At 45.3% G+C, this 72,089-nt stretch overlaps 1 protein-coding gene and 1 pseudogene across 1 annotated transcript; both read right to left on the bottom strand.

Annotated features, from left to right (window-relative positions):
• Window positions 1–6,747: 6,747 nt before the first annotated feature.
• On the bottom strand, window positions 6,748–32,386 carry LOC149326103 (von Hippel-Lindau disease tumor suppressor-like; annotated as a pseudogene).
• Window positions 32,387–59,401: 27,015 nt separating this feature from the next.
• Window positions 59,402–60,625, bottom strand: LOC149326104 (uncharacterized; the record flags this gene model as incomplete). Its single annotated transcript, XM_089564479.1, has 1 exon — window positions 59,402–60,625. A coding segment is annotated over one exon (1,224 nt), but the record flags the coding sequence as incomplete, so codon positions are not given.
• Window positions 60,626–72,089: the final 11,464 nt, after the last annotated feature.

Here is a 72,089-nt window from a genome sequence, read left to right on the forward strand (position 1 = left end):
ATTCTGCGGGTTTCCGACGACGGAGCACCACAATGGTAGTATCACCTTATCACTACGAAGACCAGGGATCAGAGGTTTCATTGATTTCAGTGCCGCATTTCTTTGACCAAAGCGAAAGCGAAGAGGCCATAAACGAGCTCGTTTACACTTAAAGGTTTGTGTTGTGATCTACCACATTTTATGCGATTGGCATCACTCACCCCTTCGTAAATTTGTAACGATATGGAGAAATTTGTCGCGAACGATTCCAGAGACGTTGAGGAGTGCAATAAATCTCTAGATTTTTTTCCGACAGGAGCAGTAGTATGTTAGTTATTTTTATAAGAGAAGTTTTCATGTGTCTATGCATGCATAAGTACTGAGAATCTAAAAAAAAAAGAAGTAATACCGTCATAGCTAGAGAATAGGGCTTTGGCAACATGCTGGAATAAAAAATTTCCGCACTTTCTGCTTAATTATTCAAGACTCGAAATGCAACAGGTATAGCTGAAAATAAAACGCATTACTGAAATTAGCAGAGCAATTTCATATTTGCACCAAATTTGTTACATATCTCACGCATCAATAAAGAAAACACTTTTTATTGCCTCATCTCCTGTCAATCTCGCTACGTGCCTCTGTTGGTAGCCCGCCTGCGGTTGCTTCTTTCCAAACAGTCTTCGCGGTTATGTACTACTTCATGAAGCCGCTTATGACACATGCGCGTGATGCAATGAAAAGCATATGGCTTTTGTCACACTCAAAGTACGCTGTTCGAAGCATGCCAACGTGACCGCGCAAGATTGTCTCAACTTACCAGACTTCTTTCTACTAGAATTAAATATGTCGGTCATGTTAAAAAAGTTTGAAGTATGTATTAAATGCCCTGAAACGCGCCATTATACGTTCATATAACTTCTACACAAGTTAAAACATGCTGTGCTATCAACAAAATAATGCACTCCTTGGTGGAGAGTGACCCTGCCGGCGCCCGTGCACATCAGCTCAGGGTGATAAATATGTGCGCAGCTACATACATGCTTTTTTTTTCTTGCACAATTTTAAGCGTACCATGCTGTCCAGCTAGTGAATGAGCGCGGCAATCTCCCTGCTGTGAAGTGTGTCAATTGACTGGCAGCGCCGGTCGACACTGTAGTGCCGGAGCCCACATTTCGCTGGCGGGCCTGTCTAAACCAGCGCTGCGCGCCCGCCGGCGCTCAAAGCAGGCCCAGACTTTCTCGGACAAGTCGCGACATGCAGCGTGACTCATCCCGCCGCCGCGGCGCCGACACGGACCCTTCCTCCTCTCCGTCGGTGCGAACTCCTCCGACGCTCGCCGGTTCTCGACCATTGGTCTAATTTGAACGGTGGCCAGTGATTGGAGGATTTGAACGGCTGGCTGCCGTAACCGTTACCAGCGGCTATAAAAACGGAGCCGCGCTGAACCCGAGCAGCAGACGGGCAGCAGAAGAGCCATCACGCCGGATCTACGCTCGCCGCCGGGGCCGCCCTTCTTCTTTGTGCTCGCCCGTGGTGCTCTTGGCCCTTGTATCATGTAAAAGCCCTTGTACATACTGTACATAAAAGTCATTTGACTCACCGTCGCCTCGACCGTTTCCTGGCTCGGACACCCAGTCCCAACAGTGGTGGCAGCGGTGGGATGCCAAAACCCAACAACACCCAGGCTTCGCGCTTTTACTACCGCGGCCCATTTCCTAATTCGGTATGCGAGGAACCTATTAAGGCTAATCTAATTTTCCGTGTTATGATACTACGTGGATCCAACAGCAACGCAGCTGGTCAGTACATGCTGCTTCTGCAGTGCGCAACCACGATGCAGCCGCCGGTAGCTGCGGCAGCTGCGGTAGGCACGGGCAGGCGGAACCTGTCTACCACGCGAAAGCCACTACTGACATCAGCGCCACCGCATCTCCGTGACGTCGCGGGGTGAAGGAGGTCTATACGAGCCGAGCTTCCTCCCAATCGGACGATCTACCCGACCGAGTCGGCCATTCTCAACTACTATAAGGGGGTACGGATCCACTATCCGCCGCCTCATCCTGATCTAAATCAACTAGAGGCAGTGTATTGGCGAAGATTGCAGACAGGAACATTCCCAAACCTGCATATCCTTAGCAAGATTTACCCGACGCAATATCGGGACACTTAATTGCCCGTGGTGTGGCAGCAAACCATCGTTGTACCACATCACGTGGGAATGCAGTAAGAACGACAACTTTCGTAAAGAACCGAGTGCAGAACAGTGGGAGAGCCGGCTCTCCAGCGGCGATCTGGGTTGCTAACAAGGTCTGATCCAGCACGTCCAACGAGCAGCGAAGCCCAGCGGAGCCGTGGTATAGGGGCACCGACCCTGTGAGAAGAAGGAAGATGAACCTCTTCTTTCTCGTCTGCTACTAGCACGTCTTTCTAGAGCAATAAAAGTCTTTCCTACCTACCTACCACCTCATTCAGCCACCTATGAGAGGGGACCTGTCTGTTGTGTGCACCAGCCATCACCCTCATTTTTGTCGGCTCCAAGGCCATGCATGAGGCAGTTTCAACACGGCACTCCGAATACCTGCCTGATTATCATTTTCCAGCAAAGTATGCCATCCCACACACAGTCGAGGCACTAACATTTTAACTTCCCACCTTATGCTACCGTCTTTTTTCCCGCCAACTTTATTCCGCTATTTGATACACAAGACTTAACCTTATGTTTCCGTGGGTTTTACCTTTTAGCTGTTAGTTTTTCCGCGGTGTTTTCTTAATTTTAGCTGTTAGTATTTTTGCCGTGTTACTTGTTGGCATCTTATCTTTTTCATTTCCATTGCCCTGTTAACTTTATTGCTTTTATTGGTTTTGTTTTTATCGGTTTTGTTATCAGTATCAATTTTCATCTTCACGAGGTCTGGCGTTTTTTCCCTTGTTTTTTTCCCTGTTGTTTTTCTTGCCTCCATTAAAACTCCTCACCTTCACATGTTATATTAGTTAAGATCTTTGGTTTGCTTGTGCCGCTTGTCTCTTAATGACCTTGTAGAGTCCACTTGTTCTTGCTTTCCTTGTGTGGCACGCCCCCCCTGACATGGCTGTATATATACGTTGCATCTTCACTTCCGAAATAAAGTTGTAAGTTCAGCGCTCCTGTCCGTCGTGTACCGCCTTTTTCTTGTCCGTTGTGTTTTGAGCGCTGGTTCCTTCAGAAGTATGTATTACCAACTAGCCCAACAACAAGTGTTGCTGGATATGCATTATTTGTCAACTCAAATGTGTCCATTTGCTGGAGATTGCACAGCGAACTAAAGCACTAGAGAGTATCACTCTCATCTAGAGTTTAGCCAGTCCTCGCCTCAGACTTACCCTCTTCATAGTAAAATGTGTGGCATGGAACTGAACACAGCAACAATCACCAGTACCTCCACTAGTATTTACATAATATAACAGTCAACATTGCACTTAAGAACCTAACCTAACTTAATGTAACTGAACCAAAGGTTGGTTCAGTTTGGCTGCGTGTACCACACCCGTTCAAGATGTGCAGCACTTTCTATTGACCTTTCCAATGTCGCATGCACCTGCTGCGCTTCCATACTCATTTCACAGAAGTGCGCGCCAAGTTCTTGGCAGGCTTACCCCAGCCAGACTGCAGCAAGATGGCGATGAGCGCGTGTAGGTTAGAGAAGAAATGACTGCAGTCCTAATGAAATGATGACTGTTCTTTCCTGAACAGAAGAAGACAGCTGTTTGCAACATTAGGACTGTTAGCCTGAGCAGCCAAGCCCTGCTGGCAGCAGTTCAGTGCTAATTCATAGACCACGCGCAATACATGCAATGACTTAGTTCACAAAACTCGCAGCTGCCTGGGTGTCATTCTTACTCTGGCAGTTATACTTGAAGATAGCTCCCGCCTCAAATAAATGTCATGGTTCGTCAAATGTTTGTAGCCATATGGCTGTGCTCGGCTGGACGTCAATGAGTAATTACTCCCTTATTACAAATAAATGCCATCTGTGACAAATCTAAAGGAAAATTATTACTCTCCAGAAAATGGCTAAGGCCCTCGAGTTGGATTAAATGCCTATAAAACTTTCGTTTCTCCTTGGAATAAAGAGATATAGTTTGGGCCCCATATCAGAAGCACTCAATGGAGAATCTGGAACGTATACAAAACGTAGCATTTCACTGACCAGTTTCTGTCATGGTTATTGTTGCATGGCATCAATTACTTTCGGCTTATTTGCTACCTTTATGCAGTTGCAGTGCGCGAGCACTAACCTCCAATCCCAGATTTCACTGATGTTCATCTGTCCGAAGCCTCCCTCCAAAAACTTGAGGCTGCTCAGGAGGAGCGACCTGGGTCGCACAAGCCACACCGGTGGCAGCACCTACTGGCCGCAGTAGGGCCTGTGACATGTGACAATAAATTAAAAAACTAGAATACTTACAAAACCTTCCCAGACAAAAACATACCCAAGGCTGGGGCCCAGTGCTATCCCTGAATCTGGCATGGCCATTACGAGACATCTGAGCCAATTTCAGACAAACAGAAGCGGAAGGCACCATGGTGTGATGCAAACTGACAAGCCATATTTATTAAAAAAAACCCTGCTCTCACTTTCCACGGGGAACCTGTTCAACAGGTTGATTGACTGTGTGCGTTTCATGTGCGTTCAGTGGGCTACACCTCTCCTTACGTTTTCATTTCACAACTACAAGCACAACTCACACTTTAAGCTACTACAAAAACACATATTGCAACTAGAACAATGTAAAAATCCCAAGTTAAAATGCAAAAATGCAATGAAGGAATGTTTGAAATCAAAGATAAAACATGGCATTTTCGCGTTTGCTTTCTCCCTTGCTCCCAGTCCATTGGCGTTGCACATTCATGCTACGAACAACCAACATGAATAAAAATCACTGCGCAGCAAACTGAATGAAATCAGACAATGTGCTACACAAGCAACCAATGCAAGCATTTGAAGGAACTCAGTGTTGTGCTATACTACACGCAAACTCCTTTGTTGGTGCCATGCTCCTGCATTAAAACACATCTGCTCTTGTAACACTGCACTATGCACACTTCTTTCATAGAATCTAAATGGTAGGCATCCATCCACCTGACAGCCATAGTGCGGCTATGGCTGTCATGTGGATGCTCACCATTTTTACACAGAACACTGGTTTACCCGAGGGGCTCACCACACGTGTTAGAAAAGAAAAAGACAGTGACAACCAGCCAGATTGCACCAGAGTCTCGCTGCACTAAGTAGTTTTATGGCCACTACCAGCTTTTCTGCTTGCTACTGATCAAGAGAGGAACATGAATGACATTCTGCGAATGGTCATTTTCAGGGATATACATGGTCTGTTCTGAAAGTAGTAGGACTCATTTTTTTAAACAAAATTTATTGAAGAGAATAGTACAAACGATTACAATTTTTCAAGAAAGCATCCTTCCGCACCTACACGCTGCTGCCAATGAGTTTTACAGTTTTCGTACGCCTCCAGGAACGCCTGGACCGGAATGCTGTTTAGCTCCCTCGTCACGGCCTGTTGAACCACTTCTACCGATCCGTGATGTTTCCCCTCGAGCGTCGATTTTATTCTCGGGAATAGAAAAAAGTCTGGCGGGGTCAAGTCGAGGCTGTAGGGGGGCTGAGGCAGCGTTGCCGCCTTGTGCTGGGCAAAAAATCGGGGTCCTCATTCACATGATGAAGAAGTTCCTACCGGTTGGCCTTTTCCTCCTCTGACAACACTCCCGGCACCAACTTCGCGCACGCTTTCCTCATGGATAAGTTTTCTGTCACGATCTCAAAAACTTGGGTTTGAGGAATGCTCAAGTCATCAGCAATCATTCTGATACTCATTCTACGATCACTGTTAAGTAAATGTTTCCCTCGCTAGACATTTTCGTTGGTCTTGCTGGTCGAATGGCGTCTGGAGCGGTCGTCTTCCTCCACTCTTTCCTTACCTTCTCGGAAAAGCTTGTGCCACTCAAAAAACCCCTGGTCTACCCATGGCAGCGTCACCGTAGGCCTCCTTAATCATGTGGTGAGTCTCTTTGCCCATTTTACCAAGATGTACTCAAAATTTGATCGCGTATCGCTGATCAGATAAACGCTCGACGATTCTGCATGACGAGACGTTTCGACAGGCGTTCACAGTACAAGCGACCTCCTCTCTTCAACGGCCGAGAGCCGACTGCCGATTTTCCCCAGCAATCCCAATATCCCCCTTCAACGATCCTGCACGCGCAGGCCACCTCTCGTCCGCCCGTTCGCCCAGGAAAAAACCAGTCCTACTACTTTCAGAACAGACCCTGTACGTGGATCAGCTGCGAAATTCCCAGACACTCCACTCCATTTGTGCAAACCATGAGCATTTTGACATGCTCAACACACCAAGAAACGTGCTTAGCGCATCTATTCGGAGTGGCCAACCAGACCACTGCATCAAGACATCGTGTAAACACATTGCCCTGCAACCAAGCCACAAGGGGCTGCCTCGTACTGAGCAAGCCTTTGATTCTGCTCTAGGTCCTCATGCAGGCTCCAGAGAGAATGACAGCTCTTTTAATCATCCAGCCTTGAGGCCGTGCAAAGACCAATCCACTGCTACCCACTCACAATTTTGTCCAAACGATGTCAACAGTTGTGCTCACTGCAGACCCTGAAAGCCCCGTGAGCACTCTCCAGTCTTGTAGGCTGACCTATTTTTCAATCAGGTCACAATGAGAGCACACACTTCCTCTGAAAGTACAAGCACTGGCACAGAGACTCCACCGCAGCATGCCAGGTGTTCACTCCTGCTGCAGGTAGACAAGGTACTCCTTCTGCAATGACTGCGGGATCTCTGTCTGGTAGATGGCCTCAGGAGACACAATGCACCGACGAATCTCTTGAAAGCATTTTTGCTTCAGTGAGTACACTGCATCAAAAAAAAAGAGGGGCAACTTTGCACTCCAATTTTTTCAATGACCGAGTACACAGCGTACAACACGGACAGACAGATGGTATCATCTCAACAATCACATTTGTCTTCGACTTAAAAACAACTTAGGTGCACACTCCCTTTCAGCTGTGTTATTACTGCAGGGAGAGGGAAGTGCAAAATTGCAAAGGCCTTCCACATTGAGAAACGCATGCATGGGCCCTCAATGAGAAGGACTAATGCAGGTTTCTTTCTTGTGCCTGACACGATTGCCTGTTCTCAGCAAAGAATACTGACGTTAGTTCACTATAATTCATGCGGCCAGTGCCTGGCTGTAGGCAGTTTTCATGGGGACGACCACATGAGCAAAGTGCACACACATGCCCAAATAATCTCCCTTTAAGACCATTCCCCACCAGTTCCCTTTAATACCAAGCAAGCTTTTCTCCCGACGAGCATCGTCATCATCAGCCTGACTGCGTCCACTGCAAGGCAAAGGCCTCTCCCATGTCTCTCCACTTAACCCTGTCCTTCGCCAGCTGCGGCTACCGTATCCCCGCAAATCTTAAAGGTACACTGAGGAGAAATTGAAGTTGGCTTGTATCAATAGAATACCAGCACCTAAACATATAAACACCACTCTTTCTGAAAACAAATCTCTTGTAAGGTAGAAAGAGCAAGGACTACAATACAGGTATCGCCGCCACAGGCCAATCTCGCAAGTACAAGCGTGATGATGAAATAAGAGAAAAGATAGCACAGACCTCTGAGGCTGACAAACGTGCATGAAGGTTACGTGTCTGATAGATATTGAAATATACAAGTTTCGTTTTGAAACCACCACTGCACTTTTATCACACGAGGAAGACAGGAACAAAGACAACCTGAATGTTGGAAGTCAAAGAAAACCTGCAGGTGACCAGCTGGATTTCGGTATGTTTTGTATGCTTCGCAGCAATGGGCTCTGCGTTCCCGCATGGTTTCGTTACGCACCTCGATTTGCAAGGGCGGAGCAGCAGAGGGCCTCCAAGTGCCTCTCCAAGTGCTCCTCGGACGAAGTTTATGCAACGGCACACAACTGCGACAAGGAAAGAAACCTGTGTATAGCCAATGCTCAACGCGCCTCCACGTTAGCAAAGGCATCACTTGGTGTGTTCCCTTCACCAACGTACCAAGACGCTGGGCTGCATAACCAGCCCTACACACGGACTATTACAGAATTTAAATATGCCCGCATGTACCAGTCGCTACACATCAGTCGTGACAGTGGCTCAGCGGTGACAGCAACGCTGCCGACTCCTCGGTGCTAAAATTTTCTCGCTAGACCCACTGCCTCAACCCTCAGAAGCATCGCACGCTGTGTGGGGTTGACGTCGCTGAATGCAGGTCGCAGCTCTTTGTGAGAACTTCTTTGTCGGAATCAAGAACAGGATCCATCGTAACGTTGGTGCAACCATAAACAAAGTGACGATGGCTGACAGAGGCCTCCAACGTCCAGCCGGCAGCAGTTTTCATTTCGGCTGCTGCTAGGCGAGAACGTGGAGCTCACTGCCAGCAATCACGGAGCCCTCGTTTCCGTTTCCACTGCTTTACGTCCCTCTTCTCCTATACCGTCATCAGAGAGTCCAGAGTTTGAATCGTAGCGGCGGAAAAAAGTTCTTCAACTTCGAATCCAAATCTCTTAGCAATAAACGCACCTTTGGCTGCCGAACAAGCGGCAACAAAGCCACAAAATGCCTATCGGATTTCACTAACAAAACAAATTTGGTAGAGTTGTCCTCCGTGTCCCTTTAATCTTATCCACCCACCTAACTTTCTGCTACCCCCTGCTATGCTTGCCTTCTTTTGGAATCCACTCAGTTACCCTTAAGGAACAGCAGTTATCTAGCCTTCACATTACATGCCCTGTCCAGGCCCATTTCTTCCTCTTGAGTTCGACTAGGGTGTCATTAACCATTTGTTCCCTCACCCACTATGTCCGCTTCTGGTCTCTTAACGTTACACCAACCATTTTTCCTTCCATAGCTCGCTGCGTTGTCCTTAAGTTCAATCCCTTTTGTTAGCCTCCATGTTTCTGCCCATAGGTGAGTACTGGTAAGATACAGCTGTTGTATATAGTCTCAAATGCATACAAAAATTCAAACAACAAAGACTGCATTTTTGAAACATCACTCTGAGACCCATGGCCCTTTTCAACATATTTCAAAACCAAAAAAAGATACAGGAAGAGGGCAGCTTATTTGATGCCAACAATCGCATTAGTAAAGTCTGACAAAAAAGTGTGCATATTAAGGCAGAAATAACTAAGACAAGGATCCCTAAGTGCAAATTTCAATAGAATTTACAATCCTCTTGAACAGCCACAACACTAAGCAAATACAAATGCACTATCATGTACAGTCGGGGACAAAAGTCTCCTGACCATGTGTTCCTCTAACGAAGCCGATAGCTCTGCTATTAGTTGGCGGCTGGAGACCACACTTGTGGAGGTAAAAGTTAAATTTTGTTCTTTCATCTCCACAAGTGTGGTCTCCAGCCGCTGTCTGATAGTAGAGCTATAAGCTTCGTTTGAGGAACACGTGGTCCGGAGACTTTTGTCCCTGACTGTACCTCACAGAAATGGGACAACAAATATTGTAAATTGTGTGGTTTAATGCCTCGAAGCGACAAATTGGGAATGAGGGATGCCACTGCCAAGTGCTCTGTATTAATTTAAACCCACTGGAATTCTTTAACATGCACCGACAACGTACAGCATGAGAGTTTTTGTATTTTGCCTCCATCGAAGTACAGGTGCCATGGCCAGGATCGAACCCGCGACCTTGCGATCAGCAGCCAAAGACACCGAGCCACCACAGCGGGTGGAGCAACAAAACAATTCAAAACAATAAAAACCTCTGGAGGCTTTCTTTCACTCCTGTCACGGCGAACACGATGAGAAAATTGCAGAGATGGTGCACACACCCCAAAACAGTTTTTCCCCAAGTTAGATTTAACTCCTGCCAGCAAATGATCTGCACCCAAGAGAACACCGCTCTAACTTACAATGCCGTCCAAGCGTGCATTACTGCAAAACAAGATTAGCAGCCCTTTGGCTCAGCACAACAATCCTGCTAATCAGCACAGCACACCAGAACGCTTTGGTTCCACCACCTACACCGCCAATGAGAGGCTGGAAGCCCTAGGCATTCACAACACCTTCGAAGAGGTACAGGAAGCCATCCTACTATCTCAGAGAGAGCGCCTTCTCAGGAGAGAGCCAGGCAGGCACATATTAACTAAAGTAGGCTATCCTGCAGACCTACAGCTTATTCAGAATCTACCACCAGAATACAGGGCGTGGGTACACATAGTGAAGAATATGTCAGCCCACACAAGCGAAGGTAGAAGAAAAGCTCGGATAGACTACATCTGTCGAATAGTGGAGCTAAGGCAGTCTACATAGACGCAGCTGAGTACCCAAACAAGTCGATACCTACAGCAGTGGTGACCGTAGTAAAAGCTAATCACGAGCATGACACTCGCAGAACACAGTCACAGAGGCAGAAGCCGCAGCGATTGCACTAGACATTCAGTGGGATGCCACAAATCGAGAACTACACATAATCACCAACTCACAGGCGGCATGTCGCCTCGTCTTAGCAGGACGAATACATAAAAGGCTGCACAAACTAACAAATTGCAGTAGCTCCTCTAACCCATCACTCAAGCACCACATCCCCTGGATACCAGTGCACTCAGGACTCTAGGGCGACGAGGTAGTGGTTAGCATAGCTCGAGGACATACAAACCGAGCAGGCTACACACAGAATCACGCCACCCAACTAGGCACCACACCAGCACCTACAGCCTACAACACCAGATTACAACACCTTCGATCAATGTGTCTACTCCTCCTCCCACCACACAAGGGGCTGGGAGCACAGGAGGCTAGGGGCTGGAGGCAACTCCAAACAAACACCTTCCGAAATTTACGTGAATTCCCTGAACACTACAGAGACGCATGCCCATGGTGCGACGAGAGACCCACAGCATACCATGTCACATGGGGCTGCAGGGGCGAAAAACCAACCTACAAACGCACTACATGAAGCAGCTGCTCTGTCCAGCTCTGACCTAACCATCCTGCGCAACCTGGTGCCCCAAGCAAGAGAAACAGCCACGACCACTGGAGTCCTGAAACAAGGACACCATCCGCAGCACCGCCTTTATTTTCAACAGTCAATGAATGTTTCTACTACTACTACTACTAGTGGGACACTCACTAGTTTTATTCCACGGGCTGAATCACATTCCGAGCTTTTTATGCGCATTCCTATTCTTCCTTCAGTCAGTTATTTGCCCCTCTCCACATGACATCAAGATTCATTTCATTTTTTCATTTATTGAAGCCTTAAGGGCCCGTGGGCATTACATAAGGCGGGGGCAAGAACAGTGTGTAACATATAGTACCAGCTCAACAAAAACAAAACAAAAAAGCAATGAGACGAAACAGAGCAAGAAAAAAAAACATTAAAGGAGACAGTAACACTGGATCAGATTATTTGATGAAGCCGAATACATCACGTAAGACACAGGTGATTCGCTAATTCAGTGCGGAAAATTGCTCGATCTGTGCAAGAAGCAATATTATCAGGCAGGGCATTCCAACAGGCTATTGCATCTGGAAAGAATGAATCATTCATAGCTGATGTGCGGCATTTCATGGGAGCTATGGGATGAGTGTGGTTTAGGCGAGGGGATATTCTTGATGGCGGCTGCAGCAAAGTGTGCCTGTTAAAAGGGCGGTAGAAAAAGGAATGAAGGAGGCATAGGCGTGATACGATGCGACGTGATTGGAGACTTGGGAGGGAAAGGGCTCGTTTTAGTGCAGTGACACTACTATCACGCGAGTACTGTGACATGATAAACCGTGGAGCTCGATTTTGAACGGCTTCTAATTCATTTGTAAGGTATGCTTGTGAAGGGTTCCAGATGGATGAGGCGTATTCAAGCTTTGGGCGTACGTATGTCTGATAAGCTAGTTGTCTGATTTCAGGTGGTGCTGATGTTAGGTTCCGTCGCAGATAACCAAGAGTGCGTGAGACCTGGGAGCATGGCCTATGTATTGTTTACTTGTTCATTATTCTTTACTTGTTTGGGGATCTACAACGAAAACTAACCTCACGAGGCTGATAACATTACAGAAAAAAGCAATACGATATTTCGAAAACCTTGCATACAATGATCATACAGGTTTGTACTTCTCTAAGCATTCTATTCTAAAAGTCAATGAATTATTTGAGTTGAAACTGCTTTCTTATGTGTTTAACGATTTCAAACATCATCCCACTAAATATGTTCAATTAAACTCTAGTAGTGACGCGCCTTATAAATTAAGGCACGTCAGTTACAGAGTACCATTCGTAAGGACTAACTATGGAACCGAAATGCTTTCATATTTAATTCCCAGTCTTCTAAATAAACATACACAGGCCATAGATATTGCCACGCGCCTAACGCGCCGCGCGGCCTCCGCGCTGAGTAGAAGACGACGACGAAGCGGCGGTGTGCTCTCGAGGCGCGCTTGTTCTGTTCGGTGCCCTGGAACCTGCTGCTGTGATTAAAAGAAGGCTCCCAGTCTTGGGTTCTTCCCGACGCCTATCTCCACGGCCCCTCTGGTCGTGACACTGGTGGAGGTGCCGGCCGATGCTCCCTACTCCTGAGGACAACTCGACGCGCCCGCCTCTTGTGACCACCCCTGTCCATCGTGCCAGCCGGAGGATCCGAGGCCTGTCCCCCGAGGCCCTCCCTTTTGTCGGTGAGCCCTCGACTACCCCTACACTCATGGCGACGCCAATACCCGCCCTGCCTCCGACTGTCCCTGCAGCCAACCCCACCTACCTCACTCTTCAGACCCCACGAACGCCTAAGCCCTTTCACGGTGACCTGTTTGAAGATGCCGAAGATTGGTTGGCGCACTACGAACGGGTTGCGACCTTCAACTGCTGGGACGCCGCTACAAAGCTGCGTAACGTGTATTTTAGCCTTGAGGAGTCTGCACGCACGTGGTTCGAAAACCATGAGGCTACTTTCTCGACGTGGCCGGACTTTCGACGTCAGCTCCTGAGTACGTACGCCAACAGCGACCGCCGGGAGAGCGCGGAGTGTACCCTGTCATCTAGAATTCAGCTCCCCAATGAGGGTGTTGCCATGTACGTCGAGGATGTGACGCGTCTTTGTCATCGCGCCGATCCGGCAATGCCTGAAGAAAAAAAGCTGCGGCACCTCATGCGCGGCGTAAAAGACCAACTCTTTTCCGGCCTTGTGCGGAACCCGCCCAACACCGTCGCAGAGTTTCTGGCCGAGGCCGTGCACATGGAGAAATTGCTGCAGCAGAGATCCCAACAGTACGCCCGGCAACTGCGTCCGTCGTCGACACTGTCAACGTTGGACCGGTTCGACCATGATCCCAGGCCGAATCCGGACTCCCTTCGCGAACTCATCCGTTCAGTGGTCCGCGAGGAGCTGCAGCAGCTTCAAGGAACCTTTGCCCCTCGCGTCGATTCCGTCACCAGCGTCATCCGCGAGGAAGTCCGGCAGGCCCTCAGAGCACAAGACGCTGCAGTTGTGCCGGCGCCGCAACCGACTCCATACGATCCCGCTCCGTACCCGACTCCGGTCCAGCCAGTCACGTACGCGGACGTCGTCCGCCGCGCGGCCCCATCTCCTGGGCCTTTGCCTTACACCGCACCATTGGTCGCGGTGCACTCTGCTCAGCCTACTCCTTTCTGAGCGGATCGGCGCCAGGCACCGCGGAAGACTGACCTCTGGCGCACCCCAGATCAACGACCGCTCTGCTACCACTGTGGTGAGGCCGGCCATCTCTACCGGCGGTGCCCCTATCGCGAAATGGGACTACGCGGATTTCCTGTCGACAGCCCCCGTCCACGGCCTGGAGAGCGCCCTCAAGACATCGCCGAGTACGTCACCCGCCAGCGTAGTTCACCGCCTCCTCCGCGCCGCGAGTCGCGATCGCCTTCTCCTCGCCGGTCTTCCCCCTCTGGGTTCCGTTTCGCCTCAGGACAACGCGGTTCCTCGAGCCCTCGTCGGGAAAACTAGCTCCGGCGGCCTTTGGAGGCGAGGCCGCCGAACGCCGATCCGCCGCAAAGCTTCCACCACCGCAGCAACCGAATAGCCCCGACGTCGGATGCCGCAACGCTGCACAGTTTTCCCCGACGCGCCTTCCGACTCGCCGCGATGCCGTAAACCCAATCGCCGACCCGCTTCCGCCGCCGCACCGACCCCATCGCCCCGACGCCGAACGCCGCATCGCCGATTGAATCGCCGCTTGAATCGCCCCGACGACGCAACCCCAGTCGCCGACCAGTTCCCGCCGCCGCACCGACTGAGTCATCCACAACAGCCATCGACGGGCCGCGCTGAAGGAAGGGTCTCTTTGGATATCCCTGTTCTCGTCGACACAAAGGAGGTCAGCGCGTTGGTCGATACGGGCGCAGATTACTCTATCCTTATCGGACGGCTGGCGACGGCCCTGAAAAAAGTGACGACACCCTGGGACGGCCCCGACATACGTACGGCCGGCGGACATCTTGTCGCACCACTCGGTATGTGTGCGGCCCGGGTTACGGTCCGAGGCTGCACATTCGTTGCCACTTTTCTCGTTCTGCGCGAATGTTCTCGCGATGTCATCCTTGGCATCGACTTTCTTCGCGAGCACGGTGCTATCATAGACCTCCCGAATCGCTTGGTGACATTTTCTACCGCAATGGCCACAGAAGAACCTGCGCACCAGGGTTCTCGGTCCGCCCTGCGAGTTGCCGACGATACCGTTACGGTGCCACCACGTGCCAGCATTCTCGCAAGAGTTACCTGTGACGAGCCACATAGGGGACTGCGGGTTGTCGAGCCTAATGTCTCCCTCGTACTCACTAAGGGAGTTGCGGTGGCACGGGGCCTTGGATCCCTTCATGACGGTTGTACAGAGGTCCTTGTCACTAACTTCTGCAATGAGCATCGACATCTGTTTCGTGGCACAGCCATCGCTTACGTCGACTATGTTCAGGAAGTGGCCGAATGCTTTGCTTGCGAGGAGGGCACACCTGGAGCTGACACCGAAGCGGTCACCAACGTAGACATCAATCCAGGCCTTGCACCCGCTGAAAAGAGGCAACTCCAGGACCTCTTGCGGGAGTTTGGTGCGTGTTTCACGTCGTCGTCTAAAGTGCGACAAACGTCGATAGTTAAACACCGCATTATCACTCATGAAGGAGCACGACCCATCCATCAGCAGCCCTATCGTGTGTCCCCTCGTGAGCGAGATGCTATCCAAACACAGGTCGAAGAGATGCTCACAGACGGCGTCATCCAACCGTCAAGCAGTCCGTGGTCGTCTCCTGTCGTGCTCGTGAAAAAGAAAGACGGGACACTACGATTCTGTGTTGACTACAGGAAGCTGAACAGTGTGACCAAGAAAGACGTGTATCCGCTCCCGCGTATCGACGACTCCCTCGACCGACTTCGTCAAGCCAAGTACTTCTCTTCGGTCGACCTCAGAAGTGGTTATTGGCAGATAGAAGTTGATGAGAGGGACCGTGAGAAAACCGCCTTCATCACACCGGACGGGCTGTATGAATTTCGCGTCCTCCCATTCGGGCTCTGCTGTGCTCCTGCCACGTTCCAAAGAATGATGGACACCGTTCTAACAGGTTTGAAGTGGCAGACCTGCCTTGTTTATCTTGATGATGTCATCATTTTTTCCGCAACGTTCACGGAACATGTACAACGCCTCAGGACTGTCCTCGAAGCCGTTCGATCCGCCAACCTCTCCCTCAAACCAGAAAAATGCCACTTTGGTTTCACCGAATTGAAGTTCCTCGGGCACGTCATTAGTGCTGACGGAATCCGAGCTGACCCAGAGAAGCTTGCTGCCGTTGCTGCCTTTCCGGTCCCCGTCCACAAAAAAGCAGTCCGACGCTTTCTGGGCCTGTGCTCCTATTATCGCCGCTTCATTAGAAACTTCGCCCAGCTCGCCAGCCCTCTGACGCTATTAACCCGTGATGACACGTCATTTTCCTGGGGCAACGAACAGCAGGCTGCCTTCGACGAGTTACGACGCCGACTCCAATCACCGCCCATCTTGGCACATTTCGACGAAGATGCCGACACAGAGGTGCACACGGATGCGAGCAACGTCGGCCTTGGCGCCGTTCTAGTTCAGCGGCAAAGCGGTGTCGACAAAGTAATTGCCTACGCCAGCCGCGCACTGTCACGCGCTGAGATGAACTACTCTACCACGGAAAAAGAATGTTTAGCGGTAGTCTGGGCCGCCGCTAAGTTCCGCCCATACCTGTATGGCAGACCGTTTTGTATCGTCACCGACCACCACTCGCTGTGCTGGCTGAAAAATTTAAAGGACCCTTGCGGCCGCCTAGCACGTTGGGCATTACGCCTGCAGGAATTCGATTTCACCGTCACCTACAAGTCAGGCCGGAAACACACCGACGCTGACAGCTTGTCCCGCGCTCCCGTCGACCCTCCTCCACAAGACACCACCGACGATGATAGCTTCCTTGGAGCGGTCAGCACGTCTGAGCTCGTTTCCAGACAGCGTGCCGATGCCGAGCTGCGTCTGCTCATCGATCATCTCGAAGGTGGCTGCCCTGAAATTCCACGATACCTCGCTCGTGCACTTTCGTCGTTCTGCCTGCGGAGAGGAGTGCTTTATAAAAAGAACTCTACTTCAAGTCCGACAACTTACCTGCTCGTCATACCGTCTGATCTACGGGATGAAGTCCTCCTTGCCTGCCATGATGAACCAACTTCCGGCCACCTTGGAGTTACACGCACCTTGTCCCGAATCCGGCAGAACTATTACTGGCCCAACCTTACTTCCAGTGTGAGGCGTTATGTCCGGACATGCCGGCAATGCCAGCGGCGGAAAAAACCCGCGCTCAAGCCTCCTGGACTGCTTCAATGCATCGAGCCGCCCCAAGTACCATTCGACAAAGTCGGCATGGACCTTCTGGGGACATTTCCCCTCTCGTCGACCGGCCACAAGTGGATCGTAGTCGCCACAGACTACTTGACCCGATACGCTGAAACGAAGGCCCTGGCGCGGGGTACTGCTGCCGAAGTTGCCCACTTCTTTATGTACGACATCGTGCTTAGACACGGCGCCCCATCGGCCATCATTACTGACCGAGGCAAGGCGTTTACAGCCCGACTCCTACGTGACATCTTAGCGCTTAGCCATACAGCTCATCGACCAACAACAGCATATCATCCCCAAACCAATGGTCTAACGGAACGGCTCAACAAAACATTGGCGGACATGATCTCGATGTACGTCGACGTTGAACACAAAACCTGGGATGAGGTCTTGCCTTACGTCACCTTCGCATATAATACTGCTACGCAGGAAACCACCCAGTTCACCCCGTTCCGTCTCGTGTATGGCAGAGAGGTCCGTATGATGCTAGACGCCATGTTGCCGTACGGCGACGCAGAGCTCCCCCCTGAAGCAGGCCACTTCGTGGAACAAGCAGAGCAGGCCCGTCAGCTGGCCCGCTTGCACATCAAGGACCAGCAATCCGCCGATGCCCGACACTATAACCTTCGGCACAGGGACGTGCACTACGAGCCGGGCGACCACGTGTGGGAGTGGACACCCGTGCGCCGCAAGGGATTGTGCGAAAAGCTTTTAAATAGGTATTTTGGCCCGTACCGAGTCCTGCGCCGCCTGAACAGCGTCAACTATGAAGTTGTCCCCCATGGAACTGTGATCACCGGCCCTCAGCGTCACCGGCCGGAAATCGTGCATGTAGTGCGCTTAAAGCCGTACTTTGCGCGTGACTGAGCGCTGTATTCACGCTTCGTTTCGTACCTTTCTTCCCTTACCCCACGTGTGTACTTGACTCTCCCCGCATGTCATTTAGCGCGCATTGTATAGTTCACCTCACCCCTATTTTTCTTCTTTTTTTTTGCTCCTCCTCCTCTCCCTGTACATATCCCATTCCACATCGAGACGATGTTTGCTTTCGCGGGGGGGAATAATGCCACGCGCCTAACGCGCCGCGCGGCCTCCGCGCTGAGTAGAAGACGACGACGAAGCGGCGGTGTGCTCTCGAGGCGCGCTTGTTCTGTTCGGTGCCCTGGAACCTGCTGCTGTGATTAAAAGAAGGCTCCCAGTCTTGGGTTCTTCCCGACGCCTATCTCCACGGCCCCTCTGGTCGTGACAATATTATTCAGAAATCTGTTTCCCAAAAGTCATTCAATAGAAATGCTAAAGCTTACCTCCTTTCTCGCCCGAATGATTAAAATTCTTGATGTCCCTGTTTTTCCGTCAACTCTTTGAATTCTCGTGTTTTTCTTGTTGTGATGTGTCTTGTAAATATTTACTTTAATTATGTCATTGCAAAAGTATGCACCTTCCTCCTACTTTTACCTTGTATAATTATGTGTTGTTTTTTGTAATGAGAGTGTATGAAGCTCTTGCTTCTTTTGCCGCTTGTCCTGAGCATTGTGTCGGGTGCTTGGGCCCCGTCAGGCAGAGTGCATCTGCCTTTTGCCCCTGTATCCGAGACCTTGTTGTCTCGGATGTTGACACGGCACCGTGAACGCCATGGAAATCTTACCGCTGCGGATTTTGCAGGCCGCGTTCCTATGTGGTTCCTGCTGTTTCCCGGATCCCGCTGCTTCATCGCCATCCGCTGCCGCTGAGCGACCTTCACTCTCGCCTGCTTTTTGGCCATACGTAGTTGGCGACCGATTTTTCATCTGGCAACATGGATCTTCAGCTACTATCTCCGACATCGGCGACGCATATAAAAGCAAGCCCGGAAACACCCACCTCGGGCACGGCACCGTGAACGCCATGGAAATCTTACCGCTGCGGATTTTGCAGGCCGCGTTCCTATGTGCTTCCTGCTGTTTCCCGGATCCCGCTGCTTCATCGCCATCCGCTGCCGCTGAGCGACCTTCACTCTCGCCTGCTTTTTGGCCATACGTAGTTGGCGACCGATTTTTCATCTGGCAACATGGATCTTCAGCTACTATCTCCGACATCGGCGACGCATATAAAAGCAAGCCCGGAAACACCCACCTCGGGCACGGCACCGTGAACGCCATGGAAATCTTACCGCTGCGGATTTTGCAGGTTAGTTATTTGGAAGGCGCTGCCTGTGTGAAGAGCAGTGATTACTGTCTATTTACGGTGTCGTGCCCTGGAGAGTGTATTGATGTACTGAAGCGTGTATTGTCTTTGCCTTCTCGCCTTTACCTATTTTTTTATGGTATGCTGCTCTCACTGTCGGGTGACATCGAAAGCAATCCTGGGCCTATGAATGCAACTGAAAGAGAAACATTGGAAGCCCTCTTGCTGACTGTCCAAAGAATTGAAGCTGGCCAAGCTGTAATACTTAATGAAATCAAAGGTGTTAAAGAAAGGCAGGATGCTACCGATAAAGAAGTCAAGCAGCTGACGTTGAGAGTGGCAGCCCTCGAAACAACGGCAACCTCACTTGATAGGCCCAATTCTCTTGTAGCTGACAATGCCATACAAGCCATTTCTTCCCAGCTTTCTAGTATTTACTCAAGATGTGATGATGCTGAAAATAGATTGCGCCGAAATAACTTGCTCTTCTTTGGCATCGACGATGTGGAAGACGAAAGCTGGGCAGATTCTGAAGGGAAAGTCATTGCATTTTGTTCGGAGCACCTAGATTTATCTACGACTGCTTCACAGTTTGAAAGGGTTCATAGATTAGGCAAATTCAAAACTGATAGGCACAGACCAATCATTGCTAAGATGACCTTCTTTAAAGACAAGCAGAACATCCTTTCAAATGGCCACAAATTGAAGGACACCAGTTTTGCAATCCGTGAGGATTTTTCCGCTACAACTCGTGAGGCTAGAAGCAAGTTGACCAAATTTGCAAAATCACAATCCAAGTCTTATAAACTGGCATTTGATAAACTTCGAATGGACAAACAAACATATGCGTATGACCGAGCCACTGATTCAGTCATATTAGTATCACCATAGCTAGGCAATGCATCTAGATTGCTTGATTGTCCTCAGTCCACGTCATGCCCCCTGGCTCCGACGCTGTCCCTTTCATTTTCTAATATCCGAAGCTTGATGCCTAAACGTGATCATCTCTGCTCTTTCCTGCAAGACAGTGAATCTGATATAGTTGCTTTAACTGAAACTTGGTTGCACGCCGGTATCAAAGACAATGAAATCTTTCCAGACGCCCATGCTTACAATATCTACAGACATGGCCGTGCAGATAAAAGAGGGGGTGGGGTGCTTCTTGGTATTAAAAAAACGTTACCATCCACTGCTATCAATTGTAACTCAGACCTCGAAATAGTATGGGCTGCCTGCAAAACTATATCTTCGACTTTACTTTTCGGGGTGTGTTACCGTCCGCCCGATTGTGCTACTTCTTTCATTCATGATCTTCGGTCTAGCATTGCTGCCGCTGTCGAACATAGTTCACCTAGCAACATCTACTTGTTGGGTGATTTTAATTTTCCTGAAATAGATTGGCCTTCTTTGTCTTCAACTAGTCATGCTGCAACAGAATTCATCAACCTAACACTAGATTTCAACTTATTTCAAGTGATTAGCCAGAATACGCGTGGTTCTAACATTCTTGATTTAGCTCTATCCACTGCTCCCGATACCATAGGGCCGGTTATGTATCTTGACGGATTTAGCGATCATAAGATGTTGCAGTTTGATATTCTAGTTCCGAGCTTGTTTGCAGGTATTACAACTAAAAAAATTAGAGATTATAGTAAAGCCCGATATGATGAAATTAACACGGAACTTGCCACATTTTTCAATGAGGTGTTTTTCCCGCTAAGGAACGAACGATCTACCGAAGAAAACTGGTTGCTCTTCAAACATAAACTATCTACACTGATAGAGAAACATGTTCCTCTCATTACAATAGCTAATGACATAAAAAATCCATGGTTCAACAAGACCCTCCGTCGATTACGAAATAAAAAGAAGCGCCTATACAGAAAAGCTAGATCTGCTCCTTCTTCGACCTCGTTGGAAAGATATAAACTGTGTTTGAAAGCGTACTGTTCTGCTGTTACCGCTGCCAAAAACAAATACTTCACTCATGATCTGCCGTCACTTTTGCAGACTAATCCTAAGAAGTTTTGGCAGACTATATCTCCCGAAAGTAAACATGACCTCATACAACTACACAATACTGATGGCTTGCCGCTAGCTGACAATGAATGTCCAACCGCGTTCAACAGATTTTTTGCATCAGTGTTTACTAAGGAAGATTATTCCAGTATGCCAATTGTTCTCGAGTCTGACTACCCATTCATGGAACCCATCACCATTAGTGCTGAGGGTATCGCATCACTAATTAAAAATCTAAAGTTATCATCATCTGCCGGAGTGGACAACATTAACTCGAAGATACCTAAAAACACCATTTCAATTTCCAGCCATATTTTGTGTCATATATTTCAGCAATCACTATCCTCCGGAGAACTGCCCACTGACTGGAAAAAAGCCAGTCATCCCTGTCTTCAAAACCGGTAACAAAAACTCTCCTGATAACTATCGGCCTATTTCGTTAACATGCATATGCTGTAAATTACTTGAGCATATTATCGCCTCTCACATTTACAACCATCTGGAACGAAATGACTTCTTCTTTTCAAATCAGCATGGTTTTAGGAAAGGCTACTCATGTGATACCCAGATATTTGAATTTACTACTGACCTGCATTTCAACATGGATGATAACCAGCAAACAGATTGCATTTTTTTAGATTTCTCAAAAGCATTTGATAGAGTTGCACATGGCCGGCTGTTTACAAAATTATCTACCCTTTCCCTTGATTCCCTCACATTATCTTGGCTTCGAAACTTTCTCTCATTACGTCGGCAATTCACAGTTGTCAACGGCTCCTCCTCATCCCTATGTGACGTAACCTCAGGCGTACCACAGGGAAGCGTACTTGGACCCTTACTTTTTCTAATCTACATTAACGACCTTCCCACTAACATTTCATCCCGCTTACGCCTTTTCGCAGACGACTGTGTTGTTTACCGTAAGATCGCTTCTGAGGCTGATCACCTGACCCTTCAAAATGATCTTGACACTATTGTTGATTGGTGTAAAGACTGGCAAATGATTCTTAACCCTAATAAATGTAAATCGATGACTTTTAGCCGCAAGCATGTTATTTCTAATTTCATATACTCTATAAATAATACCTCTCTATCAAGGGTTACGTCGTACAAATACCTTGGAATTCAGTTCACACCAAATCTTTCATGGTCTTCTCATATTTCTGCAGTCTGCAACAAAGCATCGAGGACATTAGGCTTCATACGCCGGAACCTTCGGAACTCACCTAGCTCCGTTCGAAAACTTGCATACCTTACATTTGTTCGCCCACTGCTGGAATTTATCTCACCTATATGGTCTCCCCATCAAAAATATCTCATAGATATGCTCGAGTCCATTCAAAGCAGAGCTGCCCGGTACATTTTTAGCAATTATAGTCCCCTCGCAAGTTTATCCCAGCTTAAAAACCTTAATGACATACAGATACTTGAAATTCGTCGCTCCATTTCACATCTGTGTTTGTTCCATAAATATGTTCACACCCGTCCTTCGTTGTTACCTCTGGCATCACCTTTCCGCTCTTCACAACGCTTACACAATCAACTCAGCTTCAAAACCGGATATATGGGAAGACCCTGTCGTTTAATTCCTCTCCATTACCTAGAGCAATAAAACTCTGGAATGATCTTCCTGATAACATAATCTCTTTCATTGATCCTGGTGAGTTTAAAAAACATCTATGTATACATTTATTGCCATAGTGATGTTCGAAATGTACAACAGTTTCATTTGTTCTTAACGTTGTTTTCCCATTTACCACTTCTGTTACCCCTGGTTGCTTTTTTTTTCTCTCATGTTCGTGTTTCGATTTTTTTCCCCTCTATTTTCGTGTCTGATGTTATTTTCTTCGTTTTGTATAAATTTCGTGTTCCTTTCTTGTATTTGACTTGTACCGCGTTCTTGTACCGATATTACGGTTTTTTCCATCTGTATATCCCTTTTTTTTCGATTTGCCCCCCTCACCCAATGCTCTTCGGGGCCTGTGAGGTACTAATAAATAAATAAAATAAAGATCTATCTATCTATCTATCTATCTATCTATCTATCTATCTATCTATCTATCTATCTATCTATCTATCTATCTATCTATCTATCTATCTATCTATCTATCTATCTATCTATCTATCTATCTATCTATCTATCTATCTATCTATCTATCTATCTATCTATCTATCTATCTATCTATCTATCTATCTATCTATCTATCTATCTATCTATCTATCTATCTATCTATCTGTCTATCTGTCTATCTGTCTATCTGTCTATCTGTCTATCTGTCTATCTGTCTATCTGTCTATCTGTCTATCTGTCTATCTGTCTATCTGTCTATCTGTCTATCTGTCTATCTGTCTATCTGTCTATCTGTCTATCTGTCTATCTGTCTCTCTGTCTCTCTGTCTCTCTGTCTCTCTGTCTCTCTGTCTCTCTGTCTCTCTGTCTCTCTGTCTCTCTGTCTCTCTGTCTCTCTGTCTCTCTGTCTCTCTGTCTCTCTGTCTCTCTGTCTCTCTGTCTCTCTGTCTCTCTGTCTCTCTGTCTGTCTGTCTGTCTGTCTGTCTGTCTGTCTGTCTGTCTGTCTGTCTGTCTGTCTGTCTGTCTGTCTGTCTGTCTGTCTGTCTGTCTGTCTGTCTGTCTGTCTGTCTGTCTGTCTGTCTGTCTGTCTGTCTGTCTGTCTGTCTGTCTGTCTGTCTGTCTGTCTGTCTGTCTGTCTGTCTGTCTGTCTGTCTGTCTGTCTGTCTGTCTGTCTGTCTGTCTGTCTGTCTGTCTGTCTGTCTGTCTGTCTGTCTGTCTGTCTGTCTGTCTGTCTGTCTGTCTGTCTGTCTGTCTGTCTGTCTGTCTGTCTGTCTGTCTGTCTGTCTGTCTGTCTGTCTGTCTGTCTGTCTGTCTGTCTGTCTGTCTGTCTGTCTGTCTGTCTGTCTGTCTGTCTGTCTGTCTGTCTGTCTGTCTGTCTGTCTGTCTGTCTGTCTGTCTGTCTGTCTGTCTGTCTGTCTGTCTGTCTGTCTGTCTGTCTGTCTGTCTGTCTGTCTGTCTGTCTGTCTGTCTGTCTGTCTGTCTGTCTGTCTGTCTGTCTGTCTGTCTGTCTGTCTGTCTGTCTGTCTGTCTGTCTGTCTGTCTGTCTGTCTGTCTGTCTGTCTGTCTGTCTGTCTGTCTGTCTGTCTGTCTGTCTGTCTGTCTGTCTGTCTGTCTGTCTGTCTGTCTGTCTGTCTGTCTGTCTGTCTGTCTGTCTGTCTGTCTGTCTGTCTGTCTGTCTGTCTGTCTGTCTGTCTGTCTGTCTGTCTGTCTGTCTGTCTGTCTGTCTGTCTGTCTGTCTGTCTGTCTGTCTGTCTGTCTGTCTGTCTGTCTGTCTGTCTGTCTGTCTGTCTGTCTGTCTGTCTGTCTGTCTGTCTGTCTGTCTGTCTGTCTGTCTGTCTGTCTGTCTGTCTGTCTGTCTGTCTGTCTGTCTGTCTGTCTGTCTGTCTGTCTGTCTGTCTGTCTGTCTGTCTGTCTGTCTGTCTGTCTGTCTGTCTGTCTGTCTGTCTGTCTGTCTGTCTGTCTGTCTGTCTGTCTGTCTGTCTGTCTGTCTGTCTGTCTGTCTGTCTGTCTGTCTGTCTGTCTGTCTGTCTGTCTGTCTGTCTGTCTGTCTGTCTGTCTGTCTGTCTGTCTGTCTGTCTGTCTGTCTGTCTGTCTGTCTGTCTGTCTGTCTGTCTGTCTGTCTGTCTGTCTGTCTGTCTGTCTGTCTGTCTGTCTGTCTGTCTGTCTGTCTGTCTGTCTGTCTGTCTGTCTGTCTGTCTGTCTGTCTGTCTGTCTGTCTGTCTGTCTGTCTGTCTGTCTGTCTGTCTGTCTGTCTGTCTGTCTGTCTGTCTGTCTGTCTGTCTGTCTGTCTGTCTGTCTGTCTGTCTGTCTGTCTGTCTGTCTGTCTGTCTGTCTGTCTGTCTGTCTGTCTGTCTGTCTGTCTGTCTGTCTGTCTGTCTGTCTGTCTGTCTGTCTGTCTGTCTGTCTGTCTGTCTGTCTGTCTGTCTGTCTGTCTGTCTGTCTGTCTGTCTGTCTGTCTGTCTGTCTGTCTGTCTGTCTGTCTGTCTGTCTGTCTGTCTGTCTGTCTGTCTGTCTGTCTGTCTGTCTGTCTGTCTGTCTGTCTGTCTGTCTGTCTGTCTGTCTGTCTGTCTGTCTGTCTGTCTGTCTGTCTGTCTGTCTGTCTGTCTGTCTGTCTGTCTGTCTGTCTGTCTGTCTGTCTGTCTGTCTGTCTGTCTGTCTGTCTGTCTGTCTGTCTGTCTGTCTGTCTGTCTGTCTGTCTGTCTGTCTGTCTGTCTGTCTGTCTGTCTGTCTGTCTGTCTGTCTGTCTGTCTGTCTGTCTGTCTGTCTGTCTGTCTGTCTGTCTGTCTGTCTGTCTGTCTGTCTGTCTGTCTGTCTGTCTGTCTGTCTGTCTGTCTGTCTGTCTGTCTGTCTGTCTGTCTGTCTGTCTGTCTGTCTGTCTGTCTGTCTGTCTGTCTGTCTGTCTGTCTGTCTGTCTGTCTGTCTGTCTGTCTGTCTGTCTGTCTGTCTGTCTGTCTGTCTGTCTGTCTGTCTGTCTGTCTGTCTGTCTGTCTGTCTGTCTGTCTGTCTGTCTGTCTGTCTGTCTGTCTGTCTGTCTGTCTGTCTGTCTGTCTGTCTGTCTGTCTGTCTGTCTGTCTGTCTGTCTGTCTGTCTGTCTGTCTGTCTGTCTGTCTGTCTGTCTGTCTGTCTGTCTGTCTGTCTGTCTGTCTGTCTGTCTGTCTGTCTGTCTGTCTGTCTGTCTGTCTGTCTGTCTGTCTGTCTGTCTGTCTGTCTGTCTGTCTGTCTGTCTGTCTGTCTGTCTGTCTGTCTGTCTGTCTGTCTGTCTGTCTGTCTGTCTGTCTGTCTGTCTGTCTGTCTGTCTGTCTGTCTGTCTGTCTGTCTGTCTATCTATCTATCTATCTATCTATCTATCTATATTGAATTAATATGAGTGACCCATGACAAGGATGAAGTCAGGTGAACGCCAAGGTATTTGTAAGAGGAAGTTCGGGCAATGGGAGTTGAATTAATATGGTATGTGCAGTTAATAGAGGTTTTTTTACGAGAAAAGGACATGAGTTGGCATTTGTCTAGGTTAAGTGGCATTTGCCATTTTTCACACCATGATGCAATTGTAGCAACATAGCATAGTGGGCGAGTTGGTATTGCATCTTTAAGGAACGAAACAGCGCAACTAAAACGAAGGACCAAGAAAAACAGCGCGTGTTTGTGTCTCTCTTTTTCTTGGTCCTTCGTTTTAGTTGCGCTGTTTCGTTCCTTAAAGATGCAATTGTGTCTATATCATTTTGTAGCTTAATGGTGTCTTCAGGGGCATGGATGATGTTATAAACGACGCAGTCATCCGCAAAAAGTCGAAGTTTGGTTATTGTGTTAGATGGGAGATCATTTATGTAGATTAAGAATAACAACGGTGATAACCCTGCGCCCTGGGGGACACCTGATGTGACGTCAGTATGCGATGAGCTGCAACAGTTGGCGAATGTAAATTGCACGCGCCCTTTAAGAAAGTGCTCGAGCCAGATAAGTAATGTTTGCGGGATTCCAAGTAAAGCAAGTTTAGCTAGCAGATGATTATGCGGAACACGGTCGAATGCCTTAGAAAAGTCGAGAAAGATGGCATCAATTTGTAGGCGATTGTCCATGTACTGAAGGATGTCGTGAGTGAATTCGGCGAGCTGTGTTTCGCATGATAGTAGTTTTCGAAAGCCATGTTGGTGCGGGTAAAAGTAATTTAGTGATTCAAGATGAGCGATTATATTTGATGCTATAACGTGCTCAAGGAGTTTGGACGGGATGCTGGTGAGCGAAATTGGTCGATAGTTGTTTGGTTTTGACCGATCTCCTGATTTGTAAATAGGAATTATTTTTGCTTTTTTCCAATCGTGAGGAACTTCGCCGGTACTTAGGGACTGTGAGAACAACAGGTATAGTATTTTACTTGATATTGCGGTAGTATTCTTCAACATTTTGGTGCTAATTTGGTCACATCCAGCTGACGACGATAGTTTGAGGGAGTTAATTAAGTTGGCTATTCCATCGGCATTAATTTCTATTTCTGGCATTGAAGTCACTGGAAAGTCATGCATGGAAGGAACAATAGCGTTAGTGGAAGAAAACACTGAGGAAAAATACTTGTTAAGAGCCGTCGCGCATTGTTCTACCTCGACCGGTTGGTCATCATCTCCTGAGAGTTCGAACTGCTTAGTATGGCTTTTGGGGGAAAGAATTCGCCAGAATTTACTTGGGTTTGATGTAATATTGATAGCAGATCAGAAGAAAAAAATTTCTTTTTAGACGCCTTCAATTCTTTAACATAATTATTTGCACTAAGACGGTATCGCTCCCATGCCGTGCAGCTATTAACTAGTTTCGCGTGCCTGTAGTGCCGTTTTTTCTTGTTAAGGAGGCTTTTAAGACGGTTGTTGAACCATTGGTTGTTTAAATCAGTCTTTATAAGGACGGTGGGAATGTAAGAAGCTTGTAAATTAAGCATCATGTTTTTATATAATTCCCAATTCGTGTTGACAGAGCGAGATGAGTATATAGTTCTAAAGTGTTCATAAAACTGTTCAAGTTCCCGGTTAATTGCTTCAAAGTCTGCTCTCTTATAATCAGTGATAAGCTTTTGGGTAGGGGATCTCTTTTTGATAGGTAATGAGATGCATACATGAAGGAGGAGGCTATGATCGCTGAAGCCCGGTAATATGTTTATGCTTTTAATGTCATCTGGATTAGATGTCAGTAAAAGATCCAGTGTATTGTCGCCTCTTGTTGGGCATGTTATTACCTGATGTAAGTTGAAATCTAGAACTAAATCAAGGAACTGTTTTGCTTCGTTTGATTGTGATTTGTGAGGTTCTGATAGCAGAGGCCAGTTGATAGTCGGATAGTTGAAGTCACCAAAAAGAAAGATAGGCGCGTTGGGTAGCTTGCTCCGAATCGATGTCAGTGAAAGGCAAAGGGAATTGCAGAATGATGGGCTATTTCCAGGAGGACGGTAGCAGATACCGAAAACTGTTTTGATACCTGTACATTGTACGCAGACCCACGTCAGTTCTATGATACAGTCGTGGCTAATGAGCGATGATGATACGGTGCTTTTCACGGCTAGAAGTACTCCTCCTCCTCTTTTGCCCAGTCTGTCGCGACGATATAGTGTTAAGTTAGCGTTGGAGGGAAAAGTTTCGTGGTCGTATATGTCCTGGTGTAGCCACGTTTCAGTGAGTAGAATGATGTCTGTATTGCTGTCCTCGATAAAGCAGAGAAGTTCTTCACGTTTTGGCATTACACTTCGTATGTTAGTAAATGTGATGTTTAAATCCAGAAAAGAATGTGATGTTTAAATCCAGTGCTGAAGGGAGCCCGGGTGGGTTGTGTGGCAGTGCGTCAATTACCATTGTCATGGATGCTATCAGGTGGGGCGGCGTTGTGACGTGTGGGGCGAGGCATGGTGTGTTCTTGGACACTATCAGATGCGGGGTCATAAAAGTAGCACTTGCTTCCTATGTACAGTTTATCAAAGCTGAGCTTAAATGCACATTTCAGCGGCCGGATGAAAGCCAACAGTTTTGAGCGTGCAAGCCGCGTGGGAGCAGCAAAGTCCTCTCTAATTGCAAAATCTGTGTCTTTGAGCTTACGTCCGCAACTCAGTATGCTATCTTTTGTCTTGAAATGAGCGAATTTTACGATTATAGGGCGCTTTTTTGATGTTGAAAAGTTACCAAGACGGTGTGCACGCTCTATGCATGAAGGATCAAGTTTTAGGTCTAGATTGTTTTCACAGAGCGACAGAACTTTTTCCTCGGAATCTTTCCATTGCTCATTGAAGGAATCGTTGATCCCAAAGAACAAAAGATTTGCCCTGCGCATTCGATTGCTCGTATCAACGCTTGCTGCTTTCAAGGCGGCTATTTCACGTTCCAGGTTATGTGACATTCCTGCGTTGAATACATTGCCCGAGACACTTTGTTTATCTGCATCAAAATTATTTGTGCTATTTAAAAAGTCAGATATCCGCTTCTCTTGTGCATTTTGAATCAATTTAATTTTCTCAAGCTCTAAGCGCTTGATGGCTTCCTGGATTTCAATGTCGTCGCTATTAGAGGGAGGTCCAGGGTTCTCTTCGACATCGCCGGACAGCAATAACATAAGCTGGCATAGGAAATCAAAGGCAAACGTGGTACAGCAAATATGGAGAAGACTGACAAAAAAGCGCTTCAAGTCGTAGGGGCACGACACCGCAACAAGGAATCTATCATCACTCCTTAATTCTTTACAAAATGTGAGGTAACGAACCTGGAAAGTTAGCAGGTTGATGAGCATCCTGTGACTGGCGGTGTCATGCCCCAAGCAGCTGGCGGGTTGCTGACGGTTAAGTAGCCAGCGATCAGGTCCCGTGATTGATGACGTCGGTGAATGGCATGGTTGCCGGGCAGAGAGCCGGAAATGCGCTGTGGGTGGCGGATGACTGGTGGTGTTCACTTGAGGTGGGAAATATCTGGTTGAAGGGGCGTTCGCTTCTCGTGAGCGGAAGAATCCGGTAGGTGGTTTGTAGAAGGCCGAAGGGAGGGCACTTTCCGGGATCCAGAACGTCAGGACCTGGAAAGTTAGCAGGTTGATGAGCATCCTGTGACTGGCGGTGTCATGCCCCCGTCATGGTGTTAGTGCAGTTTCTGGTGGCATTAAATGCAACTGAAACTCTCTGCCTGGCTCAGTTTCATCAGGTTGGCCACAGTCAACCTGACAAATTACCTGCACTGTCACACCGGCACATCTGCCACTCAAACCTGTCCCAGAGACCCTCCAAAGCATGGAGGCCAAGAGGTCCGTACCAGGAAGGGTGATGGGCACCACCCTGCGTGTGTGCTGAGGTCGTCCATCGGGGCCAAAGCGTGTAGGCCCAGGCGGTCGAAACACTTCCTTGCGATGCACTACCAGGCGGTCACATGTCGCCGAGTCACGGAAGATCCACAGATGGTCCACAAAAGTGTCCACATCGAAAGACTAGAATGAGCAGCAACACACAACACCATCCAGAGCGGCCAACCACTACAAGCAGTGCCAACAGCAGCGGTGTGCAACAATGAGTGGGATACATGTTCCATGAACTGTGAAGTGCCCTTTTTGACCATGCACTCTGGGCCACACGTAGCACTGCGCGCGTCAGAACTAAAACTAGATAGCAGTGAAAAACATCCACTACACAGAAGGCCTGCTCGACTGAAACTCCATGTTTCTTTAGGTCACTGAACACCAATATAGCATAGCAAAAATGCTTGGTTTTACGGGGTTCAATATCACAAAGCCACTGAGTCTATGAGGAATGCCGTAGTGGAAGTAGCTGGATAATTTCAACCAGCTGGGGTTTTTTAACGTGTATTTACATGGTGCAGTACATGGGCCTCTAGCATTTCGCCTCCATCGAAATGCAGCCACCACAGCTGAGATCGAACCTACGTCTTTCACATCAGCAACCGAGCACCATAACCACACACCCACCACAACGGCTCAGCATAGCAAAAACAGTCTAAGCATACACTAATTTCAATTCATACAAAACATTATGAAGTCTTTGGTTTTTCACTTTTTGAATCACAGCTTCAAGTGCTATATTTGGCCCCTTCAACATACTTTTTTTATTCCTAAAGATCCCGTTTTTATTCACGTTCAATCGCTGGCGTGGCCCCATTTGACCGCCGGTTGTGGTCCCTTGCACAACTTGTGGTACCATTGACTTAATTGTGTACACAGTACATAGTTTGCACCAATATCATGCAATGTTTGGGACCTGAGAGTGCAGCAAATACCTGGGCTTTCTGCCAATCTGTTTACTGCCACCTGCTCCAACGTATACTGTTCCTGGAAGCTATCCTCTGCACCCAAAGATGACACCATGAGTAAACTATATGTACAGCTGTATAGTGACTGATCGTGGTTTGTCTTTAACTGTTCTCCACTGCCAGCACAGACACTGTACACTAACAGGAACTGACTGAGACTTCAGCAAAAACTCTTTAGTTTTCCAGTGAATATCTGGCCACCATTCACAAGCATCACAGAACGAGCCTTGGCACAGGTAGCTGCTGGTGGCAGCCTCCAAAATTGCCTGCTCCATGTCAAAGGACCCTTTGACAGAAACCAAGAGGTTTGCTTCTGGGTCATGCTGTGTGGCTCATTAGGCATCGCCAGTGTCCCAAACTTAGTGAAAGTGGAAGGAACCCTCCAGAAGGTAGAACAACTTCTAAAGAGCCCCACTACACACAAAAGCCCTTGAGATCTACTTTTGACAAAAGCTGCATCCGAACATTGCAAACACATGTGCAGAAGCTGCAAAGAGTGGCACTTAAAAGCTTCCGACACTGCCCCAGACCAAGACACCGAATGAGTGGCCTCAATGCACGCAAAACACTGATCACAGCTATTAACACCTCAAGAGTACCAATCTTGGCCCCAAAAGCATCAGGACGCCATGGTGAAGGTAAATTACCCAAACTTTCTTCAAGACAGGGAAAGCTTCACAGACCCACAAAAAGTCAATGTCCCAGCCCCCACACATTGTTTTTCATGTATTTACACAATGCCTCTACACAAAGTTAAGAAACCACAGCTGTTTCCTTTTTATGTAAAGCACTGAATAATAACAAAGCCCCAATTTTGTCCCAAATATTTTTTTGCCCACAGGATTGGGGTGATACGGTTCAGCCTTGAAAACTTCTAATTAGCCAAAACCAGCAGTTTTTTTTCCCCCAGAGTTTGCAGTTTCTGTGACCACATGCCCACTACAGCAATGACATTTGGGACACCCAAGAAATGCCTTTCAGCAGGCTTTCAGTAAAACTGGTAGCACTGCTAATTCGATGATTTATGGCTTGCAAAAATACATTAACGCTTACTGCCCAACTTTTCACATTGTTCCTGTACTGCGTCTGCAAGACCCTTAGCTACAATGAGCAAAAATATTTTTTTAGAAATCTACACTACTGAATGAATGAAAGCATCAGTAAGACGAGACAAGGAGATACTGTCCTTACTTGATCCCAATCTCACTATTACTTCCCTTGTCAAAGTTACCTAGCATCCGGCACTACACCTGAGCAAACTGCAGATGAACACACCACATCTACCAATCTTGGCACATACTTGATTGGGACTCAGGTTCTTGCACTTGATTCGGTCACCCTTATAGCCAAGCCAGATGACATCCACCTCACAGCTCGTCTTGTTCACAAAAGCACATATGAAGGACGCACCGATAGCCCTGAAACCAAACGAAGCTTCTCTGCTTCCCCAGCCATCACTGCCGGACTCTGCAAGACAAGCCACGGACTGTTGTCTGGCTGCTCCAAATGGGCGACATGCACAGGCGTCTAGAATAACGCTCAGAGGTTTGTCACACTGCTCGCTGGAACTGGCTGGAATAACAAGACAGCTACTTGCACACTGCAGCGTCGTGTAGACTATTTGCACAGGTGATACGAAGATTTGTGATAGAGAATTACGATAATACGGTGGAGACTGCCATTATCAGTAGAACAATGCCATGGCCTTTTCCGCAAAAACGGTGCTGGTTCCTATGCACAAGGAACCCACAGAAGTTGCGAAGCATCTTACCTTCATGCACGGCTCGATCGGTCGGCGCATGTTACTTCCTTCCTAATTGTGTCATTCAGCTGTTCGTGCCAAGAACTTGAGGCACAATTCATGACATGCCAAGACTTGCAACAGCGACGCAAAGTTTACGAACAGCAGCATGCCAGTTTTTTTTTTTTGCGACGCTGAGCAAAACTACAAACGTGCGCTCGAAACATGCAAAACCGTAACATCACATTTGTGCGGTTAGGTTGACAAGCTATGCTATGCTGTTCTATCTCTAGCCTAAAACTCTAACCACCTAAAAGCAGTGTAGTCATTTTACTGTCATCGGCGCCGTGCGGCTACAAAAGCATAACTCACTGCATCGAAAGGCAAAATGCAAATGGCTCCAGGGTCACAATCCACTCGCCGTACGCAATAACCGCTGTTCCGCTGTACAGCCGCTGGGCTACAAAGGCATTTGGGCCATGCAAGATCCGAGACTTGGCCACTTAGCACCAGGCCACTTAGTCGCCAGAACACTAATCAGTCAAATCGAACGGTGTCATGAGCAGCGTCACCAGTGTCGAGCAAGGCACCTGCGCTTTTCATAGCTGCCTGCACCTTCACCCTTCAACACCTTCATCGCGTGCGTATTTCAGGTACTCGATGTAAATAAATCTCTGCATTTTCAATCCCCTGTGCCACATTTTTTTTTGTAACATTCGTGCAGAGCAACCATACGTTACTAAATGCAGATAGATTACGTTTAGCGGAAAATTTAATATCGGCCAGACCGTTAAAAAAGTAAGGGACGAGAGCATTTACACGTTTGGCCGGCACCATGGCTTGGAACGATTATGAATAATTGGGATACAAGGTTTTTTTTTTCGCACTTAAAACAAAATATAGCCTAAATGCAATTACAAGTGACCTGTTGCTCTTTGCGGTTCTACAAGGCGTTCAACGTACCAAAGCGACTCGGGCTATGAGGGACGCCGTAGCGGACGGCTCCGGAGAATTCCGACCACCTGGGGTTCTTTAACGTGCACTGACATCGCACAGTGCACGGGCCTCTAGCATTTCGCCTCAATTAAAATGCGACCGCCGCGGCCGAGAACGAACCCGCGTATTTCGGGTCAGCAGCCGAGCACCACCGAGCCATCGCAACGGCGTGCAAGTTTGCATTTAATGACTAAGACAAAACAAAAGCAATGAAATGCTTCCTACGAATTAGTTCCACAAGACATGGCGAGAGGCTGATGGGTTACATGGAGGAATGGAAAATTTCCTTCCTCCATGATGTGAGAGAAAGACGTTTCTACAAATCAACATGATTGAACAAAGTGTACCCTTAATGAGGTAACATCTCCCTCTGTATCCTGTTCCTTTTATGCTTTCAGTTATATTAACCAGAATATCAACTCTCCTTGAAAGCACAGTGCAAGTATGCATAGGCTCCGACTCCAGGGGGGCTGGAGGTATTTACTAAGGTAATCGCTAATAGCGTCAGGACAACCTTAGACTTCAATCAACCAAATGATCACGCAGGCTTTCATAAAGGATTCTCGACAATAGACCATATTCACACTATCAGTCAAATGATAAAAAAATATGCACAATATAACCAACGTACCCTTATATATAGCCTTCATTGGTTACGAGAAAGCATTTGGCTCAGTGGAAACCTCAGCAGTCATGCAGTCACTGCAGAATCGGGGTGTGGAAGAGTCTTATGTGAAAAGACTGGAAGATATCTATAACAACTGTACAGCCGCCATAGTTCTCCATAAAGTCAGCAATAAAATTCCAATGAGGAAGGGTGTCAGGCAGGGAGACACGATCTCGCCAATGCTATTGCCCGCCTGTTTACAGGCGGTGTTCCGAGGCCTCGGTTGGGAACAGGTGGAGATAAGAGTTAATGGAGAATACCTAAGTAATCTGTGATTTGCTGATGACATTGCCATGCTAAGTCACAAAGGAGATTAACTGCAAAGCATGATGAACGAGTTAGGCAGGCAGAGCAGAATTGTGGGTGTAAAAACTAATATGCAGAAGACCGAAGTAGTGTTCAACAGTCTCACAAGGAAACAGCAGTTCAGAACTGGTAGCGAGGTGCTGAAAGTGGTAAGGAAATACGTCTGCTTAGGGCAGGTAGTGACCGTTGATCCGGATCATGAGAGGGAAGTGACTAGAAGAATAAGGATGGTGTGGAGCGCATATGGCAGGCTCTCTCAGATACTGAATGGCAGTCTACCAATATTCCTTTAAGAACCGAGTGCTTATTTCAGGCAGACAAGGCACAAAAATACACAAACCTGCCCTATCTTGGACACTGATTGTGCCCGCTTCTTGTGCCTGCGATGGCGCAAGTTTGACAGCACGGCTGCGTGTGTTTCACACACAGCACGTTTTCAGGTGCAAAAAAACGTTTAATGTCGGCCAGGTTTCAGACCGCATTCAAAACAAACATTTTGTTGATGGAGGCGCTGGCCGCAAGTTCAGAAAAGTGTACTTCATCACAAATCTGCGAATCGAACATGTTCACGAACATTTTTTTTATGCTGCACTTAATGCTTCCTGCAGTTATTTTCTCAAGTCCACCAAGCATGAACAAGGTTTGAATTCACATTTGCTAACAAAGAGTCTGTTGCCACAGTACATACTCTAAACTGTTGCACTTCAAGCCAGATGACATGATTTTTTTGGCCCTCTTCGCCAGTGTTGAAATGCGTATGTTTTAGACGTGCCTTTATCCGGTAGTCAGTTGGTCATGAAACAAAGTTCACAGTTAGCTCACCTAGCTGCGCACGTAATGCCTGCTCATATTTAAAACAGCCAGTGCCAAAGGCTCAATTTGTCAGTGTATTGCATTCTCAGATCTCTAAATGTGCAAATTATACAAACAAAAGAAAAATGTGCCATCTACATGAAAACCTAAATTACAAATCAATTCCCGCATTGTACTTCCATACAGTTTCACAATGCCATGACCAGTACATAAACCTGATTAAATTGAGTGGCATCTATGCCCAAAACTTTCAAGTTTGAAGCCACAACAAGTCATCCAGAGGTCTTAAATACAATCAGTCACCAACTAAAATCTAGCCTAAAACTATAAAATGCCAACAAAGAAAAAATGCCAATACAGTAAATCTCATTAATTAGGAAAACCGGATAATTCAGATGGATGGCGGGGTCCCGCCAAATGCCCATGCAAGTCTGTGGCGTCAGACGCCAGTTAATTTGGACGGGCTTCCGACAGGGAGCCATGTCAAGGAATGGCTGGCAAAAAATGCAATCGTCCAAATATCTGCAAGCCTGACTTGCATGGTACAATGCTGCCCACGCATCTTTGACTTGCACGCAACGGCCAGCATGACATTAGAATAGTCACGCCGCATAGGCTCGCTTTCCCTTTTCTGAGCTTCACACCAGTGTGACGGTGGCTACGAGCATATAGCTATGCACTGTTTTGGACACTGTTTGGCTTGCCTCTGGTCCTTTTTTTTCTTTTGTTTTTTCCAGAAAGCGCTTCACTGTTCTAGTATCTGCATTTTCCTCACTTCCACCAGCATGGTTCTTCCATTCTACCCGTGCGCCAAAAATGCACGCTTGTCCTGAGCTGTTCGCAACCAGTACGGTGGAGCCTCCTCACATGTGACGACTACGCTTGCGGGGAGACTCCCGTGCCACTGCATCGCACAGTCAAGGAGGCCTCGACTATTCTGGAGCAGTTAGGCTGGGACACTCTCCAGTGGGCACACGCAGCGAAGCATTGATGGAACAGCGAGAAATTGTAACAGCCACACAGTTTTCATCACCATCTCAGAAGCAGATGGCCAAGGTTAAGGTTTTCGCCAAATAAATACACTACAATGCAAATGGCTTTTGGCAGTTTTTCAGGAGTCATTAGTTAATTCCGACCTTTGTATAATTATGACATTTTTCTCAGTCCCTTCAAGTCTGCACCAACTGCACTAACCAGTCGTTGTGTGTGCCTCGTCTCTCCTTTGTCCCCGTCTTTTTGGCTGGTTTTTCTTAAGTATAATGTACCAACTAACCCAGATTTCAACTCTTCTGCACTAATTTCATCCTATGCAAGGCACAACGGGCCAGGCATAAGCAAGAGAGCAGCACTTTTTGGTAAGAGGAATGAGCAAGAAGGTAGCAAATTTTGTAAGAGGATATTGATAACGAGACCCCAAACCAAGAAGGCTAATGAATCGAATTGTGTCTGCAGGTGCACGGCAGTTTACAGAATTATAAAGGTTTTATTTTACCCCACATGTGCTGAAAGCAAGTTACTAACGCCTGTCCACACTGGGTATTCCTACGAGCAGCTGAGCAACGAACTTCGGTAAATGTAAACTTCAGGTGCACACCCGGCCGCAGTCGCTGTGGTTTGAAGAGCTAAGGTTCGTTGGTTGCTTCCAATTGGGCTGACTGACAGCTAAATTTCACCACTGGCTGCTGGTGCTCGGAGTTCGGGTTTTGCTCCTAAATTATTTTTTCTTTCCACAGTATTCGCTTGACCTGGCACAGCTCAGGCACATTGTTGGTCAATCTGCCACTTTTGGAGCAGAAAGGCGACACTGGAAATGAAAATTCATCAAAATGGCGCAAATGCAGCAGAAGCAGCAGCAGGGCCACCCCTGGCAACTTCATGTAGCGGTACTACTTGCCAACTATCTATATGCCACTTTCGAAATTAACGCGAAAGAAAGCTTCTCTGCACCCCTGCACCTGAGTCGTGTGTGCCTGGTGCACGATGCAGAGACGGCCAGATCTCAGCATCATGCACACCTCACCTAGCCGGCACTGGGCCTCTTCGATTAACCGCGCTCGGGCAGCCCGCTGGCGGCCCGCAAGTTCGTCTCTGACAGGAAAACGCATCATGGTCACGTGGGCTGGCGGCCACCGGAACCAGCCTGCCAACAATCACGGCGGCAAGCAAGTCGCGGATCACGGAGGGCAGATGCTCTCTCTAGCTTCTCTGCTTCTCTCTCTAGCGTTCTGCGTCTCATTGCTACGCACCCGTACGGTAGGAATAGGCTGCTTGGTATCGAAAACAACGACTTGCAGTTATTGAGGGCTGCGTGCCGCAGACTGCAGACCATGCAGCTGGTCAAGCTCGCTCTCGTATACACCGGCGACGACAACGCGAGCTTGTGCCTTCGGTGCTCAGTGTGCTGTGTAAGCTTCAGGAAATCCTCAAAAGCATGCGATGAGCAATCGCAATCTAACGTGTTTCAGTCGACACCACATAGGACGGAAAAACTGGCCGTGCGTTGTTTATCAAATGACAAGCCGTACTCTCGGATTTTAACACGCAATAATCCGAGAGTACGACTTGTTGTCGGATTATTGTCGTCGGATTATTGATTAGGATTGCACCGGTGACCCAGTGGCTTGAGCATTCGTGTTAAGGTAGAAGCCTGGCGCCAGTAGGTAATTCCCCCCCTACCGTGTCGTCTGAAGTCGGGAGGAGTTGACAATGATGACAGCGTGTCGCGCGCTTCGGACGCTCTCCAAGCCCGCGGGGATTGGGGAGAAACCGCGAACAGCCTTGTCGGGGCCGCAAGGGGCCGACGACCGCTCTCAAGGGGGTGGGGGGTCAGTAAGGTCGGCTACATCTGAAATAGCTAAGCAGTGGACTTACTGGCGCCTCTAGAGTCAGGCTCTAGCGAGCACTGAGCTCCGCCCACTTGCATGCACAGTGCCATTGCAGCGGTATTGGTCGGAATTGGGCGAGAGCAGTTTTAATAAAGCTCCGCCCAATTATCGAGGGGATAAAAACCCGCTGCGAACAAAGAGCAGGAATGAGCGCGCGGAGTCCCAGTCTCGGCCGCTTTCTTACAGCCCTTCTTTTTAAAAGCCCTTTTTTTAGCCAGCCTTTTTCTCCAAGTTCTTGTATTCGGTCCCGTCTTCAATAAATCAGTTTTGTCTCAAGAAGTTTGGAGTTGCTGCCCCAACCGGCAACGTGTCGCCGGGCGAGCGTACGACGACCTGAAGTGCTTTACGATCATAGACGAACCGGCCATATCGACCTTTTTTTTAACTATTCGCCTCACATGCAGCAGGTGCGAGAGTTCATCCCCAGTGCCCCCGGGCACTCACTGGTGATACAATGGGTGCAAGCTTTCCCCTGTCCTGGTGCTAGGCTTCTTTAGGGTGAAATGCTTGGTAAATGGCTCTCTGACCCCATCTTGTGCAGATGTCAAACACTTTGTGCCATGGCGCTCTTTGGCCAAAGCTGCTCTTGCACCACAAATCATCGTCCTCATCATGTTCAGTGCTCACAGGCATCTGCTATCTGTTTTCTCACGTGGCAAATGAGACCGTTGAACACTTGATAGTTGAGTTGTTGACAGTGTACAAGGCCAGAGTTTTTCACGAATTATCCCTGCTTTCTCCAATATGACCGATACTTGATTTTAAATCATCTTATGCAGTAACATGTTCGGTGACCATTCGCATTAATGGAAAAAGCCTGACTTGTTATCCACAAGTGACACCAGTGACTGCTGCTGGCCGTCTAAAGCGTTGCTCGGCAATCTGGGTCACACCAGTGCTTCCTGCACACTGTATGCGCATCCTACGATGTAGGCAATCGCCGATTTCACGTCACTAGTGTCACAGCACTCTCCAGGTGCCTCACATGTGAGTGCAAAGTCCTTCTACAAGTATGGGGACACCTTGCCACCAAAATTTCATGCAAATTCTACAGGCAGCTTCCAAAATGCCTCTATGCCACTACGTAGCCGCCATGCCTACACAGTTCAGAACTTAGGATAAACACATGCACCTTCTTCAGGCCTCAGCTTTTCCGCCTGTACCTGCAGCAACAGCAGGTGCAGCAGTGAAATGTGCCAATGCCCATTCAAGCGCTGTAGGTATTTCAATAAATAAATAAAAATAAAGCATAAAATGCTAGTCCATGCCACACACCTTGTCATGCTTCTTGAGGATCTTTCGGAAGCCGGTGAAGTTGAGGTTCTGGTAGTAATGCAGCAGGATAAGGCTGAAGTAGAACTCACTGAAGGCCAGTTTCAGGTCGTGGATCTTGTCCTCCTGCGCCTGCCGGTCGAAGGCCCGCATGAGACCCAGCCGGCCCCCGCCACCCACGGCCACTCAGCCGGTGCGACTCCCGCTTGCTGATGTAGTTGTTCAGCCGAGACTTCAGGTTGCTGAACTTGCGCGTTGCCTCCGCCAGTTTCTCTGCAGCAACAGGCGGGAACCATCAGAGCCTCAAGCAACACTTCACCAGAATGCTCCCAAGAGGGATGCCACAGAATTGCGCACATGCAAATCAACACACGCTCTAACTCCTCTGAACACAGCAATTTGCGCTCCTTCCTTCTAGCCCCTGGGCAAGGCAGCAGAAAAACTGGCCTCACAGAGACACCTATGATGCTTTCACAACACATGCTTTTGATGCACGGCTCCAAGACTCTGTCTGCCAGGTACCAATATTCATAACTGCAGACAAGGTTTACTATACACAAGGTGTTCGAAGCAAGTTTTTTTTTTCAAAGCTAGCATTTGAGTTAAACTTCTTTCAACACGCTGTAAGCTACATGAGCCACTACAGCGCAGACAAGATTTTATAACTTCTCAAATGGATTGCTCAATTAACTCTTCAACAGGTCATCATATGTATAATAAGTAATGCACATGGAGAACTGAAGATCGATCTCTGTTTGGTTCGATGAGACTATCAACCTGTTAATTCTATATTTTGAGGCTCTACAGAACTAAAGCTACATGGGCAAAAGCCCATATAGCTCCGTGTAATCCATGTCACATGGGCTTTTGACATGAATTTTTCCAGAATATCTTTTGGTCAAATTGCTCTCATCAGAAATGAAGTGTGGCCTGGTATTATCATGACCATCTTTGTTTGCTTCCATCAATAACCTTCTTTTCCATGCTGGTAACTATTCTTTTATGCTGGTACTGCAGATACGAATCAAGCTACGAATCAACTAACCAACATGCTGCAATAACTGCATGCGTTCCATTCACCCTCAGCTTTCGAAACCTCGTTGACAAAGAAAGACACTACAAATTACCATCAAAGTCACAAGCACGTTGTACGCCAAAAGTCATCAGGCATGCGTGCACACACACGCATTAATGACGGCAGCACGTCAAAAACAACACTCGGGCAGCTGTCGAGGCAGATACAACTCCTTTGCAAATATACGTAGCACCACTTTCCATCATATCAACAAAAGTTAGTTCATCTCTTCTTATAGAGTAGACTCGTGATAAATCAAACTCTGATAATTCGAAATTTCGGTTCATCAAACAAATTACAAAATTTTGGTTGGGTGGCTATATATTTAATGCATTTTAAAGGCACTTAATTCGTACCAAGGATTATTTTAAATTGGCCATTGCGCGAAAAAGCAACGGCCAAAGTCAGATATGTCAAGTTTGTGGTGCCGCAAGCTCAAAATCCGGACCCTCCAACCGGTTAACTCAGTCGAGGTCCGAAGGGGGCCGTGTCGATTGGAGTCGCCCTGTTGCCGCATAGTTTTCTTTTCTGAGATTCACTACTGGTGCACATCAGGGAGCCAAAACCAGCTGCGCACCGGTTCGAATGCCGGCTGGCGCGTTACTGGTCTTTTTTTCTTTTTATGCATCGCGCTGTTCCGATACATGTGCATTCCCCTCTGCTTCCCTCCGTGAGGTCGTGTGTGCTGAAAATGCACGGTCATCATGAGCTGCTTGTTGTGTCGTGGCTCCATCAAGGAAGGTCTTACTATTTTGGAGCAGTTCTCCTTTGATACTCACGACAGTGGGCATGCAGTACTCCAAGATGGAGTAGCAAAAAATCGTCACTGCCACACAGTTTTCACTAAAAAGCAGATGACCACTGCTTATCTTTTCATCACTTAAATTTGCTGCACTGCAAAACTGTTTTATGAAAGGCTTTTTGTAACCAGTCGACTATTAGAACATGAACTTCGGATAACTTGGACCTTTTGTTCAGTCCCTTGAGGTCTTAATAGGCTTTACTCTATTGGGAAACCAATACATTCCTGATATCTATTTTTCAACCATACAACCCGTTAGAGAGTGCTGGTTAGTAAAGGTTGGTTGGTTGGTTTGGTTTATGGGGTTTAACATCCCAAAGCGACTAAGGCTACGAGAGACACCGTAGTGGAGAGCTCCGGAAATTTCGGCCACCTGGGGTTCTTTAACGTGCACTGACATCGCACAGTACACGGGCCTCTAGAATTTGGTTAAGTAAAGGCATCAGTGCTTTCACCCATACTTTATTTTGTGCTAAAATATTTGGCTATGTTTGCATGGTTAAAGAGTTCTAAATTACTATTTAGACTTTTGAGCAGTCCTACAATATTGGATACTAGGGAAATTCACTACCTGTTACGTGTGGCAAAGCTTCAGACATTGGACATCGATTTTAAAATCACATTTTTCATCACATGCGGTCGTTGCCTTAAGACAATATGCAAAGATTATTAGTCTGTCTTTCAGAATCTAGTTTTTCTTGCACACACAACACCTAACCAAAGCATCAGAAAAGGTTAGGCCCTCTTGAACCTAGGCTAACAGGCGCAAAACTTGCAGTTTCTGCACAGAAAAGCAGTGTCTTACATGTAGGACACTAGGAATACATGGGTTAAGATGCACTTCTGATGGTTCAAACAAAAAATCTCCGGTCCCTTGAAGTTTGAATGAGAGTTGACTGTAACTTATGAGAAAGAAATGGAACGTGTTTTTTTTTTAACTTCACATTTCAAACAGCAGCTAAATAAAACTAAATAGCATTACTGGCTCTGCCACAAGTGTGCAGCATTGAAAGACGGCTCTTGTTCCACTCGGGTTGAACTGGGTGCACCTGCTTTGCCCACGGGAGGACATTGCCAATGCGAGTTACTGGAACAGTGGAAGCTGACATCAGCTCATCGCTGGCCAAACCCGTAAATCGTTACAACTCATCAGTGATGCCTGGCACTCTTCCATACAAGCTACTACAACAGGCCACCTATACTCCATCTCACAAGTCGTTTGCAGCGATCTGAGCCAATCAGAACGGCTTGTGCTTCAAAACGTGTTCCGCCTTGCCCCTCACACCCCGACTGGTAGCTCCATCTCTTGGAAGAAAAGAGCACCAGTGTCCAGCTGCTGCATGCAGGAGACTTGGCGGACACCATGTTGACAAATGGCAGCACACCCCTTGGCGGGGGGCCTCCGCAGTGCTGTGTTCGTGCGGACTTTCTCTGCTGATCTAACCAGTGAATGAAATGCTCACTGTGCTTTCAAGACATCATCCTGAACCACCTTTTCAACTGCTGCAATAAATGTTTGAAAAATAGTCACAACACAGGTTAAATACTTGAACTATTTGTTGTCTTCCTTGGCTCTGAATGGATAACAGAGCTCTGCCTTTCGCGGTGCTGCAAACAACTTATGAGATGAAATATAGATCCATGCCATGCTCTTTTAACATGCCACATTATTTTTAACATTCGATTTCATATTCCTATCTTTGGTCTTCTGTCACCGGTTGTGGCATCCCAACAATGTAAGCCGTGACGATGGACACGTACCAGTGGCAGAGGACAAAAAGAAAGCAAGACAAAATTAGATATTAAAAAACATGGCTCCTAGTCGGCATTACGAGGCATTTAAACCATAGAGGTGTGCAATGCACAGAAAATTCAAAACACATCCTTTACCTGCACTTCAGATAATTCCAGATGACTATGAACACCTCAGTAAGGAAGTTGACTGTACTCCAAAATTTGCTCAACAAAGAACTATTAACGTGCACAGCAAACTACCACAAATATAATGCATTTTAGCACTGCTTTAAAAGGGGGCCAGTGCAGGTTCTGGATACTAGACAGAACCGCTTTCCACACCTCAGCACAAACTCATGAATTCTACATTTCAAACATGGTCGACGAGAAACAAATGGAAACAATTGGTGTGAGAAATGGGAAATGAAAATCAACTTCAATAAGACCACATTTACCCATATAACTAACAAACTAAATATAATTTCTTTTCAGTACAGTATTGCAGGTCACGATTTGGTTAATGTTAGTACATTCAAGTATCTGGGGGTGTCAATTTCTCACAACCTAAGTTGGCACAATCATGTCGAAAATGTTTGTGCGGTGGCACATAGAAAACTGTGTTTTCTAAGAGGAAAGTTGGGGAGAGCAACGAAAGATGTCAAACTTTTAGCATACAAATCTCTCATCCGGCCTTCCCTAGAATATGCATCTGTAGTATGGTCTCCTCGGCAGAAGATTCTTTCAACGGAAATAGAAAAGATTCAAAGACGTGCAGCGAGATTTATTTGTTCAAAATACAGGAAAACAGATTCGGTAACGGAGATGTTAAACTCATGTAGTCTAGAAACATTAGAAAAAAGACGTAAAAGGCAGAGATTAAAAATACTTTACCAAATCATTCACGGAGAAATTAACATCAATAAAGAAAAATATCTGCAGCCTCCAGGTAGACTAAGCTCCCGCCTTAACCACCACAAAGCAATTCGGCCATACTTGACACGAACTAACGTCTTTCGCTGCTCATTCTTTCCGGATGCTATTGAGCACTGGAATAAACTGCCCGCTCACGTTGCTGAGTCTACAGGTGTAGCGGCATTCTTGAATGCACTTGGGGATTCCGTCTAGGCATGGGATTCTTGTGGATGGGCGCGTAACTGATTGTCCAATATTGCTTTTTGTATAGCAGGTGGTTCTACAGTGGTGTGAACTGTATTCCGTTTCAATGCTCTCTTGTATTGTATGCTCAAAGAAGCTTGTTCATTCATGGTTATATGTGCATTTCTTTGTCTCTTCCCTTTCCCTCCCTGTAATGACCCTCAAATGAGGGTTGACAGTATTCATAAATAAATAAATAAAATAAATAAAAAGCAAATAGGCTGCGTTTTGAGATCCCTTAGACATGAAGCAACACACGGATGTGTCACCAGGAAGCAGTTTCTCTTTCAAGAAAAAAAAAAGGACTGCAAGACAATCTTGTTTCAGCAACATGCAATATGCATCCAAAGAGGCAGAATCGGAATACGAATTTTGAAGCTACATGCTGCAACAAGTGTCTTCGTGTTCTCTCCACATAACCAAGCATGTCAGGTGGGCACTGCTTACCCGAATAGAAAGTGTTGATCTTGGCCAGCTCCTTGTCCCAGTATTCGAAGAAATCTTCACCAAATGATGCCAGGTACCTTGTGATCACACTCTGCTCCACCACTACAAGTGCGTGTGCATAGACGCAAAGAAACAAGCGAGTATGATCAGTCACACAACTTCCCCACTTTCTTGAGGAAGCAATTAAACCACTGCTGTAACATGGGGGCATCCCAAAGTGCACCCCTAAACAATTTTTTGATGCGTTCCAAAAAATGAAACCAAAACCACCTGCCTTCTATTGCCACAGCAGCTGACGCAGCTCCTTTTTTCATGGTCCCTGCACACTAACTGTCTGCTCTAATCATACTAAGTGTGCATACCGTTGAATCTGCATGTCTGTTCTTTCCCTGTACTCACTGCATCCCCTCCAGCAATGCCCTCTGGGTTTTGAAGTACTGAAACAAACTCTACTGCCGAGGCCACGCTAAAACTAAACCAGCCAAACTGCTCAAGCTCACAGGCAACAAAAAATGTTGGGCGCTTCGTATGGGTTGCAATTACTAGCTGCCCTCTTCAAAAAATTAATTTCTGGTCAGTCACTTGGAAAATGCCAACAGACTGGCCTAAGCCAATTGTTACTGCCCTAGTTATGGCCACAGCTCAGAAACTATTTGGAAAGTTGACAACTGTAAACAGCTGGGCCTGTTCATGTTGCATCTTGAAACAAGCAGAGCAAAAGAATACGTCAGCAGAGGCAAGGCCCCACACCACACAGTGCTGACTTTTAACAACGCCCGTTTGGATGCACACATCCCGCATATACTTCGTGGAAATCACATTCAGTGGAGCTGACATGAGGAGAGAAAGAAATTATCAGCATGCCAATCCATGATAACAGAACTCTTTCTTGATCAAAGACACCGAAGGTGCGCTCACACAGGCACAACTGGCGCAAGATATTTTGTTTGCATCTATTACAGCATTGCATGGGCTGTGGCAGGGCCCAAAAATACGATGCCTTCCGGGCACAGACTGGACCCAGCCCAGCTCTAGCTCGATTGTTGGGTCAAATCAAGTACACTTGGGGCATTCTACCAAAAAAAAGTTACCAACAGCAAAATGCCAAGGTTTGTTTCTTTCTCTCTTCGCCTATAAATCGACGCAAATGCCAATTTCAAACGGTTCCGCACTTAGTGAGCATGCTGCGCCACTGCTGCATCTTGAAGCGGCAAAAACTAGTGTTAATTTTCTTTTCAGAATGTCCTTTCTTCTGAGTGGCAGCGATTTTTGAACTGTTTGCAAAAACAGCACAGCACAGACGTTGAGAATGGACGCTTCTGCCAGTGTGGCATGCGCCCCGAAAAGTGGCAAACCCAGCGATTTAACTGCGTCCTTGGTTGGCTTTGTTGATGATCTAGAATGACACTCAGGATGCTACCTCATCGTTCAACTTTAATTCAGAGGCTATCGAGACCCGAGTAATGAATCAGCACATGACATCAGTGGCAGTGCCTCCTGGGTTAGTTTCTTATCTGGACGTGTTCTGCTTCGCTCAGTGACCATTTTGAAAAGGTTATTGATGCTACCGATGTCATTTGCCTCATCTGTAGGGTCTCCCCATCATTTGTGCAAAATTTGATACCACCTGCGCTGCGAAGGGTCCATCCGACTGTTTTGCCCAAGCCCAAAGGCCTGAGGGCATGCACAGATGGTTTTACAGCCGGAAAACTGTACAAAATAGAACTTTAATTTTTACAGACGCATGTTAGGAGAACATTTTGGTTATGCCAAAATTTCTATAATTTTCTTTTTCTTCTTGGACACAAGCATATCCTTTCCAGTTTCATTCAAATTTTATCTAAAAACCTTTATTTCGTAAATAAAATTTTACAAGGTATGAAACATTTTAATAAAGCTCATATCATTATCAAAAGTGTGTCAATGGCTTCATTTTAAGGCGGAAGACTTTTATGGCCCATTAGCAGTGAAACCCAGTGTCGTCACTGCTCTCTAGGAAAAGTGGTTCTGAAAAGCCACAATGATGTCACCACCAAAGAAAAAAAATTTCTTCAGGTGCGGGGAATCAGGAAGGGTGGGAGGAACTTCAGATTGAGAGGCAAGCACGCAATCCACAGGCCGCAAAGCCACGCTGTTTCCTGGCGAATTGACATGAACCTAGTGTGTGCATTGCCTTGCGACTGTATGCGGATGGGTAGGTAAGTCATTAGAAAGGAAAGAAAAAATATAAATTAAAAAACTAATGCTTTCGCCTTCAAAGTGCGTAAGAAGTCTCAAGTGCCGTCCATAATTTTTGATGTAGTGCATTACCTCACAGTTCTTGGGCCAAGAGAAGTTAATGAAAACTCACAAAATATGGACCCTTTTCCCACGATAGGGAAAGAGTTCAGTTTGTGCTAGCTTTCTTTTGTCACAAGGGGCAAAACGCGAACATAATCAGTGGGTTTCCTGACTTGCCATTCAAAATGTTCTGAGAAATTGAAAGGATTCTCATCACAGCCCTAAAGCAAAAAACAAGAGAGTTCCAACTTGACACTTGTGGATTAGTTTTACAGATTATTAGCAACAGTGCAAAGGTCAAATAATCGTAAGAGCCTGACTCATGGCACACTGAAAGAGAACAAGTGTAATGGTGCTTGAGCAGCCCCCAAAAACTGCTCTCACAAACCCTACAGGATGAAATCAAGCCGCTCATTTAGTACAGCAAAAGCCGTCGGCAAATGGTGCACCATGGCGCAATATTACACTTTGAGCGAAAATTTACTGGTCTTCTCTGCTCAGAACATAAAACCGCGCTCCTCAAAGTTTCACTGAACGGTCTTTTATTTTTAAAATGTCGCTTTTGTCGACCACTGCTTCATAGAACTGCTGACGCTTTTGTCATTAAAAGTGACTTTTTTCCCCGATTTCCCTTGCACATCCATGATTTTTGTTCTGTCCTTGTCCATCAGGTTCGTTTGTATTGAAAGTCGCAATTCAATGGCACTGCCTAGAAGAAACGGCCGACAATGCACAACAAACCTCCTGGACCTGCGGCTTAGCGGTTGACAATGAGAATTCATGCCACTAAACCTGACTTCTGACTTCTGTCTTCGCTTGACTTCTGTCGCTTGACCTGACTTCTGTCTTCGCTTGGAACAACTGCTATAGATCAAGCACATGCGGCCTGTTGAATGCCTCCTTTATGGCAAAGCGAAGCAGCATAGTGCACGTCTACTCTCCTTACGATGCACCCTCCAACAAAAATGCAGCGTTAAAGGCGTCGGACCCCTTTCACCTTTGGTCTGCAGTGACTTCATGAAGATAAGGAGAGGACAGGTATATCTTTACATGCCAGGAATGAATTTTGCCCTTTGGTCTAACTTCTATGGCTTTTGCAGGAAGAGATAACTAACCGGGATTTTCTTTGCTGTTGTTTGGTATCAACGTTCTACACTGCAGCCCTCCATGAAAGAAACCATCTCGATGTCCCCTCACAAACTTTTGGCTTGAAGCGTATCTGATCATCTTCACCATATTGTTACTTATGTAGCACGCATGCACAGTGAGCAATCTGCCACTTCCGAAACTGGTGGGCAGGCTCGGACCACTGCCTGAGGCAATGCAATGCTCTGGTCTCTATTACTTCCAGTGCTAAGACGGTTCAAATGTTTGTTCGAAATGACACAGTCACTGAGCAAAGGTGGACAACTGCATGCGCTGCAGTGAACCTAAATGCATCCCTCATGTCCTCATGGCACAATGTAATCATGAAACAACATAGTCATGGACCAAAATTATGAAGAACATGGTTCACAAAAATTTCTGCACACTTTCCAAATCTGTTCCTGCAGACTTGCTGCTCAGCAGGTTCAGGCTAGGTCGTCTGGCATAGTTTGCCCAGTTAGTTCAGGAGCATGTTTGTAAAGAGTGCAGAAAATGTTCCATACTGTGTCAAGCACTATTCAAGCACTGCATAGGCTCACGCCAGCTCGAGGGTTTGGTTTTTTTGGTTTTTGTGGAGCTTAACATCCAAAGGCGACTCGGCTACGAGGGATGCCGTAGTGGAGGCCTTTAAATAATTTCGACCACCTGGGGTTCTTTAACGTGCACTGAAATTGCACAGCGCACGGGCCTGTAGCATTTAGCCTCCACCGAAATGCGACTGCCGCAGCCGGGATCAAACCCGCATCTTTTGAGTCGGCAGCCGAGCACCACTGAGCTACCATGGTGGCCACACCAGGTGGAGGGTTGGGTCGAGCCAGAAAACTGCAGTGTTCTGCCAGGCAGGGGTTAGGCCCAGGCTTCTAGAGCTTGTGCCTGGGCCGAGTTCAGGCTTGAAGCTGCGGCCACAGCCAGACTGGGGTCGTAAAAAGAGCGGTCTGTGTACGGCTTATGATGCTTCATTGTCAGACCAAGCCATGAATGATGATGATGATGCACTTCATCACCGTCAGCTGGATTACACCCACTAATTGAGCAAAGACCTCTCCCCAATTCTACGTATCCCTGTTTTGCGCCAGATGCAGTAACCTTGACTCAACAAGTGATGACACTAGTGACGCTGTCTCCTGCATTGAAACATGGTGCTCATGTAAAGTTGGTGACATTACATGACTACCCCGATACTGGACAAATGCAGCGCTACATCAGTGATCGACTGCAGTAGCACAATCACACTGAGGGATGAAGGAATGAGGGATGGCTTTCAGTGCACTGAAAGCCATCCCTCTATACGCACAGAAGCTTTGTTAAATGGCTGCAATGCACACTGAGCAAACAAAGACAACCTAATGCAACAACAGAGGCAAACAAAACCGCCTGCACCAATGATTATTTTGTGAGCACACCATCTATGTTGTTTCAAGAGAAAGAGTTAAAGTACATAACATTTGCACGCTGGTAATTTCTGTCTCCACATGTCAGCTACACTCAATATGATTGCCACGGTGTAAACAGTGGATGTGTGTGCTCCAAACCGATGCTGTTGGAAGGCTCTACTGTGTGCCCTTTTCTCTGCTATCCTGCATTTTTGTGTTGCTTGTTACAAGATGTTGTGGCTGAGAATGCCCTGCAGCAGTTGTTTCTACCATGCAACACAGTCAATGCCCCTTTCCTCTGGCACAAAATTCTCAATACTCAGTTTCTCAATCCAGCTAGCTCATCCTCAGTAGGATGTTCTCTCCATGCATATGGCTACAGTGAACTCTCGTTTCAGTGAACCTCCTCAGTTTAGCCAACACTGCAACAACCTCTGGCAGTCTTAATACACGTCCCATGTAAGAATATTGGAATTTAACGTATAACACAAAATATTATTCGTTTCAGTTGGATGAGCAGCTGATCTGAACCAAATCAAGATTTTATAACTGGTTTAGCGAAGCTTTGCACTGTTGTAGTCCTTCAAGCTGATATCGAGCGGCTGCAGCAGCAGCACAACACTGCTAACGTTTCCGGCACCAAGGAGGAGGGGCGGAATAAAAGGCGAATTTCATGCATTTTTTTCCCTTCCTCATACATTTGCTGGCAGCCATTTTATATCTGGTGACACGGGATGACAGCGACTCCACTGTTGAAAATTGGCGCGAGTGGGAGACCGAAGCTCCTGTCCATATTGCAAAAGCTTAAACTCCAAAGGCCAGAGCAAAGCAGATGTTTAACAGCAATGTGGCACTGCCACGTCAAAGTTATCACCAACAGTTGAACAGAAATGGTAAACAGAAGAAGAAACTTTGCTCAATCACACCAGCAAGCAGAATATCCATGGGATACTTCAAAAGAAGATTAGTGGCTTTCTTTACACAGGCTGGACAGTATGTACACACTTAGCTAGGCACCTATGTAAATGAGCCAGTCAGCACTTTGAGCACATTTCTGTACATCAGTCAACTGACTAATTTAGACAAGTTTGATATTTTGGTTTGGTTTGGTTTATGGGGTTTAACGTCCCAAAGCGACTGAGGCTATGAGAGACGCCGTAGTGAAGGGCTCCGGAAATTTCGACCACCTGGGGTTCTTTAACGTGCACTGACATCGCACAGTACACGGGCCTCTAGAATTTCTCCTCCAAAGAAATTCCAGCCGCCGCGGCCGGGATCGAACCCGCGTCTTTTGGGACAGCAGCCGAGCACCATAGCCACTGAGCCACCGCGGCGGCAAGTTTGATATTTTGTACATGCAATGCTCTGTGCTGGTTAAAATGATGAATATTCATTTCATTGAACTTGCAGTTAAGTAAACTTTTTTTTTATGCCCCATGGAGCTGACTCAAGTGAGAGTTTACTGCAACCCTTTGCGCTTTCAAGCCAAGTTGCTCATCCTGTATGCCTGATTTGTAATTAACCATGTCTCTAAGCAAAAAAGAAGAATAACAAAAAATGAAAGAGCTCTCGAATGTTTCCAAACAAATTTACTACATGCTAAATTAAAAATGGCCACATTGATGTACCACAATACCTTCTTAATAAAGCCTGACTCCATCAGCCCATGAGTAGCAGCCCTGCATCTTCCACCTATGTGTAGAGTCTAACAAAGTACAAGAATGAAACCACCTTGTTCCCCACTTACAGCATACTTTCTACGTGACTGAGAATCATGTCTGTGAAAGGTCAGTTCAGAGTAACCACACTAGATGCATTCCAAGAGCTCAAGCAAGAAATTTTCGTACATCACACGCAGCATGAAAAACCCTAATGTTCAGAGAAATTCGTGCATTGTCTCAACTCAAGTATAAAAACACACTTTCAAACGCGTCCCCAAATGGACCAACACTGCACTACACCTGAAAGGATTCAATTCAGGCTTGACTCAAGCAGTGTTCAAATCTAGCATTTACAAACCCATGCCTGAAGTTCCCACTGCCATTTTCACTGCACACTGGTTTCTTTGTTGCCCCTGGTTAACTGGAATAATAGACGGTCACTAATAAGCAGCGCTTAAAGTCAGGGGGGTCTCCAGGGGGGGTCTCGGATCCCCACCAGCATTGACAAGGGATCTGAGACCCCCCGCGCTGGAATGTGTAGACTGCAAGAATCCGAAGCAGGGAACCATTTTCTTCATTCCCCTTGTCAGCAGTGGTTGGAACATTTCTCCTCTATCATTTTGGAAATTTTATTGCGATTTTTAGTAACCATCTCAGCTGTTTTAGTAACATGTTTTCTAAAACCTGACACGGAGAAAAATAACAGGTTGCAGCACAACACAACAGCCGGAAGAAAGAGGAAAAGTGACCTGAGTCAGTCCAGAGCTGGCCACTCAGCTCCAAGGTCGCCCAGTAACAATGGGAAACAGAGTGAAGTCCCCCCTCCCCACCCCAAACTCCAGAACAGCTCTAAGCCATTCAGAATCTTTTTCTCTTTCCTGCCCCTGGAGAAGATTCGTGATGTTTCTAGTATGCACTACTACATTTTGTTTTTCATTCTGTACATATGCAGTCCTTTGTACACTATGACCACACCCATTTGTCTAAAATGATGTGTAAAACAAGCTGTGATTCACTTTCTCTCTGTCCATCTGTGCTCAAATCCCTAGAGATCCCCCTTCGATGAAGCCAGACTTTAGGCACAGCTAATAAGTTTAGCCACTCAAATGCGCAGGTAAGTAAAACTTACAAAGAAGTGAATGAGCCCAGTATGACTATTATGTAGAAATGACAAAGTAGCAAAAACAACCTCCACTGTATTTTTGCAGCATAGTAACCAAATACACTAACAAGCACGGCATATTATTCCCTGGGACCATCTCTCTCCACACTAGTGTCACCTGCAAAACAGTGTGCTCGATGCTATATAACCACGCACAGCACCTAACGTGGTCAAGTTTTTTCTCCACAGTGGAAACCAGCTGTCAAGCTCCTGATAAAAGAGAGACAATGCAGCATCTCAGTGTGGTCAGTCCTAGCAATCAAAGAGCATATATGTAGTACAATACCCTACTTTTGCAGAATGATAAAAACCTCAAGGCTGAGCAAAGCTCACCTTCTGCCGACGGTGCTCTTTCCACAGCCCCGTAAAGCATTGTCTTCATTTCCTGAAAGGAAAAAGCCCCTGTCAAATTAAGAAGCCTGTCTCGCCCTTAGCAAAAGCCAGGCATTTGCACACTCCTGAACCAGGCACAAAGGAACGAAATGCCTCAACTTTAACCTGTTAAGCACCGCCACAAAAAAATTTTCCAAGCGTGGCATGCATAAAACATCACCAGGGCTACAAAAAAGTGTGCAGCCAAGCTGTCGTCACCACTTGTTTGCTCAGAGGAAATGTAAATGTGGGGATTTTCTTCGTTCAATGCAGGCACTAAGTGAACATGCCCAATCTTTTGGCAGCCTGGTTCCTAAACCACACAATGGAGTAACACCCCACTGCACGGGACATGGAGCCAGTTATTGTGTCTACCTTCGTCCGTGCCTTTTTAGCAACTGGAATGTCTCACAATATTACTAGCAACCCACTAGGTCAGCTTTCTACGCTCAACATGACCTTGTCCTACTGGCCTCGAACTCAATTCATGTCCTCCACACCATCCTGAGCTGGAGACCACTGCTTTGAAGCTTTATTTAACCCCAAAAGAAAGGTGCTGGAGAGTTACTAAATATCTTAACAAATTTCTGCTTTGTTAAAGAAACAGCTTTCAAGCAGCCTACAATAGGCATTCTAGGCACAAATGATGTATTCCGCTATTTTGCTTGTCTGGGCGTGATTCATGCTTTCTGACACGGCAGCAGAAAAGACAGGACAAGCAGAACAACACACAGGACATGCGCTAATCCTGTGTGTCTTGTCTTTTGCGCTCTGTCGTACTGCTGCATGCTTGTCTCAACCTCATCAGAGAGAACTGATAAAGTTGCAATCAAAATTTTTTTTTCTAGCAGAAAAAAAAGTCTTCCAAAGCCCTTCAGCCGTTAAAAGTAATCTAGCAAAAAATTCACAAGTTCTCAAGAGCATGTATTTGCTTTCTCATCTGCTATCATCGTTTCCATCAAACCTGAATAAAGCCTCCTTTGCTATGCAGCATCGCACAACTGAAGAGGCACTTCATAGCCCGAGTGCACATGCTGAAGGAGGCACTAAAGCTGCCGCTCTGACAGCGGCATAGTCTGTCGAGCTTATTCAAATTGTATTAAATGTTTTGTGCCAAGCAGATACAGAAAAGAACACAAAGAAACACCATGGACGACGTATAGTATAATTAAACTAAAACATGAAGCCAAACAACGCAAAAAGAAATGCACAGAGCCTAATCGCTAAATTATTTGCAGGACTGCCCAGCACGCGTCATATCATGATTCAAAAGATTATTTTCCCAACACATCACTTCAAACGCGCATAAGAAATTAGCCAAGTAAGTTTTGGAATTATATCAGTGGGAAAAGTAAGTAATGTCACAAATTTCTGCGGACACTGTGGTATGTGATCAGTAGACTATTGCTCAACATTTTAATAGTTATTTCTAAAGTTCATTTTCCACGCTGAAGACATGCACCACTAATAGCAGAGTGTACTGTCCTTCTGAACTGAATTTCATTTTTTACCCTGCTGTCTCTTCTATGTTGCAAAGCCTCAAACGAAAAGCTCACATGCTTTTGATAATATTTCAAATGTATTCCAGCATCGTCATGCTGAAACTGTGGCTCAATTCCTCGCAATTCTTCTTTGCACATCATTGTAGACAGGGAAACTGCCAGATGACTGAAGGACTACCCTTATCACACACTGTATGGAATTTTTAGGACGGAATTAAGTAATAAATAAATATCAACACAGGTTCAGACATGGATTTTCGATGGTAACACAACTAATTGCAAGAATCAATTCATTTGAATCTTGTCTAAATATTAAAGGCAAAATTGATGCAATTTTTTTATTTTAGCAAGGTGTTCGACAAAGTTAACTACGATCAACTAACTTTAATAACTGAAGAAACTAGTATTCTGCAGTCAGGTTGTTGAAGTGGGTGGACAATGTTCAGGCTCTCTTCCAGTTTCACCCGATGTTGCGCAGGAAGCGTATTAGGCTCTCTGCTTTTTCTTTTGTGTATCAATGACACTGTTCAAGTAGTTAGCCCATCCGTGCATACCCGACTGTCCCCCGGCGATTGTTTTTTATGCAAGGAAGTTACAAATAATGCTGATCAGAATGACCTGCACAATGCTGTTAACAATACTGTGAAATGGTGTAACCAACGGCAATGGGGCATGCTTCTGAATTTTATTAAAAGTGTATCGTCCACATATAATTACAATTATAATTTAGGTTCGTTACCTCTTCATTAAGCATCTGTTTTGGTTTATGGGGTTTAACGTCCCAAAGCGACTAAGGCTATGAGAGACGCCGTAGTGAAGGGCTCCGGAAATTTCGACCACCTGGGGTTCTTTAACGTGCACTGACATCGCACAGTACACGGGCCTCTAGAATTTCTTTGGAGGAGAAATTCGAACGCGGGTTCGGGATCGAACCCGCGTCTTTCGGGTCAGCAGCCGAGCACCATAACCGCTGAGCCACCGCGGCGGCTCATTAAGCATCTATCTACAGATACTTAGATGTGACTATCACGAGCAATTTATTATGGAACTTGCAAGTAAGTAGTATTTGCTCTTCCAGGTTTCACAAATTGCTCTGCACAAATTCCCTTCCTACAATCAAGCTACCTTGTTGGTCTTCAAAATCAAACCTAAACTAAAATATGCATACATAGTGCTAGACCATATTCTAAACCTAATATAGAAAATTTGGAAAGAGTACACAGAACAGTTAGGTATATCTTTAACAAATAAGCAGACTGACTCCTTCATCATTTTAATGCAAATTAATAAAACTGAACCACTTGAAATCCAAAGGAAAAAGTTTAGGTTACAATTTCTTTTTCTCCTATCAGCTAATAAACTCCATCTAGACCCCATAACGTCGTGATCTGTTATACAAACTCAGTACCAGCATCCTGGTTCTCCATCACCCATATTCGCTAAACAGGCACAAATTTTCACTTTTCCACGGACAGACTTGAATGAGATAACGTTACCACTGCCCCATGAGATCTAGCCAACTACTGCTATTAGTGCCTTTTTTTCCATGTTTCTTCTTTAAGCCCACCTTGCTTGGACTTGGTACGTGCAGTATATTATAAACAAAAATAAAGTAAAATAAAATTACTTGGCTTCAATTGCAATACAGATAAGCAGCTAAAAATTCACTCCTCAATTACACCAAAACACATCTCCGCACACTATGGCCAATACTTTAGGCTGTTGCAAATCAAATCAAATTCTTTATTTCTGCCTTGTAAAGATACAGACAGCGGAGGCGCAGAAAAAGCTGTGAGAGACAGCTCGACTAAGCCGCAGCCCCCTTTCGCTTGGCAGCAGCTTGACAGCAAGGCTTTTAATACAAAAGGCAGTTGCGAAGCGTGATAACAAGTATACAATAATTTATTTATTTATTTATTCAAAATACCCCCAAAGGCCCTCATTTGAGGGTATTACATGGGGGGGGGGGGAGTAAGTACAAAGAATTGTTATAAGGTTAAAAATATTGCACTAAAATAAAACAGAAATCACAAAATATTAATCATAAATAGGCATTCACAGAAAGGGTCGCAACAATGCACATAAAAGCAAAATTTGAGCATAAATAACAGCACCGCTAGAAAAAGAAAAAGACGACACTGGAAAAGGTGCGCTGAAGTACAAAACAAAAATTATAAAATAAAAAGAAGACAAGGCAGAAGAAAAGAACGCTCAAAAAATACCTTTTTAGTTGTTGAAACATGAGTGCATAAGATGTTGGAATTTATTTAGATTAGATTCTGTGGCAATTTCTGATGGCAAAGCGTTCCATTCGGTTATTGTGCGTGGTAAAAAGAATAGGCATAATGGAATGACTGGCAGTTAATGCGTTTAACTTTGTAAGGATGATCGCGACGTGGAAAGATAACTGGCGGTGGCTGAAAGAATTCATCATGAAAGGAAGGATGGTGATAAAGCTTGTGGAAGAGTGATAGACGGGAAATTTTTCGGCGCAGTGCTAAGTTATCTAACTCGGCTTTAGTCTTCAATGAGGTGACGCTGGTGTAACATGAATAATCAGAAAAGATGAATCGCGCAGCACGGTTTTGCAGGGCTTCGATGTTGCTGATGATATAATTCTGATGAGGATCCCAAATGGCAGACGCGTATTCGAGTTTCGGACGGATTAATGTGGTGTACGCTAGTTTTTTTACATGTGTCGCGGCCTCTTTTAAATTATGTTTGAGAAGTCCTAAAGTACGGTTAGCGGAGGCAAGAGTGAGATTAATATGATGATTCCATGATAAGTCGGATTGAAGGTTAATGCCAAGATACTTGTAACTTGTGGTGAATTCTACACTATTGTTATCAAGAAAGTAGGCGGTAGGAATACGTGGCTTGTTGGTGAAAGACATGAGCTTAGTTTTGGAAAGATTTAAAGGCATTAACCAATTAGAACACCATGTGCTTATCGCTTCAAGATCAGACTGCAGTGGCTGGCTGTCAGTGTTACAGGTTATACGTCGATAAAGCACACAATCGTCAGCAAATAGTCTGATTCTGGACGTCACGCAATTGGGTAAGTCATTAATATAGATGAGGAAAAGTAAAGGTCCCAGTACACTGCCTTGTGGAACTCCAGACGTAACATTAGCGTAACATGAGTTAGAGTTGTTAACTGATGTGAACTGAATTCTAGATGAGAGAAAATCTGCTATCCATGCAATAATATTAGGGTGAATGTTCAGTTGGGAAAGTTTAAGCAACAACCTTTGGTGTGGAACGCGATCAAATGCTTTAGAAAAATCTAAAAATATTGCGTCAACTTGAAAACCAGCGTCAATCAGTGCATGAATATCGTTAATAAAACCGGCAAGTTGGGTGTCGCATGAGTAGCCCTTGCGAAAACCGTGCTGATGATCGAAGATAATGTTATTATCTTCAAGGTAGTTGATGACCTGAGTATGTATAATATGCTCGAGTAATTTACAAACTGTACTTGTTAAGGAGATGGGACGATAGTTAAGCGGAGAAGCACGATCACCTGATTTGAAAATTGGTATTATCTTAGCTATGCGCCAGTCGTTAGGAATGGTGGCAGTTGATAGCGACTGCGAAAATAATGCGGTTAACATGGAACAAATGCTATGTGATGTATTCCTTAAAATTTTATTATTGAAGCCCATATGATCAGCGCTAGAAGATGTTTTGAGATTGTTTAGTAGAGATAAAACACCAGGCTCACTGATGACTATCTCGTCCATAGTTAGTTCCACTAGTGCGCTTAATGTAGGCAAGGAAGTAATGTCTTCATCTGTGAACACAGTTACAAACGCATCGTTAAGAAGTTGAGCGCACTCTGAATCAGGGATGGGAACACCAACAGAATCTGTAAGAGTGATGTCAGGTCGAATTGCTGGGTTTACCACACGCCAAAAACGGCGAATATTTTTTTTCAGCATGGACGACAAGTCATGAGAAAAAAAGTTGCGCCGAGTAGATTTTAATAGTGCCTTATAATCTTTTTCACATGCTCTGTATTTGTCATGTGAACTCACAAGACCATTCAGTTTTGCCTGTCTGTATAGCTTTTTCTTTTTGTTGTTCAGCCGCCGAAGACGGTTGGTAAACCAAGGAGAACTGCCATCACAGGTAATTGTTAACATGGGAATGAACTGGTCGATGAGATCATTGAGGGCAGTTTTAAAAAGGATCCAGTTCTGCTCTATAGAGCGAGAGCAGAAATCATGCAAATATTTATCAGAAAACATTAATAATTCTGCATTAATTGCATCAAAATTTGCTTTGCCGTAACATCTTATTTTCTTTTTAGTAGTTATCTTTTTACTAGCGCGAAATTTAATGTACCCAGTGATAACATCGTGGTCAGAGATGCGTTCCTCATGAGTTATGCCTGAAAATATATCAGGTTTGTTTGTGAGAACTAAGTCAAGTACATTGGAAGACGCTTTAGTTGATCGTGTTGGTTGGTTAATGAGTTGTGTTAATGAAAAATCAAGGCAAGTGCTGAGAAAAGAATGTGCTTCTGCATCTGTGTCCACTACGGAAAGTGTTGACCAATTAATTCTTGGAAAATTAAAATCTCCAAATATAATAACGGCGGAATTAGGAAAACGCGCATACATTTCACTGAGCACCCGATGATATTCATTTGAAAACGCACCAGACATGTCGGGAGGACGGTAGAAAACGCCGATGATGACACGAAATGCACCATCATTCAAAGAAACCCAAACACATTCAAGGAAAGAATCGATAACGATAGGTGTGGCAATGAAATCTTCCTTTATCGCGATGAGAACACCGCCCCCCCTTCGCAATTGTCTATCGCAGCGAAAAAATTTGAAATTGCATGCACTGCTAAAGATGTTGACATCATGAATAGTGTCGTTCAGCCACGTCTCAGTTAGTACCACTAAAGAAGCTTAACATGAATCGATGAAAGATGATAGTGCAATACCGTTAGCTACAACACTTCTAATGTTGGTGTACAAAAACAGCCATTCGTTATCATTACCACAATGTAATTTGGCAGGTGAGGTGGTCGATGAACTCAGGTTAACGGAAACAGAGGGAGGACGTCATTCGCCATCCTCGCGCCCTGATACAAGAATGGCTCGACTTTCGTTGGTGTTCCACATGTAAAGATCATCGTTAACGAAGAGCTTGTTGAAAACGAGTCGCACTTTATCCCCATCTTTCTTAATAGATTTTGAAAACTGGAGAAGCTTCCGTCGCTTTTCGCGAACGGCTTCGGAGTAATCGCGCGAGATGCTTAAATTAGTGTTTTTTAACTTATAGCCGCGGCTCATGACAGTGTCAACTTCCCTTTCATTAAAAAATTTGGCTATGATAGGCCGCTTTTTCTCGGAAGAAAAGCGGCCCACGCGATGTGCTCTAGAAACAGATTCAACAGTAAGCCCAAGTTTTTCTTTACAAAAGTCATTTACGAGACGTTCAGACTCCTCCCAAGTTTCCGACTTCTCTGGATCATCTATACCGTAAAATAGAACATTAGATCGCCTAGAGCGATTTTCAAGGTCGTCAATTTTTTCCTGTACAATTGCGAGACCCTTGTCACTGTTCACCACGAGCTCAGCAGATGGTGCGGTTGCAAATTTCTGCTCTAGATCGTGAACTCGCTTTGTTAGTTTTTCTAAGTCAATTTTTAAGTCTGCGTGAATCTGAAGCACTTTGTTGACAGAGTCTTGAAGGACTGCATTGCTAGCTTCAAGGCGTAAGATGGAACCAGCCACAAGGTCCAGCTTTTCCTCTTGAGCCTTAGTCATGGGTCCCGGGTTTAGCTCGACATCGCCTCCCAAAACTAGCAGACACCATAAATAGGATACACCAGCGCGGAAACTTTTCAAAACATGAGGTGGCCACGACACCGCTAAAAGACAGACGTCATCGTCACGGTAAGAATAAGCGTCATAGTAACCAACCTGTAGATACATCAGTGGTGAGCGTGGGATCGCAGTGGCGGTGCCGTGGCCCAGAGGGGTGTCGATAGGCGCGCACTTTTGTACCGCCCGATCAGCAGTCAGAGTCCCACGTTGCCAGACGGAATCGACGACTGCGTCCAGAAGTGGCGGAGCATCCAGAATAGGTGACGCAGGCAAAAAACATGTTGATAGGCCGCAGTCGGTTGACGTACACGCGCCGAGCTGGGAGCTTGTATCGTTGAGGCATTCCGTCTTGTGCATCGTCCATGGCCGGCCCAGGAAAATCAGCAGCAGCACCTGTAGATACATCAGTGGTGAGCGTGGGATCGCCACATCAGTGGTGAGCGTGGGATCGCCGGTACAAGCAGGTACAAGAGAAAACGAAAGAACATTATACAATATTGACACAATATTCACATTGGGTAGACACAGGTAATGGCAGCAAAGAAAAAAAAAGAGAAAGAAGAAAAAAAAAGCACAAAACAAAAATCCTACATGCTAGCATACAAAGCACGCAAAGACCTGTTTGACGAACTGAAAAGGTCAAAATTATTATTATATATACGCGTTTAGCAGGGACGGAAGAGTGAACTGCAGGCGTTCTCTACCCGAGTTTAACCGTGGGGTCGGGACTATCCATGTCTCCGCATACCTTGTTGTGTAGCTTGCATCTCGGGTATGTAGTTCAGCAAGTTTACGTATGTGGTTTACCGTGTTTCCAGTTTAAACCGGACACTCAAGCGATATTTATACAAGTTGCGTATTCTTAGCACACCACTTTGTAGAAAGAGATCTTTGCTTGGCGAGTCCCAGGGGACATTGTAAACATGACGAAGAAACTTTTTCTGAAAAATGTAGATACGCTGAAGACAGCTAACCGTAGCTGTGCCCCACACTAGATGGCAGTAGTTTAAATAGGAGTAGAAAAGTGAATTGTAGAGGAGTAACTTTACTGTTCTTGGAATGACGTATCTGAGCCGACTTATGACTCCGGTTATTTGAGCCAGTTTCGTGACAATATGGTCCGTGTGGTGTTCCCAAGACATGCTGGAAGAAAAAACTACTCCAAGGCATTTAAATTGTTCAACTATGTCTATACGTCGCGAGTTTAATATCGATGGGGGAAGGAAGTACTTTGATTTTAGGACGAAATATGACAGCTTTTGTTTTCTTCTCATTTATACGCATGTATCTGGATTCGGACCACTTTTGAAATTCACTCAAGGTGTCATTGCATTCCCGAACAAGGAGATCAAGATCATTTCCAGTAAAAAAGATGCTAGTGTCGTCAGCGTAGATAATAAATTTAGCGGCGGAGTTAATGTTGGAGATATCATTTAGGTACATATTAAAAAGTAATGGTCCCAATATACTACCCTGGGGAACGCCACAAGTAACAAGTTTTAGTTCAGATGTCACATTGTCTATGCTTACAGCCTGTTTTCTATGCGAAAGATATGATTTCAGTATCATTTGAGCCAGTCCACGAATACCACAACGCTCCAAGTTTGTCAGGAGTACTCTGTGGTTTACTAAATCGAATGCCTTCGAGAAGTCCACGAAGACACCAATAACAAAGGCCTTATTTTCAAACTGTGTTAGTATATATTCCTTTTGTTCGAGTACTGCTAACTCGGCAGATTTATTTTTACAAAACCCAAATTGATTAGGTGACAAAAGGTCATGTTTATCAATAAAATCAGACAACCGTGTATACAGAACTTTTTCAAAAGCTTTCGAGAAGATTGGGAGTATTGATACTGGTCTATAATTTCCTAAATCATTGCGGTCTCCTTTCTTATACAAAACCGTTACTTTGGCTATTTGCATTTTTTTAGGAAATGTGCCCGTAGTAAAGCATAAGTTAAATATATCTGCAAGAACAGGGGCAATAACTCTTATAACATGCTTGACAGGCCTCACTTGAATGCCGTCAATGTCACAGCTATGGCTGTTATTTAGGCTTTGTACGACTGATATAACCTCCTCTGTCGTAACTGGGTTCAGAAATATTTGTCCCTATTGTAAGAGCTAAAATAGGTGTTGAAATCACTTGACGGGGTGTTATGGGCAAGGGTGGTAAAAAAGTTGTTGAAGGCATCTGCCAACTCTCTGCCAGATAGATCTTTATTATCAAGCTTTAAAGCCCGCGGGGCAGCCTGTGGTTGCTCACGCCTCAGTAATAAATTCAACCTTGACCACAACAGATCGTGGCGACCATTTTTAATTTCAAGAAATGTCGCGAAGTATTCCGCACGAGCAAGACGTAGCTTTTTTGTTAATCTATTTCTGTATTTCTTAAAAATGCTTAGGTCATCTGTTGAACGTGTGTTTAAAAAGATTTTGTACAGTTTGTCTTTCGTTTTAATTTCTTGGCGCAACTCAGAAGATATCCAAGGTTTGCGAGTTTTACGCTTTATTGCACGCACTTTTAGCGGGAAAGAGGAATGGTAGAGCTGTTTAAATACTCGGAGGAACTCATCGTAAGCCTCATTTGCATCACTGGCAACGTCAATACTATCCCACTCAACTTGTTCCAGTGAGCTGTGAAATGAATTGAGGTAGCATTGGTTATACTTTGGTACTTCGTTTCTCCTGTCGGTACTTTACCAGTCTAGTCTTATTTAGGCATGCAAACACTGGAAGGTGGTCACTGATCGCACATGATATTACGCCCGACTCAACTATCGGTTGGGAAGTGTTCGTAATCAGCAGATCAAGAAGTGACTCACTTTCTTGTGTTACCCTTGTTGGATCGTTAATAAGATTAATAAATCCGTTCGAGGTCAAGACTGCGTTAAAGTCTCTAGTAGAGGAGTTATCCTTCAACATATCGATATTAAAATCACCTCCAGCTATTAGAGTGTATTTGTTATCTGTTATAAATGAAAGAAAACAGTCGTAAAATTCCAAAAACCTAACCATATTTCCCCTCGGTGGACGATAGCAAACCGAAAACACGAACCTTCCAGTACAGGCTGATAGCACTTCAAAATCTTCAGTAATAAGACTGTATGAGTCCAACTTGTCGCATTCAATGTCATCTGACACCAGTAAACCCACTCCACCCCCCCGGAGGCCGGAGCGGTTCAAGTAATTAGTTTTGTAATTGGTCATCCTGAAAACGTCGGAATCATCTGTGCTCCAAGTCTCACTGAGCATGATCAAAGAAAAAGCAAATGAAAATTCGCCAAAGAACTCCTCTAAACACAATATCTTGTTTTTTACAGAGCGTGCGTTCAGGTGAATAGCGTTAAGCATTGTCAGCGCAACACACGAAGCAGTGCGGTTCAAGTCACTCGGCAGATAATACATCTGCTGCATGTCGATTATGTTTCAAGAAGAAACTCGAAAGATACCATGCTGAGTGCTATAGCTGATCCAAATCGCTCTTTCCCTTCACATGAATGGCACTCATTCCCTCACTTCGCCTAACGAAAACCTTTCCATTGACATACCAAGTGAACTTATAGCCTTTTTCTTTGACACAGACTTTAGTTGCCTGAAGCAGTTCTCTATTTCGGCGTGTTAAATTTTCTTGCATGAAAATGAGCGGGTCGCTATCTTTTAGGTTCTTCTTCTTCTTCAACCAGTTCTCTCTTGTAGCTTGCTTCGCAAAACGCACAATGATGCCTGGCGTCTTATCACGTTTAGCGGGAAGTCGATGAACAGTTGCTATCTCCGATTCCATCAAGCGAGGCACTCGAAGTTTACCAGCCACGTTATTCAATATGACTGTGAGATCCTCATCCTGCACTTTTTGTATGCCATGCAGTTCCAAGTTCAGCTGCCTGCTTCGGAATTCAAGATCGTGTATCTCCTCTTCAAACTGAGCTTGTGCTGCCTGATTTAAGTCATCCTTTTTCTCAAGCTCCGATATCCTCTTCTTTAGGTCCATGATATCAGCCTCTTGATGGCCGACCTTTCGCTCAAATTCATCAAACTTCGAAGATATGAAGCTAAGAGACTCCTCCATGCTTTCAACGTTTTCTGCCAGGGGCATCAGCCGCTTTAACTTTTGGTTAATTGAGAAGAGCGCGAGTTTGATATCTGTTTCAGAGCCACTACTCTCTTCACTACATGTGTTGCTACTTCCTGCACTTCTGCATGATGGGCACTGCCACGCTTTCTTGGTGGCCTCATACTTCGATTTGAAGGTCTTTTCAGTAAGACCAGCACATTTTCCAAAGTGATAGTTGCTCTCGCATTTGGAACATTCCACAAAGGGCTCATCCTCAGAGATGATCACATCACACGTGCTACAGGAATCAGACATTGCTTGAAGTGTACACAAGTACTCGCAAAATGAATCTCAGTAATGCAAAAAGCATAGCAAATGTCAGCAAATGGCAGCAGCAGCAGCAGAAATACTATTAACATGGATATTATGGAAACATAGGGCTACTAACCTGCAAAAGAGCAGTTTTTCAAATGGTGTTCACGGCTTGCTGCCGCTGCTGCCAAGTGACGGGTGGCCGAGGATGCTCCGCTTTTTGTTGGGTCGAGCTGGCTGGGTGCGCATGTGCAGATGACTTCTTGCCAGGAAATCCCTCGTCACTGGGGCGGATCCGTGAAATGTAGAGCCAGAAGTCGACGCAGCGCTTCGAATGCACGTTCGGTGGGGCCTCGAAGTAGACGGCACTGCAAAAGAGCAGTTTTTCAAATGGTGTTCACGGCTTGCTGCCGCTGCTGCCTCTTCAAGTATAAGAAACAATGTTTTTGCAGAAATCGCAAATAAATAGGAATGCATGCCCCCATCTCCGAACATGCACACATTCAGGATGCCAAATTTGTGTCTGCCGTGAAACAACGCAAGACTAGTGCTAACAATGCCCAAGTGAATTAAACTACATACACAGTGCAATTTGTGAAAATGCAATCTGCAACCGGTAAAATCAAGGGTGCTGGTATTCATGCAGATGCTCAGCAAATTTTGAGCTGATGCCAAGTTTAACGCTGAACTGAGACTTCAAATGCATATGAAAAGCAGCTCGCACAATATAAGTAACTAGCATTAAAGCTTCAGAACAGAGGGAAAAGAGAGAAGATTCAATTTGCATGAAACAGAAAGAGAGCACACGGGTGCCCTTTCTCACTATTCAAAGCTGGCTGAATGAGCGCAGAAAACAGGCATGCAGGCGCTCGCAATACCCCTGTCAAGTGCGCAAGTCAAGCGCACAAACTGGGAGTGCGCTTCGGCATCTAGAGTGACACGGGAAAGCAAAGTGCGGATACCTCTACTAGGGCACCTCTATCTCTCTTTTACTCCCACCTTCCTCCCTTCCCTTACGACGCAGTTCAGGTGTTCACCGAGACATGTGAGACAGATACTGCGCCATTTCCTTTCCTCAAAAACCTATTTATCACTCGTAGTAAAAAAAAAACGGCGACAGAAAATGAACGGAATTTCTGAAGAGGTCGATGGAAAAGAAAAAGGACTCATAATAACTGATTGCTTAACGTGTGTGGGCAATTCCTCTGTGCGAGGACACATGGACAGCGACTTAAGTCAGGTCTTTGTAATAAAGTCTCTTATCTCACATGGCGTCGCGGCAGGGGGGTCAGGCGTCGCTGTAGCAGTGGGTCAGGGGGTCTCTGGGGCAGGTGTCACGAGGCCGCCCCTGCGGTTGGGAACCCCTTAAATAGCCTCCACGTAGCCTTGTGCCCCCTGCCACCTCACTCAGGAAGAAGGGTGGTCGAGGGTACCCATGGTGAGCGGTGCAGGATTTTAGTGGGCCTGCGAGAGGGTCCTACACGTGATAGCGCAAATAAAACAAGGTTCAACAGTTTTTAATGGTGAAAAAAAAATAGAGATAGAAGAAAAGCCAAAACCAGCTAAGACTATCCAGAATTTTGACAACAAACAAGATGACAGCAGACAGAGATGTTGCATCTTATCTCATTCCCTTTGTTTTGCTGCTTCCCTTGTAGCTAACACGAACAAATTTTTTCTAAAAACAGTGCTATAGCATGCAAAATAAACTTGTAAGTACTTTTTATGCACTATACATATAGTGCCTTTGAAGTCGCTGCTGGCGAGGCTACGCACTAAGCCCTCAAAGTGTATTCTGTGAACGCACTCCGACATGAGTACGCATTTTGGCATGTGCACTTGTGTTACGCCGTTTAGCTGCGCTAGAGCGCACATTTAGCAAATCACACTCTTCGTAAGTGCACATTATTTTGCGCGCTTGACAGGGGTATAGCATGTGCCAAGATCTTTCCTGGTCCTTCAATGGCCAACTGATAAACGACACGCAACGTGCGTCGAGAGCTGCTCTTTTCCTCGGCACCGATAATGCACATCTCCGGAGGCGTCCGATAAGCGCCTGCAACGTGCAAGAGGATACCCCTTTCTTCCCCGACACCCTAGAGTGCGGCAAGCAGTGCAGGCCGTGGACTTTTTTTGAATACAAGTTCAGCAATAGCCTCCATTCACCAGTAGGCTGTAAAAATGACTAAGGCTGTAGCTCTTACCTTTAACTACATACAAAAACATATTACGGCACTTACTAGCAACTTGCAACCCCTGATGATACACTAAACAGCCACCCTCACTAACTTTTGAAAGCAAAGAAAGATAGAAAGGATATACACCTCAACATTAGAAAAATTTGGAAGTGCCTATGTTCACAAGAGCAAACAATATATGGTGCTGGAGTGGCATTGGAGCAGGTCTTACGTTCATGCGTCAGTTGAAGTGCGCCTTTGATTAATGCAGTACTTGATAGTAAAAAAATTACGATCCAGTTGCACATCACAGACAAGTTTTACAATCGAAATGCAAAGAAGATGCCTTGAAGCATCTACCTAATGGAATGCTGACCTCCACCAAAGGACCATGCAGAAAAGAAACAAGCATTCCTGTTAGCATTTCTTAAAATGTCTGAGCCATTCCTTTTGTCAACGCTTTAACAATAGCAATGGAGAAATTCCTTCCCCCCTTAACCTTTGTACGCTGACCTTTATAACGTTAGGTCTCGCAGCAATGCAGACGCCTGTGTGTAAAAGAATTTGAAATGCCTGGTAGCGTTTCTCACAAGACCACAGCTGGAAAAAAAGGCAAAGACTCCGTTAAATTCCAAACAGTCTCTTTCCAGCATCTGCTGCCTGCAAAAAACAGGATGCTGACAGAAATAAAAAGACTCCTACACCCTCAAAGTCAGGTGGATATCATTGTGAAAAGAAACGCAAGAACACAGCACTGCTCGACTCTGCTCAAAGGTTTGCCTTTAACAATATAAATTACAATTTACTGAATTTATTCATTGCATTTAATGCTTTTATTACAGCAACCACAACTAGCTGCTATTCAAGTACTGTAGATGTGTGTCATCTGCATCACGAGCATACTAACTCGCAAACTACAAAAACCAACCAAACCTTCGTATACGCTAGCATAGGAACATTTCTTTAGTTGCTGCAACTCATGAGCCTCATTTCATGAGTGAAAAGCCTCACAATGCTGAAAAAAATTGGAACAATAAGAAAACATTTAGTTCATGGCTGCAAGACTATATCTTTCAGATACTACTTCGAATGACTCGAGATAAAAGTCTGAAATGAGCTAGACTTCCATGTGCCATATCTGCCAAGCAAAGCTGATGATATAGCATGAAAATATTACAATGGTCTAAAGACAAATATGATACTGACGCTCTTACAGACTACGGTAATAACAAATTAAATAAATTGTACACCTGCATACCTAAAAACATATGTTACAAGTAATTCAGTTTGTCACAAACACTGCTAAGCTTGGCTTATGAATGTGTAGTCATGCATCTTTAATACGACCCCAGTTAATACGGACGACTCAAATTATGGAAATTTTTCTGGGAACCAAACTTTTCCAATGTACTAATGCCTCGTCAATATGGAAACCTGCTGTCCAGACAATGGACAGGTTGGAAATTAACTGAATTTCCACTTCACTGCACATGGCTATGCACATATGCAGACCTAATCACAATAAATACTTGTTCTGAATGTTTTTTTTTTAATGAATTGTTATTATGGCCAATTCTCTTTAAGGACCATTTTGCTCTGTAACCACAGCCTCTACATTAATGAGGCACAGCTGTATATACTGAATCCCTCAAATTCCCTTACCTTAATAATATGTAATTTTTAACTCAGTTTGTACCAAGCCATTTCAAGAAGTATTAAACTAGCTGCTTACAGAATAAACTGAAAAAATTAAGAAACACAGTGCAAAAGACAAAAACTCAGCCAAGAAACAGCAGGCAGCAATTCTACTGTTGCATCTCGCTTAGATCTTGGCCTTCCATGCTGTGCGTTTCTTAAAATATCAGTACAGCAACTACTAGTCCATTTTTTCTACTTTTGCAATGCAAACTTCACAAAGCTTCAGGAAAACTTAAATGGTGTCAGTGAATACTGCCAGCTATGTAAACATTTCTGAGATACTCTAACAGCATTAAAAAATGTAATAGACGAGCAGTAAACAACAATAAACAATTCATCATTCACTTATTGATCCATATGAGGTATCTAATGTCCGCCTTGCTGTACAACCCAGCTCAGCAGACTGCACAGACATTTCTCTTAGTTTTTAAAATAAAAATCAGTAAAGGTTAAAAAAAAACAAACCTGTATACATGCCCCTGTGCTCTCAATAAATCTCAACTGAAAGTTAACGCACTGCAATCAATGAATTATGTATGCTCAGGGATTTGACTTTTTCGTTTGTTTTTTTTTGAAAATTTGGCTCTCACTTTTTCTGCGCCTATTGCAGAAGCCAAGTTCTGCTTTTCTTTGCCATTTTTTATGAGATGAATTACTTTTTCTCTTTTTTTCCATATAATACACCAATACATAGCCAAAAGTCACTAAGAGTTTGTCTTAGCCATGAATGCATAAACTCTCACACTTAAAGCTGTGCTTGTAGAATCAAATGCTACCACTGCTAGAAAACAATAATGGAAGTTAAATGAAAGTAGAAAAACTGGGCTCTAATGCTGTCGATGGGTTGTTGGGAGAGGGAGGGGCACACAGGGTCTGTGTGTTGATGGCAGCGGTCAGATTTCCACTGAGCCGGCATGGCAGCCAGAACATGACACTTTTTCGTGACGTCTGTGCATAGTTTTGTGTCAACATCCTCGCAAGCAGTGGAGACACATACTTAACGAACTGCTCTAAGCGGGTGATGAGAGTGAATAGAATTATGCCAGCAGCAGCAGGCAGTATTTGGTGAAAAGTTGGAGGCTCCCAGTCTGTAGAGCTGTGCAATGTAGTGGAAAAGTGGCTGAAAACGTAACTGCGCTACTTAATCCAGCGGCACCAGTATTTCCCTAGCCATATTTTGTTAACTTTCTCCTTTTACTGAGAGTAACTCCTGCTGAATAGCCAGGTAGTGTGGTGTGCAATCAAGGACACTGACCTTTCTCGGTTAAAACTGATTTTCAAGAAATGACTTAGGCATACCTCTATCGGTTTAAACCAAAAAGGCCAATGTCTAACTCTAAAAAGCTTAGTTCCTGATTTCCCCAAACTTAATTTATACAAGATATTTATGTGATGAAATCATTTTTGTTTTAGTTTTTTGTCTCACTGCATGAGTTATATGAATGAAGATAGGTTTGCTGATCAAATGAAGTTCACAAGAGACTGACGACGCAGTCCATCCAACTCCAATGCTAAGACAAGCCCACACATAATGCAGAGTTTAGATACTTGAGGAGGCATTAAAAGATGCATACGCACTTTATTGACTATGTGCACCCCAGAGGTGCTTGCAGACAACTGAAACTGTTCTTCATAAGCAGACAAAAAAATTTCCCAGACCTGCGCACACTTAACAAATGCAGGATGGATGTTTTTTTCATGATGTTCTATTTCAGCCCTCAAAAAAAAATAAAAGGGCAATGTGAAATTAGTGATTTTTCTTTCGACAGAAAGTAAATCTGTTCTGAAAGAACAAACCAACATTAGAAGGTGACAAATGCATCACCAGATATGATAAGCCACATTTAAAACTCAGCTTTTCTATTGGGAACCTTGGGACATCATATGCGCTGATTCTTGTTAGATATTTTGGAATTACTTGGATTACACAAAAGGTTCAACTTCACACTTAAAACCATAATTCACGTGCAGATGAGATTTCTGGCCATGACATCCCCTGGCACAGTCGAAACTGATCATCACCACCTCCTATGCACCGACTGCGGCAGCTCCACGGGATGGAAGGGTGACTGAAAAAAGTGGATGCAGCAAAACAGGCAAGGATGCCCTTACTGTTATTATTCCACGGTATTGATGTCATAATGCACAACTCAACTCAGTCCTCAGCACATGGGAAAAAAAAGAAACCACTGGTCAAAATTGATATTTTTCATTCTTTATATCAATGATATAATAGCCATCCCTCGAACTCCCACAATAATTTTACATGCAGATGATACCAGTGTATTTTTTTTCTGGCATGCATCTTAGTAATATTCAGGCTGAGGCAAATGCATGGTTACAAGAATTGTCTTTATGGTTGAATGTAAATAAACTAGAGTTAAATGTTAATAAAACAAAGCTTATTGTATTTAAGGCACGCAACAAGCCTGATAACAGTGAAATTAAGCTTACATTCAAAAATAGCGTAATTGAGCGCGTTTCTTCCTACAAATTTTTAGGCATAATTTTTGAAGAACACTTGAGTTGGACCCTGCATATTAATAAGATTCATGCCAGCATATCAAGGTCATTATGTGTATTATATAAACTTCGAGACGTTGTTCCGAAATGGCTGAAATGGCAATTATATTATACCCTAATTCAATCACATTATTGTTTACTTGTTTGGGGATCTACAACGAAAACTAACCTCACGAGGCTGACAACATTATAGAAAAAAGCAATACGATATGTCGAAAACTTTGCATACAATGATCACACAGGTTTGTACTTCTCTAAGCATTCTATTCTAAAAGTCAATGAATTATTTGAGTTGAAACTGCTTTCTTATGTGTTTAACGATTTCAAACATCATCCCACTAAATATGTTCAATTAAACTCTAGTAGTGACGCGCCTTATAAATTAAGACACGTCAGTTACAGAGTACCGTTCGTAAGGACTAACTATGGAACCGAAATGCTTTCATATTTAATTCCCAGTCTTCTAAATAAACATACACAGGCCATAGAAATTATTCAGAAATCTGTTTCCCAAAAGTCCTTCAATAGAAATGCTAAAGCTTACCTCCTTTCTCGCCCGAATGATTAAAGGGTTGTCCACGCAGAAATTCTTGATGTCCCTGTTTTTCCGTCAACTGTGTGAATTCTCGAGTTTTTCTTGTTGTGATGTGCCTTGTAAATATTTACTTTAATTATGTCATTGCAAAAGTATGCACCTTCCTCCTACTTTTACCTTGTATAATTATGTGTTGTTTTTTGTAATGAGAATGTATGAAGTTCTTGCTTTTTTTTTGCCGCTTGTCCTGAGCACTGTGTCGGGTGCTTGGGCCCCGTCAGGCAGAGTGCATCTGCCTTTTGCCCCTGTATCCGAGACCTTCTTGTCTGAAATAAAGATCTATCTATCTATCTATCTATCTATAAAGAAAGCCTGAAGGGGGCCAAAACGCTAAAGTATTAGGCCCCAGTTGACCATTTGGCCACGTCTAAATTGCTGCCATCGGCTGTGTGCCGCTCCGATGCCGCCGAATGCTTCCTTTTAGTCTTCAACAAACCGGAGGCATCTTGTGATGCGAACAATTCTTTAGCTGCGCCGACCAGCACTACACCCGGAATTGTCAGCTAAAAAGGAAGCGCACGTCGAAAGGGAAACGTGGGCAGGCCAGCAGCTCAGCAA

This window comes from Amblyomma mixtum, chromosome 10 (assembly GCF_055824585.1).
Source record: "Amblyomma mixtum isolate Tamu chromosome 10, ASM5582458v1, whole genome shotgun sequence".
NCBI lineage: Eukaryota > Metazoa > Arthropoda > Arachnida > Ixodida > Ixodidae > Amblyomma > Amblyomma mixtum.